The 72,089-nt window shown below is 46.4% G+C and overlaps 1 protein-coding gene and 1 long non-coding RNA gene across 2 annotated transcripts; both read right to left on the bottom strand.

The window, feature by feature from the left end:
* Window positions 1–20,846: 20,846 nt before the first annotated feature.
* LOC117529145 (scavenger receptor cysteine-rich domain-containing protein SCART1-like) lies at window positions 20,847–21,657 on the bottom strand. Its single transcript, XM_034191844.1, is given in 4 exon segments — window positions 20,847–21,011; window positions 21,013–21,128; window positions 21,211–21,516; window positions 21,648–21,657. Coding segments are annotated over 4 exon segments (597 nt in total).
* Window positions 21,658–43,500: 21,843 nt separating this feature from the next.
* Window positions 43,501–52,850, bottom strand: LOC117529885. The gene is made up of 3 exons (XR_004566132.1): window positions 52,621–52,850; window positions 50,200–50,399; window positions 43,501–43,821 (listed from the first exon to the last, which is right to left on the bottom strand). It is a non-coding gene; the product is annotated as an uncharacterized LOC117529885 (long non-coding RNA).
* Window positions 52,851–72,089: the final 19,239 nt, after the last annotated feature.

Below are 72,089 nucleotides of genomic sequence, written 5' to 3' on the forward strand. Positions count from 1 at the left end.
ATGCTGTTTCTGTACTATGATGAATTCTAAAACCTGACTGAAACTCTTCAAATAGACCATTCCTCTGCAGATGATCAGTTAGCTGTTTTACAACTACCCTTTCAAGAATTTTTGAGAGAAAAGGAAGGTTGGAGATTGGCCTATAATTAGCTAAGATAGCTGGGTCAAGTGATGGCTTTTTAAGTAATGGTTTAATTACTGCCACCTTAAAAGCCTGTGGTACATAGCCAACTAACAAAGATAGATTGATCATATTTAAGATCGAAGCATTAATTAATGGTAGGGCTTCCTTGAGCAGCCTGGTAGGAATGGGGTCTAATAGACATGTTGATGGTTTGGAGGAAGTAACTAATGAAAATAACTCAGACAGTACAATCGGAGAGAAAGAGTCTAACCAAATACCGGCATCACTGAAAGCAGCCAAAGATAACGATACGTCTTTGGGATGGTTATGAGTAATTTTTTCTCTAATAGTTAAAATTTTATTAGCAAAGAAAGTCATGAAGTCATTACTAGTTAAAGTTAAAGGAATACTCGGCTCAATAGAGCTCTGACTCTTTGTCAGCCTGGCTACAGTGCTGAAAAGAAACTTGGGGTTGTTCTTATTTTCTTCAATTAGTGATGAGTAGTAAGATGTCCTAGCTTTACGGAGGGCTTTTTTTATAGAGCAACAGACTCTTTTTCCAGGCTAAGTGAAGATCTTCTAAATTAGTGAGATGCCATTTCCTCTCCAACTTACGGGTTATCTGCTTTAAGCTGCGAGTTTGTGAGTTATACCATGGAGTCAGGCACTTTTTCTCTTTTTCAGAGGAGCTACAGCATCCAAAGTTGTCTTCAATGAGGATGTAAAACTATTGACGAGATACTCTATCTCACTTACAGAGTTTAGGTAGCTACTCTGCACTGTGTTGGTATATGGCATTAGAGAACATAAAGAAGGAATCATATCCTTAAACCTAGTTACAGTGCTTTCTGAAAGACTTCTAGTGTAATGAAACTTATTCCCCACTGCTGGGTAGTCCATCAGAGTAAATGTAAATGTTAATAAGAAATGATCAGACAGAAGGGAGTTTTCAGGGAATACTGTTAAGTCTTCTATTTCCATACCATAAGTCAGAACAAGATCTAAGATATGATTAAAGTGGTGGGTGGACTCATTTACATTTTGAGCAAAGCCAATAGAGTCTAATAATAGATTAAATGCAGTGTTGAGGCTGTCATTCTCAGCATCTGTGTGGATGTTAAAATCGCCCACTATAATTATCTTATCTGAGCTAAACACTAAGTCAGACAAAAGTTCTGAAAATTCACAGAGAAACTCACAGTAACGACCAGGTGGACGATAGATAATAATATACTCAACAAAAATATAAACGCAACACTTTTGGTTTTGCTCCCATTTTGTATGAGATGAACTCAAAGATCTAAAACTTTTCCACATACACAATATCACCATTTCCCTCAAATATTGTTCACAAACCAGTCTAAATCTGTGATAGTGAGCACTTCTCCTTTGCTGAGATAATCCATCCCACCTCACAGGTGTGCCATATCAAGATGCTGATTAGACACCATGATTAGTGCACAGGTGTGCCTTAGACTGCCCACAATAAAAGGCCACTCTGAAAGATGCAGTTTTGTTTTATTGGGGGGGGGGGATACCAGTCCATCCATACCACCATTTGCCTCATGCAGTGCAACACATCTCCTTCGCGTAGAGTTGATCAGGTTGTCAATTGTGGCCTGTGGAATGTTGGTCCACTCCTCTTCAATGGCTGTGCGAAGTTGCTGGATATTGGCAGGAACTGGTACACGCTGTCGTATACGCCGGTCCAGAGCATCCCAAACATGCTCAATGGGTGACATGTCCAGGGAGTATGCCGGCCATGCAAGAACTGGGACATTTTCAGCTTCCAAGAATTGTGTACAGATCCTTGCAACATGGGGTCCTGCATTATCCTGCTGCAACATGAGGTGATGTTCTTGGATGTTGGCACAACAATGGGCCTCAGGATCTCGTCACGGTATCTCTGTGCATTCAAAATGCTATCAATAAAATGCACCTGTGTTCTTCGTCCATAACAGATGCCTGCCCATACCATAACCCCACCGCCACCATGGGCCACTCGATCCACAACATTGACATCAGAAAACCGCTCACCCACACGACACCACACACGCTGTCTGCCATCTTCCCTGAACAGTGTGAACCGGGATTCATCCGTGAAGAGAACACCTCTCCAACGTGCCAAACGCCAGTGAATGTGAGCATTTGCCCACTCAAGTCGGTTACGACGACGAACTGGAGTTAGGTCGAGACCCTGATGAGGACGACGAGCATGCAGATGAGCTTCCCTGAGACGGTTTCTGACAGTTTGTGCAGAAATTCTTTGGTTATGCAAACCGATTGTTTCAGCAGCTGTCCGAGTGGCTGGTCTCAGACGATCTTGGAGGTGAACATGCTGGATGTGGAGGTCCTGGGCTGGTGTGGTTACACGTGGTCTGCGGTTGTGAGGCTGGTTGGATGTACTGCCAAATTTTCTGAAACGCCTTTGGAGACGGCTTATGGTAGAGAAATGAACATTCAATACATGAGCAACAGCTCTGGTTGACATTCCTGCTGTCAGCATGCCAATTGCACACTCCCTCAAATCTTGCGACATCTGTGGCATTGTGCTGTGTGATAAAACTGCACCTTTCAGAGTGGCCTTTTATTGTGGGCAGTCTAAGGCACACCTGTGCACTAATCATGGTGTCTAATCAGCATCTTGATATGGCACACCTGTGAGGTGGGATGGATTATCTCAGCAAAGGAGAAGTGCTCACTATCACAGATTTAGACTGGTTTGTGAACAATATTTGAGGGAAATGGTGATATTGTGTATGTGGAAAAAGTTTTAGATCTTTGAGTTCATCTCATACAAAATGGGAGCAAAACCAAAAGTGTTGCGTTTATATTTTTGTTGAGTGTAAATAAAACTGGCTTTTGGGACTTCCAATTTGGATGGACAAGACTAAGAGTCAAGCCTTCAAATGAGTTAAAGCTCTGTCTGGGTTTTTGATTAATTAATAAGCTGGAATGGAAGATTGCTGCTAATCCTCCGCCTCGGCCCGTGCTACGAGCATTCTGGCAGTTAGTGTGACTCGGGGGTGTTGACTCATTTAAACTAACATATTCATCCTGCTGTAACCAGGTTTCTGTAAGGCAGAATAAATCAATATGTTGATCAATTATTATATCATTTACTAACAGGGACTTAGAAGAGAGAGACCTAATGTTTAATAGACCACATTTAACTGTTTTAGTCTGTGGTGCAGTTGAAGGTGCTATATTATTTTTTCTTTTTGAATTTTTATGCTTAAATAGATTTTTACTGGTTGTTGGTGGTCTGGGAGCAGGCACCGTCTCTACGGGGATGGGGCAATGAGGGGATGGCAGGGGGAGAGAAGCTGCAGAGAGGTGTGTAAGACTACAATTAATGAAACAGTGGTTTATAATATCTGAATTATGATATCTTTAAATGTGAATCAGGGACGGATTAAGGGTAGTCTGGGTCCCTGGGCAAAGAGTTCGAGGAGCACCCCCCCCCAAATGGTTCAAAATAAGAATCATCAAAAACACCTAAATGCTATTGTCGCACTGCTAAATCCTTTCCAGACCAGTTAGCAACACTGTATACCATATATATTAAAACAAACCATGTGTGCTAGTTTGAACGTGAAGAAATTGAAGCTGTATGTTGCTTTACGTCTTTCCAAAAGACAAATCCTGTCTGACAGTGACACAAAGCCATAACGTCTCACGGAGCAGCCAGAGTTAAATGCAACTCAGCAGAACTACTTTTAAAAGTGCAGCTACATGCACACGACCAAAAACGAAGTAAATTCAAAGATGCATGCATAGAAATTGTAAAGTAAGCGCAATCAGATAGATTAACCCCTGTTCAATAAAAAAACAGCAGTTTTACACATGGGTTGTCAGGAGAAGTGCACTGTGTCATGTCGGCTACTAGTTGAGAGGTGGGAGTGCGTGAGCTTGTCAGAGATAAGTGACGCTATCAATCTAACGTTAGTTTAAGATACAACAACACACATACACTGCACATCCTAGAAAGGATTATTATTATTAAGACGCAGTCAAAATAATATTTCTTCTGACTGTCTTGGTAACTAGTGCCACGGCGGGCATAAAGGAAACCCTATTGGTCTTCCTTAAATCATTGTGGCTGCATTAAATCTTGCTATTAACTGTATGATCCATTTGTCTTCTTGCCCATACGACTAATTACTTTGTTTAAATCAGCTATTGTAATGATACTTTCATTACATTAACTTCCGTTTGACAGGACTGAGCGGAGGCGAGACACAGACAGAGGCTGGACAACAATGCAGGCTCACAACAGGACGTATGCGTAAAGGATGGTTTAATGCAGACCTGGGTTCAGTAACAAGAAGGCAGTCCGCGGAGCAAAAGTACCAGGCAGGGACAAGACAGAGGACGTGGTCAAAAACGAGCAGGGTCAGTACACGAGCAAACAGAGTTGTCAGGGCTGAGGCAAAAGGCAGGATCTGGTACACAGAGCCGAGTCAAAAACACGACTTGGCATAAACAGGACGCGACAAAGTGCTGGTAAGTGAGAGAACTCAACAAACGAGTAGGGAGGAAGTGAACTGAAGCAGTTTAAATAAGAACAGGTGTTAATAAGATAATGAGGTGCATGTGGAGGAGGAAGGGCCTGGAAGGGGGCGTGGTCAGGTGACAACTAAGAGGCAAAAGAGATGCAGAAAGGCAGTGACAAAGGGGCAAGTAAATGACAGATGAATGGGGTGTGGCCAACAGATGAGAGTGCAGTGATCAGAAAGACACTGTGATAACTGAAACTGGACATAACTTAGAGACCTGAGAGAAGTGCAGACAAAGAGAGAATGGCAGGCAGGTGCAAGGTGAAGAGATTACAGACATTGCAACTAAAGATCATACAAAGAAAAACATGAACAGGAATCTAAACTTGATCAGGACTGAAAAGCATACCAGAACATGATAAACAGAATCATGGGAAATAACACACTGTGACAAAACCAAGTGGAACAGACAGACAAAACTATAAGAAAAACAGAAACTAAGTGATAACAAAACCTGGCATAACAGTACTACATAACAGAAATGAGAACAGCAAAAATAATAGGCAAACAATAACCAAATGATAAACCATGAAAACACAGACTGATAAAACAAAACTAGAATGGAACTGGAACATGGCTGAAGTATAAAAGTAACAAAGAAGAACGTGCCAAAGCAAAAACAGAACATAGAATAAACACATGATGAAAAAGGCAATTAATAAAACAAGGCTGGGGCAAAAGGAGCAGAACCAAATAAAGAGGGAAAATAAGGGCTGAAGTCTGGAACTGGGCAGGGCATGACAGTACCCCTCGCCCAAGCGGGTGCCCCAAAAATGACCCGACACCGGGTGGGCGGCCAGGGGCCCAGGATGGTGGGCAAACCGAGGCAGGAGAGCCATAACAGGGCCCAAAAAACAGGAGGCCCCAAGGATGACCAAGAACAGACCCCAGAAAAACAGGCAGGAGGGAACCCGAACAACAAAAACCTGGCAGGCGGCCGTGGGATCCGAAATAGTGCATAGCCATGGTAGGAAATACACCTCTAGGTGGCTCAGGAGGGCGACCATGCGGCGTAACACAGGGCCTGGGCATGTGACATACAACTGGGTCGTGATCAACTACTGGGTCAGGAGGGTGGACCTGGGAAGTAACATCTTGTAAGGACATATCAGAAATTCAATTATGGGATGAACTGACCCCTAGGGCGGTGCCAGAGGGACAATCTGGGCCAGATGTGGGATGATTTACCCAAAAACAACATATTGAAGAAACTAACCTCCTAAGGAGGAGTACCACAGAATGGAGAAGCCACTGGGCAAAAAGGAGAAGCGCCATGCCAAACAGCCCATAAAAAGAAAAACAAAGTGCTTCAACATTCCAGGTACAGACCAAATCAAACCAGCGTAAGACCTCATAACACATGATAGCCAGGTATACGCATAGCACCCTAAGAAAATAACTAAAAAGAGACCAAAAAGAACACTCATATGCAGAATAAATGTATTTGAACAAAAACCATAAAAAGCAAAGAACCCACATTAATGAGCTATGATGCAGACAGAAAACTAAAACCAAGAGCAGACCAACAAAAGAACCAACCAGAATAACCTGTGCTTTCTCGGAGTGCCGAATGTATTGCGAAAAATGGTTTATCAAACCCTGTGGGTAATCGGGATTAACCGATGTAATCAGGGACCAGAGAGAGGACTTTAACAGATGTTGGGTGGAATTAATTTCCAGAATCCCACAACCAAACCCTGGAGAGATCCCAAGGAACAAAATAATTTTTTCAAGTATTAAAGACAAGACCTTCAATAATTGTGTGTCATGGTCATTCATGGCCCACCCCAGGAGTGGGCGTGGGGCCTTTAACAGACTATTCAATGAGGCACATAAAGAAAGCACAAAATAAACCCGTAAAAAACAGAGTTCAAATGAAAAGTCACTAACCATCCGTTGGGTTGTGTCCTCAAGCGTTGTCATCTGAGCTGACACTAAAGCAGGAGCAGGACGAGGAGGCTCCGGAGAGGAAGGTTCAGACAGCGTGTATACCACCGACGCACCGTCAGGCGTCGAAACTGGCTGTGGCGCGGCGTGCACTGAGGCCGGTCCGGCGGCTGGTGCCGTAGAAGCAGTGTGCTCAGAGATGCCGCTGGTGTGGGGCCTGTGGAGACTAGTTCAGCCGCTTGCGCGGGGCGCGCGGAGACTGGTTCAGCCGCTGGTGCGGGGCGCGCGGAGACTGGTTCAGCCGGAGGCGCCGCTGGCACATTGTGCGCATTAACTGGTCCGGCTGGAGGTGGTAGGTGCGGAGACTGGTTCAGCCGCAGGCGCAGTGCGCGTGGACTCTGGTTCAGCCGCTGGTGCCGCTGGCGTGGAGAATGGTTCAGCCGCAGGTGCGGTGCGCGCAGAAGCTGGTTCAGCCGCTGGTGCCGCTGGCGCGGTGCGCACGGTCTTTTGTGGCACAGATGCATGAGACTTTCGAAGGGCTGGTACAGGTGGTAGGCTTGGAACAGCCGTTGTCAGTTCAGGGAGATGCAGAATAGTCGGGCATGAGGAAGTCCAAGTCGTGAGCGCCGTTGAGGCTTCCTGGTGCCAACGCGCTGATGGCGTCAAAACGGTGAAGCGCAAAACAACAGAGTGACTTCTGAAAACTGGGACCAAAGTACTGCAAAAAGAAACATTGTGAAGCTCAAAGCAACAGAGTGACTTCTGAAAACTGGGACCAAAGTACTGCAAAAAGAAACATTGTGAAGTTCAAAGCAACAGAGTGACTTCTGAAAACTGGGACCAAAGTACTGCAAAAAGAAACATTGTGAAGCTCAAAGCAACAGAGTGACTTCTGAAAACTGTGAGTCAAGTACAGCAAAGAGAAACATTGTGAAGAGCAAAGCAACAGAGTGACTTCTGAAAACTGTGAGTCAAGTACAGCAAAGAGAAACATTGTGAAGCTCAAAGCAACAGAGTGACTTCTGAAAACTGTGAGTCAAGTACAGCAAAGAGAAACGTGAATTGCAAAGCAACAGAGTGACTTTTGAAAACTGTAACCAAAGTACTGCAAAAGGAAACATTGTTTTCTGTTTTTGTTCCTTGATTCAGGTTTGGTTATTGTTTAGTTCTTGTTATAGTTGTTAATCATTGCCTCTTTATTTATTCTCAGTCTGATTGTTATTTTTTTCCGCAATTGCACTTTATTCACTGTTGAGTTTCCCATTTATTTTTCACAGAACCCAGGAGAGGTCACTTAAAGTGATATATTTTTTTTTTCTGGCCATGATCATTTCTGAGCACTTTTCCTTTAATTGAGTCCTAAAATTAATTAACCATGAGCACATTATAGGCCTACGTTGTGCTCTCAAAATATGTATTTTGTGTTTACATTAAGTCATTTCAGACACTTTCTCGCTTTTCGCTGTCACAAGCTATTGTACCGAGACTTGGGCTACAAGCTAAATAAAGTTGGAAAGATATTCAAAGATTCAAATTTTCGGAATCAATCATTTCAAAGTGATCGGGTGTTTTAAATCAAATGACACCTCTTTCCAAACATTGTAATACAGACAACAAACTTCGACCGACCAACATAGTTTCTCCTTCAAATGAGATGTCCTCTGTTCTTTATGAATTACATTCAACTTGATTGACTATGAGACCATAGCTCAGGGGCCATCCACAACTTACCACGGAGAAAGGAGATGCTTTGATAAAAACTCAGTAATGTCACATTTATGGTTTGTAGTTGCCACCAAACTGACATCACACATCAGTGAGCTTTAAATAAAAAGTTATTGAGATTTTATTAATTTATTACAATAAAAAAATCTTCAAAATTATATAATCATACATTTTTCCAATCTGTAGTACAATCAGAGGGAGCTCATTGATTGCACTACAAACCATAAAACTGACATTACTGAGTTTTTATCAATGCATTTCCTTTCACTGTGGTAATTTGTGGATGGCCCCTGAGCTACGGTCTTGCGGTCTTACATTGGTCTTGACACAGCTGCATGTCAAAGTTCAATGTAATTCATAACGAACGGATGATATCTCATTTTGGGGAAAAGCGGTGTTGGTCGGTTTGTAGTTTTTTGTGTGTATTGCAACGTTTGGAAAGAGGTGTCATTTGATTTAAAACTGTGATTTGCTTTGAAGTTATTAAGTCCCTTAGGCTGCTCCGTTCTATGCAATCAGGGTCACCAGAGCACATCCATGGGAGCCACTAATCGCTGGAACTACATGCGGAATGGAACCAAAACAACTGGTAATTGGCAGAATGGATGACAATCGGCGGAATGGGTCATTTTTGCCAATATTACACAAACAACAAGTATTAATGAGATGATCAGGTCTCACCATTAAAATAATCTTTTGCCACTATATAAAGCTATAGGTCAGCATTAGAATCCCAAACTCTTGACAGAACAGCAACGGAATGGCAGAACATACCTGGCAGAACAGAGCTGACATAACAGAATGCCTTACCCATTCAGCCTATAGATGGCAGCAGTGTGCAATACTAAGGGCCCCATCACACATAGTGCAAATATGTACAGCTCAGGGTGACTCGTGGCGGTAGAACTCCTATGAGCGCACCACGAAACATCACGCAAATGGGCAGGCGTGCAACGCGATGGTGTCTCTCGAGCAGGAACACAGTGCGAGCAGTTGCAGCTGCTCGCACTGTGTTCCATGGGAAGAGGTGTGTTGTGTGGGCCGTTGAAGAGGAGGTACTGCTGGCCCACCACCAGAGGGCGCCCTGCCTGAAGTGTGGGCTTCAGGCACGAGAGGACGCTGCCGCCTCACGGGAACAGCCGAGAGTGACAGCTGTCACTCATCAACTCATGACAGCTGTCACTCATCAACTCATGACAGCTGTCACCTATCTCCACTTCATCAACCACTCCATAAAAGCCGGATGACATCTCCACCCCGCTGCCGAGATATCACCTACCATTGGAGGTAATATTCCTCAGCTATATACTGTGCCGTATTGCAATTAACAGTTTGTTTATCCATTACAGAAGGACCTAATTACTTGTTCAGCTGGAGGCTGAACCAGTCGTTGATGGCAGGGTGACGGATTTCACCCTTCACGACTCGTAAGACAAGTAACTGGTCGGGTTTAGTGGACAGACTGTGTTCAGTATTGCGGAGGTGGAGGTGTAATTCCCACCTGCATTGCTGACTGTGTTACTGGGTGTGCACACACCCACACCTAACTGTTTTTGCTTCCTGCCAGCAGTACCAGATCCGGAGACGGTGGTCACCTGGGGACTCGGGACTTGGCGGCTCCAGTATCCTCCGGGTTCGGTGGCAGTGGAAATCGTGTGGGATCCGGTTCTTCTCTGGATAGACGTCTTCTAACCTCGAGCCTGCCCACACATCACCTCTGTAGATTGACTACATACAAATTCTGTAATCGTCTGTATTTCGTTGTGCACATTCACAACAGTAAAGTGTTCTATTTTCGGCTCATTCATTGTCCATTCATTTACGCCCCCTGTTGTGGGTCCATGTCACTACACTTTCACAACAGGATATCTCGGCCAACGTCATGGATCCCGAGGGGCATCAACCATCTGTTGGACAACCAATGGAAGAGCAGGGTGCACAGGCGTCTGCAGGAGGCGTGATTGGTGAGTTGCAGCAAATCCTCACCGCCTTTACTGCTCGGTTGGATCTAATGACCGAGCAGAACGTCACCCTCAACCGCAGGATGGAGGCTCTCACCGCGCAGGTGGAAGCGCACACTCAGGGCGCTGCTGCAGCTTCTCCTCCTGCTGACCCGGTGTCGAATATAGACATTCCAATGGTCATTCAATGACCCCCCCCCCCCCCCACCCACCATCCCCTGAAGCATACATAAGTCCCCCAGATCCGTATGGAGGTTGCGTGGAGATGTGTGCTGACTTTTTAATGCAGTGTTCGCTCGTCTTTGCACAGCGTCCCATGATGTACGCGTCAGACGCCAGTAGGGTGGCTTATGTGATTAATTTGCTTTGAGGTGAGGCACGCACTTGGGCTACGGCGCTTTGGGAGCAGAATTCACGGCTCCTTACCACTTATACTGGGTTTGTGAGGGAGTTCAGAACGGTTTTTGATCACCCTAACAGAGGCGAGACCGCGTCAACCGTGCTGCTGTCTATGCGCATCGGAGCGCAGCTGAATATGCAGTCGACTTCCGCATCGCGGCTGCGAGGTCCGGCTAGAATACGACTGCGCGCCGCGACACCTTCATAAACGGACTGTCGCCGGTCCTGAAGGAGCACCTGGTGGCCAAGGAGGAACCGCGGGATTTGGATGGACTTATCGATCTAGTCATACGTTTAGACAATCGATTAGAAGAACGCCGTCGGGAGCGAGACGAAGGACGTGGCTGGGCACGCGCCGTCCCTCTCCCTTCCGGGTCCGAAAAGGTTCCGCCCTCCCCACGCTCCACAGCCTTGGCGCTCCGTGTGGCAACAGCTCCCCCTGCTGATGATGCTATGGACACAAGCAGGGCCAAATTCAGATCAACTAACAGACAGAGGAGACTGGCCCGTGGGGAGTGCTTTATCTGCGGCTCAAGTGAGCATCAGCAGAGAGACTGCCCCAAGCGGTTAAACACGAACGCCCGCCCTTAGAAACTGGGTTAAGGGTGGGCCAAGACATTCACGTGGGACATACACGTATTTCCACACGTCTCCCAGTTACGATCCTGAGCGGGGATTTAACCCTTCAAGCCCCAGCACTGGTGGACACTGTGTTAGAAGGGAATCTGCTGGACAGCAGATGGGCAAGGGAGGTAGGGCTCCCTCTGGTGGCGCTTCCTTCGCCATTGAAGGTACGGGCACTAGATGGCACCCTTCTCCCTTTAATCACACACAAGACACAACCAGTAGTTCTGGTGGTGTCTGGGAATCATCGGGAGGAGATTGAGTTTTTTGTTACTCCTTCTACCTCCTGTGTGATTTTGGGCTTCCCGTGGATGGTAAAACACAATCCCCGGATTGATTGGCCGTCTGGGGTTGTGGCTCAGTGGAGCGAAACCTGCCACCGGGAGTGTTTAGGATCCTCGGTTCCCCCCGGTTTAATTGCTAATGAGGAGGTTAAAGTCCTCCCCAATCTGACGGCGGTGCCGGTTGAGTACCACGATCTTGCTGACGTCTTCAGCAAAGATCTGGCACTCACCCTTCCCCTGCACCGTCCGTACGATTGTGCCATTGATTTGATCCCGGGCGTTGAGTACCCGTCCAGCAGACTGTACAACCTCTCACGTCCTGAGCGCGAATCAATGGAAACCTACATCCGGGACTCATTAGCTGCCGGGCTGATCCGGAACTCCACCTGCCCGATGGGTGCAGGTTTCTTTTATGTGGGCAAGAAAGACGGCGTACTCCGTCCATGCATTGACTACAGAGGGCTGAACAAGATCACGGTTCGCAATTGATACCCTTTGCCCCTGTTGGATTCAGTGTTCACGCCCTTGCATGGAGCCCAAATTTTCACAAAACTGGATCTTAGGAATGCGTATCACCTGGTTCGGATCCAGAAAGGAGACGAGTGGAAGACGGCATTTAACACCCCGTTAGGTCACTTTGAGTACTTGGTCATGCCATTCTGTCTCACTAACGCCCCCGCGATGTTCCAAGCTTTGGTTAATGACGTCTTGCGGGACTTCCTGCACCGATTCGTCTTCGTATATCTGGACGATATACTCATCTTTTCCCCGGACCCTGAGACTCATGTCCAGCATGTATGTCAGGTCCTGCAGCGGTTGTTGGAGAACCGGCTGTTTGTGATGGGCGAGAAGTGCGAGTTTCACCGCACGTCTTTGTCCTTCCTGGGGTTTATCATTTCCTCCAACTCCGTCGCCCCTGATCCGGCCAAGGTTGCGGCGGTGAGAGATTGGCCCCAAGCTACAAGCCATAGGAAGCTGCAACAGTTCCTCGGCTTTGCAAATTTCTACAGGAGGTTCATTAAGGGCTACAGTCAGGTAGTTAGCCCCCTGACAGCCCTGACCTCCCCAAAAGTCCCCTTCACCTGGTCAGATTGGTGCGAAGCAGCGTTTAGGGTGTTGAAACGTCGGTTTTCGACTGCACCAGTTCTGGTGCAGCCCGATCCTTGCCGCCAGTTTGTGGTTGAAGTGGACGCCTCTGACTCAGGGATAGGAGCCGTGTTATCCCAGAGCGGGGAGTCCGACAAGGTTCTTCACCCTTGTGCCTACTTTTCTCGCAGGTTGACCCTGGCAGAGCGGAACTATGACGTGGGCAATCGGGAACTTCTTGCGGTGAAGGAGGCTCTTGAGGAGTGGAGACACCTGTTGGAGGGAGCTTCGGAGCCGTTCACGGTTTTCACAGACCATCGGAACCTGGAGTATATCAGGACCGCCAAGTGTCTGAACCCCAGGCAAGCCCGCTGGTCATTGTTCTTCGGGCAGTTTGACTTCCGGATCACCTATCGCCCCGGGACCAAGAACCAGAGGTCGGATGCCTTGTCCCGGGTACACGAAGACGAAGTCAAAACAGAGCTGTCGGATCCGCCGGAATCCATCATACCTGAGTCCACTATCGTGGCCACCCTCACCTGGGATGTGGAGAAGACCATCCGGGAGGCCCTGGCACGGAGCCCGGACCCAGGCATGGGCCCGAAGAACTGCCTCTATGTCCCACCAGAAGCCAGAGCTGCAGTCCTGGACTTCTGTCATGGTTCCAAGCTCTCCTGTCACCCAGGAGTGCGAAGGACCATGGCAGTGGTCCGGCAGCGCTTCTGGTGGGCGTCCATGGAAGCCGACGTCCGGGAATATGTTCAGGCCTGTACCACCTGTGCCAGGGGCAAGGCAGACCACTCAAAGACTCAAGGACTTCTGCAACCGCTCCTGGTGCCTCGTCGCCCCTGGTCCCACATTGGCCTGGACGTTGTCACGGGCCTCCCGCCGTCCCAGGGCATGACGACCATCCTCACGGTAGTGGACCGATTCTCCAAGGCGGCCCACTTCATGGCCCTCCTGAAGCTCCCAACAGCCCAGGAGACAGCAGACCTCCTGGTCCACCACGTCGTGCGTCTGCATGGGATACCAACTGACATTGTCTCGGATCGTGGTCCTCAGTTCTCCTCACAGGTCTGGAGGAGTTTCTGCAGAGAACTGGGGGCCACTGTGAGCCTCTCGTCCGGGTATCACCCACAGACGAATGGACAGGCAGAGCGGGCCAACCAGGAACTTGAGCAGGCCCTCCACTGCATGACCTTTGCGCACCCAGCGGCCTGGAGTGACCATCTGGCCTGGATCGAGTACGCACATAACAGCCAGGTGTCCTCTGCCACCGGCCTCTCCCCGTTTGAGGTGTGTCTGTGGTACCAGCCCCCATTTTTTTCCCGTGGTGGTGTGCCCTCGGTCCAGGCCCACCTGCGAAGATGCCGACGGGTGTGGCGCACCGCCCGTTCTGCCTTGTTGAAGGCCCGGACGAGGGCTAAGGCCCATGCAGGCCGCCGGCGTTCCCCGGCCCCTGCATAACAGCCCGGGCAGGAGGTGTGGCTGTCAACAAAGGACATCCCCCTCCAGGTGGACTCTCCGAAATTGAAGGACAGATACATCGGTCCATTCAAGGTCCTCAAAGTCCTCAATCTGGCCGCGGTGAAGCTCCAACTCCCAGCTTCACTGCGGATCCACCCTGTTTTTCACGTCTCCAGGATCAAACCACACCACACCTCACCCCTCTGTGCTCCCGGACCGGCGCCGCCTCCTGCCCGGATCATCGACGGGGAGCCCACGTGGACAGTACGCCGGTTCCTGGACGTTCGTCTTATGGGCCGGGGGTTCCAGTATTTGGTGGACTGGGAGGGGTATGGACCTGAAGAACGCTCCTGGATGAAGAGGAGCTTCATCCTGGACTCGGCCCTCCTGGCCGACTTCTACACCCGACACCCCGACAAGCCTGGTCGGGCGCCAGGAGGCACCTGTTGAGGGGGGGGTCCTGTTGTGTGGGCCGCTGAAGAGGAGGTACTGCTGGCCCACCACCAGAGGGCGCCCTGCCTGAAGTGCGGGCTTCAGGCACGAGAGGGCGCTGCCGCCTCACGGGAACAGCTGGGAGTGACAGCTGTCACTCATCAACTCATGACAGCTGTCACCTATCTCCACTTCATCAACCACTCCATAAAAGCCGGACAACATCTCCACCCTGCTGCCGAGATATCACCTACCATTGGAGGTAATATTCCTCAGCTATATACTGTGCCGTATTGCACTTAACAGTTTGTTTATCCATTACAGAAGGACCTAATTACTTGTTCAGCTGGAGGCTGAACCAGTCATTGACGGCAGGGTGACGGATTTCACCCTTCACGACTCGTAAGACAAGTAACTGGTCGGGTTTAGTGGACAGACTGTGTTCAGTATTGCGGAGGTGGAGGTGTAATTCCCACCTGCATTGCTGACTGTGTTACTGGGTGTGCACACACCCACACCTAACTGTTTCTGCTTCCTGCCAGCAGTACCAGATCCGACAGCCGGAGACGGTGGCCACCTGGGGACTCGGGACTTGGCGGCTCCAGTATCCTCCGGGTTCGGTGGCAGTGGAAATCGTGTGGGATCCGGTTCTTCTCTGGACAGACGTCTTCTATCCTTGAGCCTGCCCACACGTCACCTCTGTAGACTGACTACGTACAAATTCTGTAATCGTCTGTATTTCGTTGTGCACATTCACGACAGTAAAGTGTTCTATTTTCGGCTCATTCATTGTCCATTCATTTACGCCCCCTGTTGTGGGTCCGTGTCACTACACTTTCACAACAAGGTGTACCGCATCACGCTGCTAATGTGGAGGGAAATAAAATTAAAACCAGCTGTATAATTAGTGAATATAACTGGGTTTAATATAAATAATACATAAAAGGGGACGCAATACAGAACTCCGCGGTTAAATAAAAAAAATAATTCATGGGATTTAAAACCACACGCTCTGATTATCAGACAGAAGCTTCACCACTGTGCTACAATCACTGTCTTGTAACAGGAGCATAAAATGTCTATAATCAACAAGCAGATAAACATATTTTCTAACCAAACAGCATTTGGTACGCCGTATTCCTGCTGATACGTGACTGAAAGTGGTGTATTTGTCATATTGTTGGGTTGTCCTGGTCCTGCGGCGCGCCACTCACAGCCCTCATGGCCCAACAAGCGTGTCCTGTCAGACGTGACATTCAGATTGCCTGCTGCATGTCCAAACGGACTGACTGTCCGTTTCTATTCCCATTGCAAAAGTGATATATGTTTTTATGTACAACTCCAATTCCAGTGACGTTGGGACATTGTGTAAAATGTAAATACACCACAAAGACAAGATATTTAATGTTCAAACTGATAAACTTTATTGTTTTTGTGCAAATATTTGCTCATTTTGAAATGGATGCCTGCAACACATTTCAAAAAAGCTGGGACAGTGGTATGTTTAGCACTGTGTGTTACATCACCTTTCCTTCTAACAACACTCAATAAGTGTTTGGGAACTGAGGACACTAATTGTTGAAGCTTTGTAGGTGGAATTCTTTCCCATTCTTGCTTGATGTACGACTTCAGTTGTTCAACAGTCCGGGGTCTCTGTTGTCGTATTTTGTGCTTCATAATGTGCCCCACATTTTCAATGGGCGACAGGGCTGGACTGCAGGCAGGCCAGTCTAGTACCCGCACTGTTTTACTACAAAGCCAAGCTGTTGTAACACGTGCAGAATGTGGCTTGGCATTGTCTTGCTGAAATAAGCAGAGACGTCCCTGAAAAAGATGTTGCTTGGATGGCAGCATGTGTTGCTCCAAACCTGGATGTACTTTTCAGCATTTGTGACCGTAGGACCTTTGTGGCCGGGACGGAGGTGGGATCGAACCCAGACAGCTCGCACTAAAGACCATTCCTTTACCAGGTCAGCCCTGTTAGCCAAGCTAGCGGGAACGTCTTTTCAATCAGGACCCGGGACCTTCATCCCGCTACATATCTCCCCACCAGTTTTGACTTCGTCCCGAAGTCACAGGTGCATTTAAGCATGTTCTGTGACTACCCACATTCTGTTTGTGACGTCAGATTGTAACCGTAGGACCTTTGTGGCCGGGTGGTGGGATCAAACCCGGACGGCTTACACTAAAGACCATTCCTCTACCAGGTCAGCCAAAGGGGAATTCCCTGTTAGCCAAGCTAGCGGGAATGTCTTTTCAATCAGGACCCGGGACCTTCATCCCGCTACAGCATTGATGGTGCCATCACAGATGTGTAAGTTGTCCTTGGGCACTAACACACCTCCATACCATCACAGATGCTAGCTTTTGAACTTTGCGCTGGTAACAATCTGGACAGTCTTTTACCTCTTTTGTCTGGAGGACACGACGTCCATGATTCCCAAAAACAATCTGCTCAGACCACAGCACACTTTTCCACTTTGTGTCTGTCCATTTCAAATGAGCTCGGGCCCAGAGAAGGTGGTGGTGTTTCTGGATGTTGTTGATGTTTGGCTTTCACTTTGCATGGTAGAGTTTTAACTTGCACTTGTATATGTAGCGACAAACTGTGCTAACTGACAATGGTTTTCTGAAGTGTTCCTGAGCCCACGCGGTAACATCCTTTACACAATGATGTCAGTTTTCATTGCAGTGCCGCCTGAGGGATCGAAGGTCACGGGCATTCAATGTTGGTTTTCGGCCTTGTTGTTAGAAGAAAAGGTGATGTAACATAGTGGTAAACATACCACTGTCCCAAATTTTTTGAAACGTGTTGCAGGCATCCATTTCAAAATGAGCAAATATTTGCACAAAAACAACAAAGTTTATCAGTTTGAACATTAAATATCTTGTCTTTGTGGTGTATTCAACGGAATATAGGTTAAAGAGGATTTGCAAATCATTGTATTCTGTTTTTATTTACATTTTCAGAGGCAAAATCCCAATCCCAATATCTGTCCCATATAATTTCCACAAGTGGTCCTTGTCCTCGTGTGTTGTTCAATACAGTTAACTCTGTTTTGTGTCCCAACACATCTTCTTTAATGGATGCTACTGCAGAAGATGTGTTGGAGGACTTTTTTGTGTTGGACTTTTTTGTGGTCAAAGTGAAGTCTGTGAGAGGTTTATGCAACAGCAGCATCAGTGCAGACCTGTCTGATGCTGCCTCTGGCTCTGCAATGTTTCACTGTTTTGAACCTGCCTCTCTCTCGTCCCTTACAGGCACTGTTAAATGTATGCGAACGACAAACTGTCCCCTGGACATCATCCCAACCAGACTGTTGAAAGACGTGTTTAACACTGTTGGTCATTCCCTTTTGTTTTTAATCAACACTTCCCTAAGCTCGGGATGTGTGCCTGACACTTTTAAACAGGCTGTAGTAAGACCGTTACTTAAAAAACCACAACTTGACCTGGCAATTTTATCTAATTTTAGACCTGTCTAATTTGTCTTTTATCTCAAAGGTTCTTGAGAAAGTTGTTTTTACACAGTTGCAAAGGTTTGTAGATTGTAATTCTGTTTTGGAAAAGTTTCAATCAGGGTTCAGATCAAGACACAGCACAGAGTCTGCACTATTGAAAGTGCACAATGATGTCACCCTGTCTGTTGATGGTAAATGCTCTGTTGCTTTGGTGCTGCTTGATCTAACAGCAGCGTTTGATACTGTTGATCATTCTGTTCTTTTATCCCGACTTAAAAATGTTGGTATGTGTGGTACAGTATTGAAATGGTTTGAATCATATTTATCAAACAGGAAATTTTCTGTTATGATCGGTGACCTGTCCTCCTCTGTTGCCCCTCTGTCATGTGGAGTGCCCCAGGGCTCTATTTTGGGTCCCATTTTATTTTCTCTTTACATGTTACCATTGGGGTCCATAATAACAAGACACAAACTTACATTTCACTGTTACGCAGATGATCTGCAAATCTATCTGCCAGTGTCATCAAATCAAGTGGACAACATTAAACGTCTCATGGACTGCATAGCCAATATAAAACGGTGGCTAAACCAGAATTTCCTCCATATAAATGAGGAAAAAACTGACTGCATTTTGTTTGGCGACACCTCATTTGAAGACTTTGGGTTACTGGCTTCTAATTTTAAATCTACAGTAAAAAACCTTGGTGTTATTTTGGACAGTTCTTTAAGATTTGAAAACCAGATTGCCAGTGTGGTTAGAGCGAGCTTTTATCAATTACGTCTTTTAACAAAGGTAAAACCTTTTTTAAACCGTTCAGACCTTGAAAAAATAATTCATGCTCTTATTAGTTCAAGGATCGACTACTGTAATGCACTTTATGTTGGAGTCCCTCGGTCCTGATCGTCTCCAGCTGGTACAAAACGCCGCTGCCCGTTTTTTTAACAAACGTACGTAGACGTCAGCACATCACCCCAGTCCTTTCTTCATTGCATTGGCTTCCAGTTTCTTTTAGAGTTGATTTTAAAATTTTGCTTTTTGTTTTTAAAGCTCTCAATGGCCTTGCCCCTCTGTACTTGTCCAAGCTCCTGAAGGTTCGGAGCTCGACCAGAGCCTTGAGGTCCTCAGATCAGCTCCTGCTGGATGTCCCTCGAGTGAAATATAAACACTGGGGTGATCGGGCTTTTTCAGTCGCGGGGCCCAGACTCTGGAACAAACTGCCCCCTGACATGCGCACCATCACTGACTTTGGCCTCTTTAAATCTAGGCTTAAAACTCATCTTTTCAGACTGTCTTTCAACACGCAGTAGCACAGTGACACTTTACCTGAATGTATTTTCCTCTTTCAGTTGTGTGCATTTATGTATTGTTTTAATTGTCTTATACATTTTAAATTGTTTTTGTTTTATTGTGAAGCACTTTGGTCACCTTTGGTGTTGTAAAGGGCTCTATAAATAAACGATTGATTGATTGATTTTACACAATGTCCCAACTTCATTGGAACTGGGGTTGTATTTCCACACAAGCACACACATGAACGTGTCCATCAAAACACGGGACATGTGCTGCAGCTGTGATATCCAGAACTGGAGATGTCTCAACAGCTGTGGACAGACAGCCATGCCCCCTGTCCTGTCAGTGCACAGACCTGTGACTATATATTGATGCTCTCTATGTATTACCGGTTGTCATCTGAGCTCGTTTGGGATAGTGTTTGCTGTTTCAAGGATTCAAGGATTCAAAAGAAGTTTATTGTCATATGCACATAGGAACATGTTCCCTGCACAATAAAATGTGTTTACTGCATTTTACTCATCCTAATTGCCAGTTAGGAGCAGAGGTCGCCTTTTTGGCACCCGGGCACCAGCTCCAGATGTATATCCCTGCCCTAGGTCACAAGCAGGGCTGAGCAAACCTTGACCGGCCTCATGACACACTTAACAAACAACAACACACATAAGCCGGTCCGATACATGAACACATATAAAAGCACACACAAGGAAAGAAAGGGAAAAGAAAAACCTCCATTGCTGCTGCGTTGAACTCCCGCAGCACCACTGGAGAGCAAAAAAACCCCATAGCACAGAAAACAGTCATAACAAAACAAAAAAAAACAACAAAAAAAAAAAACAGACAACAGCCGAGACTTGGATGTGTCCAGACAGACAGCCCTTGAGGCGCCATCAGGCCTTATCTGTCCATCCTGGGGGGGGGGGGGATCCCAGTCCTGAATCAGTCCACCAGAGTCTCAAGGTCCCACAGTCAACATCTCAGGACTGGGAAGAGAGGGGCAGGGGAAGACGAGGCGGGGGAGACGAGGAGCGAGGCTATCAGGAGTGTTCTTCGGGGGGAGGATTTTATCCCAGCGACCTTGAAGGACAGCTGGTGTTTGGAAACCAAATAGATATCCAGATTAACAGATGCCTGGCAGATTCCACTGTCTAAAACTTCAGAGTTGCTCCCAAATACATCTGAATAGAGGAGAGATGTGGTCTTACAGACGATCAAAGCGGTTTTCCAGTGTTTTTTTTCGCTGCCTTTTCTCTGTTTTGTGCCATCTCCATATTTGGAATTACTTTTTGTGTGCCTTTTTGTCTCAATAAATCACCTAGCGGTTGCCACACACCTTGTTTGACCACTGTATGCAATTTTGGGTTCACCATTACAACAAAAAAGTAACATTATAACCAAATCTATACCAGTCTATACCAGTGAGACAGAAGACAGTTTCTGATTCTGTTTACTGTTGTAGTGGAAAAGCAGCCTTAAAACAAGACAAAAGGATGAAAACATCTCTGTAAAACACAATGTCACTGATAGTTATATCTGAACAGATGATCTAAAGGCCGTCGAAAGAAGAAGCTGAAGATGTCAGACAGTCTCTCAGTGCAGATCCAGACTGAACACACTGAGATCTGATCCCCCACACAGGTCTGTGTGAGGAAACATGCCTCCTTTTTGTATAAACAGCAGAACCATAGTCCAGATCTTGACACACGGGAACCTGCTGTCGTCATGGTCCAGTTATAGTCCCAGTAATCCGCTGGTCTCCAGTCTTCCTGGAGAGTCATCTCCAGTGTACCAGCACAGCGACTGGCTCCTCCCACCAACCTGACAGGCTCTGAGCACAGAGAAAGTACTTAGTAAATGAAGTAAAGTGGGTTTGATCTGAAGCCGAATTAAAGCTGCAGCTCCTTGTCTACCTGAGCAGGTGAGTCCAACAGCGTTACCAGGTAAGGAGGTCTTTCTGCCTGAACCTGACTTTCTACAGGCCAAAAGACCAGACTCAGTTTCTCCACAGTGGAACTCTTTGGTCCACGTTGGAACATCCACTTCTCCATACAGCGCCCCCTGGAGGGCAGAAGGAGGCCCACAGCCTAGCTCCCTGCAGACCACCTGTACATCCTGCTGGTCAAAGTCATCTTCACACACAGAGGACCAGGACTGGTTGGACTTCACCTCCAGTCTGCCTGAACACAGACTGGACCCATTAACCAGTCTGACAGAGTCTGAACACAGAGACACAGAAGCTTTTCTACATAAGCATCTTTACTGACAAAAACAGGATGTACTATGTTACTGAGAATCTGGGGCCTCGTTTATCAACCTTTGTATGCACAGATTTGTGCTGAAACTATACATATAATCATTTCTACGAAATGTACGGCGTGGACGACACCTACCTGTGGTGCTGACGCCTGTGCAGCTACACGCATGAGTGCAAATGAAGGTAGATTACAGCAGTTGCAAAACGGGCTATGCTCAAAGACTGGATCTGAAGACCCAACTGGTTCAAAATGCTGCAGCCAGACCTTTGACATGAAGCAGAAAGTTTGACCACATTACACCCATTATGGCGTCTCTTCACTTGCTTCCTGTCCCAGTGAGATCAGATCTTAAGGTTCTGCTATCAAATTGTTCACAGACTGGCACCTGCCTACTTAGCTAACCTAATTAAACCCTACATACCGGCCCGGGCTTTGCGTTCTCAGGGTGCAGGACTACTTTGTGTCCCTAGGGTGAATAAAAAGTCTGTGGGTCACAGAGCTTTCTCTTATCATGCCCCTGTTCTGTGGATCCCTGTGATAATAAAACAGTCAGATTCTGTAGAGACTTTTAAGTCCAGACTTAAGATACATTTATTTTCTCTTTCATATGGTTAGCATACTGGCATAGTATGGCACTCTGCTTTCTACACTTCTAAATTAATTTTATTAGTTAACAGAGCGGGTTGCAGCCTCAGCCTTTTAGTGACGCTTAGGGCTAGTGGCCGGCGATCACCTTACTATAAATCCATTCATTCAATTCATTCATTATTTCTTCTGTTTTTCTTGTTTTTTCATGCTGACAAATTATACTGTATCTGTTGTCTTTCGGCCACCTGATTCTACTTTATTTCTCTGATTGAGGTGCGGCTCCATCCAGAAGTGGGAGTGGGTGTCATCTTCTGCAAGCCTCCCATCCTGTACACCAAAATTTCCTGTATATTTGTATTGTAAATTGTGTCAGTAGCATGGCCCAACAGTGGGTCACCCCTTTGAGTCTGGTCTGCTTGAGCTTTCTTCCTCAAATCATCAGAGGGAGTTTTTCCTTACTCACCTGTGTGTTTGCTCTTGTGTTTGTAAGGTTAGACTTTACTTGTGTGAAGCACCTTGTTGTGATTTGGCGCTATATAAATGAGAAAAAATGAAAGTGAATTGAGTTCAGAACCTCCATGACCAGTAAAAAAATCAAGGACTGAGACGTCGCCCGGTATGGCGGAGCCGGGGCCCCACCCAGGCCTGGGGTTGGGGCTTGCGCGCGAGCGCCTGGTGGTCGGGCCTTAGCCCATGGGGCACAGCCCGAAAGAGCGACGTGGGCCTGCCCTCCTGTGGGTTCACCACCTGCAGAGGGGGCCATGGGGGTCGGGTGCAGAGAGGATTGGGTGGCGGTCGAGGGCGGGTGGCCCGGCAGCCCGGTCCATGCTCACAGCCCCTGGCTGTTGAGACGTGGAATGTCACCTCGCTAGGGGGGAAGGAGCGTGAGTGTGTGCGGGAGGTTGAGAGATACCGACTAGAGATAGTCGGGCTCACCTCCACGCACAGCTTGGGCTCTGGTACCCAACTCCTGGAGAGAGGCTGGACGCTTCATTTTTCTGGCATTGCCCACAGGGAGAGGCGGAGAGCTGGGGTCGCATTGCTTATTGCTCCCCAGCTCAGTCGCCATGTGTTGGAGTTCACTCCGGTGAACGAGAGGGTCGCGTCCCTACGCCTTCGGGTCGGGGACAGGTCTCTCACCATTGTCTCAGCCTATGGGCCGAGCAGCAGTGCAGAGTACCTGACCTTCCTGGAGTCCCTGGGAGGGGTACTAGATAGCGCTCCGACTGGGGACTCCATTGTTCTCCTGGAGGATTTCAACGCCCACGTGGGCGGCGACAGTGAGACCTGGAGGAGGGTGATCGGGAAGCGCGGCCTCCCCGATCTGAACCCGAGTGGTGTTCAGTTGTTGGACTTCTGTGCTAGTCACAGTTTGTCCATCACGAACACCATGTTCGAGCACATGGGTGTCCATAAGTGCACGTGGTACCAGGACACCTGGTGCACCAGGACACCTGGTGCCACGATGTCGATGATCGGAGGTCGATGATCGACTTTGTAGTCGTATCATCTGACCTTTGGCCACGTGTCTCGGACATTCAAGTGAAGAGAGGGGCAGAGCTGTCGACCGATCACCACCTGGTGGTGAGTTGGATCCACTGGGAGGGGAGGACACCGGTCAGACTTGGCAGGCCCAAACATATCGTGAGGGTCTGCTGGGAACGACTGGCGGAACCCTCTGTCAGCGAGGTCTTCAACTCCCACCCCTGGGAGAGCTTCTCCCAGATCCCGAGGGAGGTTGGAGACATGGAGTCTGAGTGGACCATGTTCTCCACCTCCATTGTCGATGCGGCCACTCGTAGCTGTGGTCGCAAGGTCTCTGGTGCCTGTCGCGGCGGCAGTCCCCGAACCCGGTGGTGGACACCGGAAGTAAGGGATGCTGTCAAGCTGAAGAAGGAGTCCTACTTATCTTTGTTAGTAGGTGGGACCCCAGAGGCAGCTGACAGGTACTGGCAGGCCAAGCGTGCCACAGCCCGTGCGGTCGCAGAGGCAAAAACTCGGGTCTGGGAGGAGTTCGGGGAGGCTATGGAGGAGGACTATCGGTCGGCCTCGAAGAGATTCTGGCAAACCGTCCGACGCCTCAGGAGGCGGAAGCAGCTCTCCACCAGCACTGTTTCCGGTGCAGGTGGGGAGCTGTTGACCCTGACTGGGGATGTTGTCGGGCGGTGGAAGGAGTACTTCGAGGCTCTCCTCAATCCCATCGTCACATCTTCCGAAGAGGAAGCAGAGACTGGGGACTCAGAGGCAGACTCATCCATTACCCAGGCCGAAGTCACCGAGGTGGTTAGAAAGCTCCTCTGTGGCAAGGCTCCTGGGGTGGATGAAATCCGTCCTGAGTACCATAAGTCTCTGGATGTTGTGGGACTGTCTTGGCTGACTCGCCTCTGCAGCATCGTGTGGCCATCGGGGACAGTGCCTCTGGATATGGCAGACTGGGGTGGTGGTCCCACTGTTTAAGAAGGGGGACCGGAGGGTGTGTTCCAACTATAAGGGATTCACACTCCTCAGCCTCTCCGGTAAGGTCTATTCCAGAGTACTGGAGAGGAGAATTCGACCGATGGTCGAACCTCGGATTCAGGAGGAGCAGTGTGGTTTTCGTCCTGGTCGTGGCACACTGGACCAGCTCTACACACTCCATCGGGTGCTCGAGGGTTCATGGGAGTTCGCCCAACCAGTCCACATGTGTTTTGAAAATCAGCACCTCCAAATCCGAGGCCATGGTTCTCGACTGGAAAAAGGTCCTTTGCCCTCTTCAGGTCGGTGGAGTGTCCTTGCCTCAAGTGGAGGAGTTTAAATATGTCGGGGTCTTGTTCACAAGTGAGGGACGGATGGAGTGTGAGATTGATAGACGGATTGGTGCAGCATCTGCAGTGATGCGGTCGCTGTATCGGACCATCGTGGTGAAGAGAGAGCTGAGTAGGGGGGCAAGGCTCTCGATTTACCGATCGATCTACGTTCCGATCCTCACCTATGGTCATGAGATTTGGCTCATGACCGAAAGAACGAGAACGCGAGTACAAGCGGCCGAGATGAGTTTCCTCCGCAGGGTGGCTGGGCACTCCCTTAGAGATACGGTGAGGAGCTTGGTCACTCGGGAGGAGCTCGGAGTCGAGCCGCTGCTCCTCCACGTCGAAAGGAGTCAGTTGAGGTGGCTCGGGCATCTTTTCGGGAACCCCCCTGGACGCCTTGCTATAGAGGTGTTCCGGGCACGTCCCATTGGGAGGAGGCCCCGGACACGCTGGAGGGACTACATCTCTCGGCTGGCTTGGGAACGCCTTGGGGTTCCCCCAGAGGAGCTGGTGGAGGTGTGTGTGGATCGGGAGGTCTGGGCGGCTTTGCTTGAGCTGCTGCCCCCGTGACCCGACTCCGGATAAAGCGGAAGAAAATGGATCGATGGATGGAAACTGAATTGAGAACTGCCATCTCAACCGAAAGGAACCAGAAGATCCACAATATGGTCCTTGCTGATAGAACAGTATGCACGCGTTACACAGCCAGTACTATAGGCATTTCCCAGGAGAGAGTTTCAGCACAATCGGTCCCAAGGCTTCTGATAGCCAGTCAGAAATGCACAAGGTTCCAGGTGTGGAAGGAAAATCCTCAGCTTTTTTAGGGCGATTTGAATAACTTCATGCAACCACAGACGAGACCTGGGTCCAGCACTTCAAACCAGAGTCCAAGCAACAGCTGAAGCAATGGAAATGTGGGTTCTCACCACTGAAGAGAAGCAAAGTTGTCTCATTTGACAGAAAGATCATGGTCTCTGTTTTCTGGGATGCTGAGTGTATCATCATGGTGGATGATCTCCAGAAGGGACAGACCATCAACAGGGCAGATTATGCTTCCCTTTGGTGACAACTGCAGGAAAACATAAAGCAGAGGCAGTGTGGAATATGATGTGTTCTATTTCACTAAGGCCCTTTTCTACACAGCACTACTTGGCTCGACTACACAGGCATGTCTTTTTCCATTACAAACAGAACCTCCTCCACGTGAGTGGGGTCGCCAGAGCAAACTGCAGTGACGTCAATTTATACGCGACACAAACATAAACAATGGAGGACTTCGTGTGCTTATTACTATGTGTTGTGTGGGCCGCTGAAGAGGAGGTACTGCTGGCCCACCACCACTAGAGGGCGCCCTGCCTGGAGTGCGGGCTCCAGGCACCAGAGGGCGCTGCCGCCTCACAGGAGCAGCCAGGACGACAGCTGTCATCCATCACTAGAGACAGCTGATCCCAATCAAGACGGAGGTATATCAGCAGGACGGCATCTCCACCTCATTTGCCGAGATATCGCCATACCTAAGAGGTAACGAACTCAGCCAGTTGCTCTATTCTGAGAGTTAATACTTTTGCTTGTGCTTAAGGTCAGCTGAAGACCGTGTTGGACGTGAATAGATAAGTACTCACCTTCCAATCCTTCAGTGTTGTTTTTTTGAGAAGAGGTGGAGGTGGACTCTCCACCCTCCGTGTTGCTGGGTGCAGCCGCATCCACGCCTGACTGTTTCTGTTTCCTGCCAGCAGTACCGGATCCGGCGAGCGGAGGCAGTGGCCACCTGGGAATTCGGGACTTGGCGGCTCCAGTATCACCGGGGTCCGGTGGCGGCGGAGATCGGGTTGGTTCCGGTTCGACTTGGACAGACGTCTCCTATCGTCGAGCCTGCCCACACGACACCTTTGAATTAGACTTAATCTCTCTATTGTTATCAGTTGTATTTGTTGTGCCCTTTTTTCGCAACGGTAAAAGCAGTGTATTTGATTTCTCCATTGTCCGTTCATTGTCGCCCCCTGTTGTGGGTCCGTGTTCCTACACTTTCACAACAGGATATCTCGGCCAGCGTCATGGATCCCGAGGGGCGTCAACCGGCTGTTGAACGGCCAATGGAAGAACAGGACGCGCAGGTGTCCGCGGGAGGGGTAATCGGTGAGTTGCAGCGGATCCTCACCGCTTTCACGACTCGGTTAGATTTGATGACCGAGCAGAACGTCCTCCTGAACCGCAGGGTGGAGGCTCTCGCCGCGCAGATGGAAGTGCGCCCTCCGGGCGCCGCTGCGGCTCTCCCTCCCGCAGACCCTGTGCGTAGCGTTGACGTTCCACTGGTTGTTCAACGACCTCTCCCACCTTCCCCGGAAGCATACATAAGCCCCCCAGAGCTGTACGGAGGCTGTGTGGAGACGTGCGCGGATTTTCTGATGCAGTGTTCGCTCGTCTTCGCACAGCGTCCCGTTATGTACGCGACTGATGCTAGTAAAGTAGCTTATGTTATAAACCTGCTTCGCGGTGAGGCACGCGCTTGGGCTACAGCGCTCTGGGAGCAGTCTTCACGGCTCCTTCTGACATACAATGGGTTTGTAAGGGAGCTCAGAACCGTGTTCGATCACCCTAATAGAGGCGAGACCGCTTCAACCGTGCTACTGTCAATGAGACAGGGGCGCCGGAGCGCAGCTGCCTATGCAGTCGACTTCCGCATTGCGGCTGCGAGATCCGGCTGGAATAGCACTGCCCTCCGCGCCGCCTTTGTAAACGGACTGTCTTTGGTTCTTAAGGAGCACCTGGTGGCTAAGGACGAACCGCGGGACTTAGATGGGCTCATCGATCTCGTCATACGGTTAGACAACCGGTTAGAAGAACGTTGGCGGGAACGAGATGAAGGGCGTGGCCAGGCACGCGCCGTCCCTCTCCCTTCCGGTTCCGACCGCGCTCCGCCTTCCCCACGCTCCACGGCCCCTGCGTCCGTGGGGCCACAGCTCCCCCTACTGACGAAGCTATGGACACGAGTAGGGCAACATTTAGGGCACCTGATGCACAGAGGAGACGGGCCCATGGAGCTTGTTTTGTTTGTGGTGCAATAGAGCACCATATGAGAGACTGCCCCGAGCGGTTAAACTCCAACGCCCGCCCCTAGAAACTGGGCTAGGGGTGGGCCGAGACATTCACGTGGGACACACCCACATCGCCACACGACTCCCAGTTACGATCCTTTATGAGGACTCAACCCTGAAGGCCCCAGCACTGGTGGACACGGGCTCTGAGGGGAATCTGTTGGATAGCAGATGGGCCAGGGAGATAGGGCTCCCTCTGGTGGCGCTTACCTCGCATGTACAGGTTCGGGCACTAGATGGCTCCCTACTCCCTCCGATCACGCATAAGACACCACCTGTAATGCTGGTGGTGTCAGGAAACCACCGGGAGGTGATCGAGTTTTTTGTGACTCAGGCCACTTCCCGTGTGGTTTTAGGTTTTCCCTGGATGTTGAAGCACAATCCCCGGATTGATTGGCCGTCCGGGGTAGTGGTTCAGTGGAGCGAGACCTGCCATCGGGTGTGTCTAGGTTCCTCGGTTCCTCCCGGCTCCCAAGCTAAGGAGGAGGTCAGAGTCCCGCCCAATCTGGGGACGGTGCCGGTGGAGTACCACGACCTTGTCGACGTGTTCAGCAAGGATCTGGCTCTCACGCTTCCCCCCCACCGTCCGTACGATTGTGCCATTGATTTGGTTCCGGGCAGTGAGTTCCCGTCCAGTAGGCTGTACAACCTCTCACGGCCTGAGCGTGAATCAATGGAGACCTACATCCGGGACTCGTTAGCTGCCGGGTTGATCCGGAATTCCACCTCCCCGATGGGCGCAGGTTTCTTTTTTGTGGGTAAAAAAGACGGCGGACTTCGTCCATGCATTGATTATAGGGGGCTGAACGAAATCACGGTTCGCAACCGATACCCGTTGCCCCTGTTGGATTCGGTGTTCACACCCCTGCATGGAGCCAAAATTTTTACCAAGCTTGATCTTAGAAATGCGTATCATCTGGTTCGGATCCGGAAGGGAGACGAGTGGAAAACGGCATTTAACACCCCCTTAGGTCACTTTGAGTACCTGGTCATGCCGTTCGGCCTCACAAACGCCCCCGCGACGTTCCAAGCCTTGGTTAACGACGTCTTGCGGGACTTCCTGCACCGGTTCGTCTTCGTATATCTAGACGATATACTCATCTTTTCTCCGGATCCTGAGACTCATGTCAGGCATGTACGTCAGGTCCTGCAGCGGTTGTTGGAGAACCGGCTGTTTGTGAAGGGCGAGAAGTGTGAGTTCCACCGCTCTTCTTTGTCCTTCCTGGGGTTCATCATCTCCTCCAACTCCGTCGCTCCTGATCCGGCCAAGGTTGCGGCGGTGAGAGACTGGCCCCAACCCACCAGCCGTAGGAAGCTGCAACAGTTCCTAGGCTTTGCTAATTTCTACAGGAGGTTCATTAAGGGCTACAGTCAGGTAGTTAGCCCCCTGACAGCCCTGACCTCACCAAAAGTCCCCTTCACCTGGTCGGATCGGTGCGATGTCGCATTCAAGGAGTTGAAACGGTGCTTCTCGTCTGCACCTGTTCTGGTGCAGCCCGATCCTAATCGCCAGTTAGTGGTTGAAGTGGATGCCTCGGACTCAGGGATAGGAGCCGTGCTATCCCAGAGCGGGAAGACCGATAAGGTCCTTCACCCGTGTGCCTATTTTTCCCGCAGGTTGACCCCAGCCGAACGGAACTATGACGTTGGCAATCGAGAGCTTCTTGCGGTGAAAGAGGCTCTTGAGGAGTGGAGACATCTGTTGGAGGGAACGTCCGTGCCATTCACGGTCTTCACTGACCACCGGAACCTGGAGTATATCAGGACCGCCAAGCGGCTGAACCCCAGGCAAGCCCGCTGGTCACTGTTCTTCGGCCGTTTTGACTTCCGGATCACCTACCATCCCGGGACCAAAAACCAAAGATCGGATGCCTTGTCCCGGGTACATGAAGATGAGGTCAAAACGGAGCCGTCGGATCCCCCGGAACCCATCATCCCGGAGTCCGCTATCGTGGCCGCTCTCACCTGGGACGTGGAGAAGACCGTCCGGGAGGCCCTGACACGAGACCCGGACCCCGGAACCGGACCGAAGAACAAACTTTACGTCCCACCAGAGGCCAGGGCTGCAGTTTTGGACTTCTGTCACGGTTCTAAGCTCTCCTGTCATCCTGGGGTGCGAAGAACCGTGGCAGTCGTCCGGCAGCGCTTCTGGTGGGCGTCCCTGGAGGCCGACGTCCGGGGTTATATCCAGGCCTGTACCACCTGCGCCAGGGGCAAGGCGGACCACCGCAAGACACCGGAATTGCTACAGCCGCTGCACCTGCCTCATCGCCCCTGGTCTCACATCGGCCTGGATTTCGTCACGGGTCTCCCGCCGTCCCAGGGAAACACCGTCGTCCTCACGATAGTGGACCGATTCTCCAAGGCGGCCCACTTCGTGGCCCTCCCGAAGCTACCAACGGCCCAGGAGACAGCGGACCTCCTAGTCCTCCACGTCGTCCGTCTGCATGGGATACCATCAGACATCATCTCCGATCGCGGTCCCCAGTTCTCCTCGCATGTTTGGAGGAGCTTTTGCCGGGAACTGGGGGCCACGGTCAGTCTCTCGTCCGGGTATCACCCCCAGACCAACGGACAAGCAGAACGGGCCAACCAGGAGATGGAGCAGACCCTACGCTGTGTGACAGCCGCGCACCCGATGGCCTGGAGTACCCACCTGGCCTGGATCGAGTACGCCCACAACAGTCAAGTGTCGTCCGCCACCGGCCTCTCCCCCTTCGAGGTGTGCTTGGGGTATCAACCCCCGTTGTTTCCGGTGGTTGAGGGGGAGGTCGGTGTGCCCTCGGTCCAGGCCCACCTACGGAAGTGCCGTCGGGTGTGGCGTGCCGCCCGTTCTGCTTTGTTGAGGGACCGGACGAGGGCAAAGAACCATGCAGACCGGCGGCGGGCCCCGGCTCCCACGTATCGTCCTGGGCAGGAGGTATGGTTGTCCACCAAGGACATTCCCCTTCAAGTGGACTCCCCGAAACTGCAGGAACGATACATTGGTCCTTACAAGATTCTCAAGGTCATCAATCCCGCCGCAGTGAGGCTCCAGCTGCCGGCCTCACTGCGGATTCATCCGGTATTTCATGTCTCCAGGATTAAACCCCATCACGCCTCACCCGTCTGCACTCCGGGTCCGGCGCCACCTCCTGCCCGGATCATCGACGGAGAGCCGGCCTGGACCGTGCGCCGGCTCCTTGACGTTCGACGAATGGGCCGGGGTTTTCAGTACTTGGTGGACTGGGAGGGGTACGGCCCCGAAGAACGCTCCTGGGTGAAGAAGGGCTTTATCCTGGACCCGGCCCTCCTGGCCGACTTCTACCGTCGCCACCCTGACAAACCCGGTCGTGCGCCAGGAGGCGCCCGTTGAGGGGGGGGTCCTGTTGTGTGGGCCGCTGAAGAGGAGGTACTGCTGGCCCACCACCACTAGAGGCCGCCCTGCCTGGAGTGCGGGCTCCAGGCACCAGAGGGCGCTGCCGCCTCACAGGAGCAGCCAGGACGACAGCTGTCATCCATCACTAGAGACAGCTGATCCCAATCAAGACGGAGGTATATCAGCAGGACGGCATCTCCACCTCATTTGCCGAGATATCGCCATACCTAAGAGGTAACGAACTCAGCCAGTTGCTCTATTCTGAGAGTTAATACTTTTTGCTTGTGCTTAAGGTCAGCTGAAGACCGTGTTGGACGTGAATAGATAAGTACTCACCTTCCAATCCTTCAGTGTTGTTTTTTTGAGAAGAGGTGGAGGTGGACTCTCCACCCTCCGTGTTGCTGGGTGCAGCCGCATCCACGCCTGACTGTTTCTGTTTCCTGCCAGCAGTACCGGATCTGGCGAGCGGAGGCAGTGGCCACCTGGGAATTCGGGACTTGGCGGCTCCAGTATCCCCGGGGTCCCGTGGCGGCGGAGATCGGGTTGGCTCCGGTTCGACTTGGACAGACGTCTCCTATCGTCGAGCCTGCCCACACGACACCTTTGAATTAGACTTAATCTCTCTATTGTTATCAGTTGTATTTGTTGTGCCCTTTTTTCGCAACAGTAAAAGCAGTGTATTTGATTCCTCCATTGTCCGTTCATTGTCGCCCCCTGTTGTGGGTCCGTGTTCCTACACTTTCACAACACTATGTATAAAATAAAGCTGCAGACGGCGAGACGAAACACACTTGAAAAGTACAGAAGACTTTGGAACGTCATACAACAATATGAAGACGACAGGATACAAGCTGCTAAAGAGATGAAGCATGGCGGTAAGCTAATCGTTAGCTTCCTACGTAGCTCATAAATAATAACTGCAGACTGTCGCTATTAAGTATTAAAATTGTGGCTGTCAAAATAAAGCGTTACTTTAGATTAATTAATTACAGCACCTATCAGGCCTTCAGTCACACTTTGCTCCATTTTCTTTAGATGTCAGTGACTTGGTCTGTAAATAAAGACTCGTTTCTGAGAGCAATAACTGGGTTAGATGTCAGTACTTTTTATACCAAAGTAATTTGCTTTGGTAACTTATTGTTTAATCTCAAATGTTGGAGTTTGTGTGTTTACTGATGTTCATGCACAAAATGTTGGTTCGGTTTCAATAACCATGAATTAATGTCGTCACTGAACTCGAACAGGCTTAAAACACATTAAAAAGGTTTGATTCATGTTTTTCATTCAGATTTTAATTTTCAATGAACAGATTTAAAAATTAAATCTAAAGATAATTATTAAAGCGGTCATATTGTGCAGAATTAGCCTCCACATTGCCACAATTCTGTTTTTACAGAAATTCTATATATTATAGCCTTTACTGTCATTGTACACATACAATGAAATGTGTGCATTTAACCCATCCTAATTACAGTTAGACAGTTCTCCTGATTTAAGATCAATTTACAGCTCGTTTAATACGTCCTTGATGTGTAACAGAAATAACCGATGCTTTTTTTTTACCAGATTAAATGCTCCAAACACACAGAGATCTGAGTTTTTTAATATACTTGCAATTAAATGATTCATTTAGATTAACTAATCACAAACCCTGCAATTATCTTATTTTTTTAATAACCTGACAGCACTAATTAAAATATGTATGATGTGTGTGTGTTTCAGATGGTTTTCTCAGAGTCACAGCAAAAGTTCATCCCATGGAATGGGATACATTTGTCATCATTTGCCTACATATTATATGCCGGTTATGTTTCACTGTGAATTTTGAATAAATTTTTGTACTTTTTGCTGAAATGTCTCCATTTTTGTGTAACATCAATTTGATTTGTAAAAGTTACCAAGGTTTACTGATTTAAAGGCTAACAGTTTGAAATGCTATTTGAGCATAATCCAGTAGTAAAATAAGTTTTACATTTAATGGACTCATAAATGTAAATAGAAGTAAATAGACAGTAAACCTGGTTGTTCAAAATATCTGAAAAAAATTACTTCTGTTTGGTATAAGTCATCCAGCAGAATTATACACCACAGTACAATAGTTTGTGGTAAAATGTTACATCTCATTACAGGCTAACCCTCCTACAGCCAGAATTCCTTGATGTAATGGTCACTGAAGTGACTAAACCTTTTTGTTTGTTAAATACCATTTGCTTAAATCTCAGTTTAGTCATGATTATTCTAAAATGATTCAGTCAGGTGTAGTGTGCAGTGTCTTCTGGAGTGGCAAATCCCAAAGTTCGCCCAGCACGCCAAGGAATGCCTGATTAAATGCAGCTTCCACCTCCCTCGCTTCATCGAGGATCAGTCAGATGAGTTGATCACACTGAACCCAGTTCAGCTTCAGCCTCAACATCACTCAGGATTCTCCTGCTGGAACAGGCTCCTTTTTCTCTCATCTGGACAATAATGAAGGTAGAAATAGGAACTGATTAACAAAAGCAAGTTAAAAAAAATTATATATACACACATACATACATCCAGAGTGACACCCCCCCCCCCCCCCCCCAAAAAAAAAAAAAACATAACAATTGTAATAAATCCCACAAAAAAAACTTACTTTGTTTTTACTTACAAAAAATTTACTTTGTGTTGCTGTAATGTCCGGTACCCATGCACGGACAAAACCTGGGAGATTTTCTTATTTCGGGTTGCTTCATCCAGCTTCATCCACCTCTCTGTATTCTCTCCTCTGCCACCAAACACAGAAATGTCTGCAACTCATCCACGGACAACAGTGTGGTTTTGTGCAAGTAAAAAAACTTGCCGTGAAACAAAAGAAAAGCACAGCCGCTGTACACTGCTGCGGGTATTTAAAAATGGTGGGTTTGATTTTTGTGTCGGACGTCACGCTCATGACTCCTCCAGTGATCTGACCAGTCAGTGGCCGGCAGCCTGGTGACGTCACATTTTAGTATCGGCTCGGCTCGCTTGGAACCTCTCCTGAGCAAATACCAAAAAAAGCACCAAGTACCAGGTACTAACCCTAATGGAAAAGCAAAAAAAAAAAAAAAAGAGTAGAGTCGAGCAGAGTAGTGCTAGTTTTGTGTAGTAGAAAAGGGCCTTAAGACAATGCTCCCATTCACACGTCAGTCATCGCTGACGTGTGAATTCATGAATGTGAATATGAATGTGTCCCCTTGTTGGAAAAATTCACATATGCCATTAAAATGATAATAATGATGATAATATATATGAAATAATGTATATGAAATAATATATAATATATATGAAATAATGATATTTACTCATATATATATATATATATATATATATATATATATATATATATATATATATATATATATATATATATATATATATATATATATATATATATATATATATGTTTTTCTATTTGACCATCATTCTCCTATTACCACAACCTGAGATGAATCCTGTGAAAATAATTGCTTAACATTCCAAAACCATCAAGGTTGCAAACAGAGGCTTGATCAAGGACTGCATGTCCCTGTTTGTGGTTTAACATGTGCCAGCAGAAACTGATTAGTCAGAGGAGCAGAATGTTCCACAGCCTTGAAGTGCCTTGTATCTGTCTGCAAGCGATGTGCATCATACGATCACGTGTATGTAAATGAATGATTCACCCTGTAACCACCCATGTTTCTTACAATAAAAGGCTCTGCAAAGTGGGACCTCTTCAGAAGAGTGCACAGAAAAGCTGCAAGTTCTGTTGAGCTCTTCCCCTTTGCGCAAAGCCACCAAAAGAATTTCTATTCTCTGTCTGGTTCTGTTGAGTCTTGTTTTTGTATGTGCAGGTAAAAAGGGTTAAACCTGATATATTTCCTGGTGCCGTGACCCGGATGTCAACATACCCAGTCGCTGCGGAAGAAGGAAGACACGCCGAAGCCCATCGACGGCCGGCTCCATAGGGAGACCGAAAGAAAGTCCCAGGGAGTGAATTCTCCACCAGGCCAGTGATTTAGAAGTCAACCTCCAACCGCAACGCTGGATTGACGACATCCGGATGGGAAAAAACCAACGGACCGGACACACTGAAAGTAAGTAGGAAAACGATGATCACAGAGACATGACACAGGAATAAAAATCGTATATAGAATAGTGGCGCTCAAGGTCCACAGAGAAAAACGTGTGGGACACGTTGAATAAAAAGTAGGATTTAACAACAGGATACGTGAAAAGTAATAGTGATCAAATTAACGCAGGATTTTACAACAGGATGCAACAACAGGATACGTGAAAAGTAATAGTGATCAAATTTACGCAGGATTTTACAACAGGATGCGACAAAATACAGCTGTCTAAATGAATGAATGTGATTTGTGTGAATGTGATTTGTATGAAAGTGACGATTTACAATCGAAGCACGGGCGCCCTGACATCCTCCATTCCAGGGGACAAAAACAAAGGCGCTGTCTGTGAAGTAAATTGTGAACCGATCCATACGCACCACACTTGTTTGTGTTGAATGACGTGACTGAAAAGAGGCACTAGGCAAGGTCACCCACCTCCATCGGGAGGTTGAAGTGGTTGACATTTTTCAGTCAGACTGATAACCAAACAGTAAAAAGGGACAAATAATCATTTGTTTAGGTCTCCCTAGGAGACACCCCCACGATCAACCAAAATGGGAAACACACAGGGTAAACAAGTTTATGAAAATGATCCAAAATACATGCATTGACTAAACCCTGACTATACGCGGTTTCTGGAAAAATGGGGAAGAAAATACAAGTTTAATGGGAAATTGTTAATCGATCCCATACAACAAATTGTTGATAAACTAACAACAAGCACTGCGATGAAAAAAGGAGACAGAAGGAGGAGATATTTTTTCTATATATTATATATTTTTTTTTCTATATATTTTCTAATATTTTCTCTATGGATGAGTTCTATTCCAATGATGAGGTGTTTTTCCAGGGTGGATTTCCCCACGGACGTAGCCACGGCTGAGGTCATGGATGTGGTGGATGCCGCCCTCGGGGCAGGGGAAGAGCACATGTGATATTTGACAGACAGGAAAATACCTGTTGGAGTTGTGGAGAATTGGGCACGAGACTGCCCTTATCAACAAGGTCCATCTCAAAGGAAGGGCCCCGCTCCATCAGCCCCTCCCTTTGAAAAATGACTAGAATGTTGTGTGGCCACCAGAAGAGGAGGTACTGCTGGTCCACCACCAGAGGGCGCCCTGCCTGAATGGTGGGCTTCAGGCACGAGAGGGCGCCGCCGCCTCACAGGAGCAGCTGGAGATGACAGTTGTCCCTCATCACCATCTGACAGCTGTCCCTCATCATCATCACCATCACTATAAAAGCCGGGCAGCAACTCCACCTCGCTGCCGAGAAATCAGTCTACCTACCAGGTAAACTTCTCTGCAGTTTTGGTGCCGATCGCACAGTGAGTTTTGATTGCCTTGCAGGCGTTCCTGGACCTTTCCTCAGCTGGAGGCTGGGATTGCAGATCCAACAGGAGACGACATACCTCTCTCCTCACGGATAAGTAGTATCAGGACCTGCACGTAGTTGTCTGGAGGTGGAGGTGTTTTGCCCTCCGGACGAAACTGTTTGCTGACTGTTTACTGGGTGTGTGCACACACACCTACCATTAACTGTTTCTGCTTCCTGCCAGCAGTACCAGATCTGACAGCTGGAGACGGTGGCCACCTGGGGACTCAGGACTTGGCGGCTCCGGTGTGTTCCAGATCCGTTGGCAGTGGAAATCGTGTGGGACCCAGCTCTTCTCTGGATGGACGTCTTCTATCCTCGAGCCTGCCCACATGTCACCGTAATACATTGTTTGACTCTAAAGACTGTGATTGTTTGTATCTTGTTGTGCACTTTACAAGAGTAAATTGTTACTTTTTGGCTTATTCATTGTCCATTCATTTACACCCCCTGTTGTGGGTCCGTGTCACGACACTTTCCCAACATAGAAGCTGCAAAAACTGCAGTATTTAAATCAGATGACATTCCTGTCACACCAACTAACAGGCAGGATAACTCTGATGATTCTCACAATGACAAATTGGATTCAGTGGACATTTGTGGAGCATGGACAATGATGGGCATGAAAGACAAACCCACCATCACTTTGGTGGTAAATGGTTTTCCGTTTGAGTTCTTGTGTGATACGGGCGCATGTAGAACAGTGATGAACACACTGCCCCCTAAAGCAAAAGAATCACACAATAAAATTTATGTGAAATCAGCTAATGGTGACACCCCTCATTTAGCTCCTTTGCGCACATGAAAAGATGTCTTGCTGGAACTCATTATAATAGTAATAATGATGCCATATCTACCTTCTATGAGGACAGTGTTAAGGCACTGCAGCAAGGCTGGAAGAAGTGCAAAAAGTGCCATAGTGGAAAGCCTTCTACATCAAGCCTTATGCATCTGCTCAAAGTAGCCAGCCCAACGTGACCCTCGTGCATGCAGGGACAGGCAATCCAGATTCATTATTTTTATTTTCATTGTCTGTGAGGACATCAATGTCGGGGGGGTCACAGGTATGGATCATTTGAGCATCTGATTCTCCGCTCTGCCCATGATGGTACATATTGTTTGGGGCAGAAGTATAGACATCAGTCGTGTTATTTTGTCATTGTTTATAGGCCCCCTGGCCCATATTCTGAATTCCTGGATGAATTTGGTGAGTTTATTTCTAACTTGTCAACTAATGTTGATAATATCTTGATTATGTGTGATTTTAACATTCATATGAATCGGCCCTCTGAACCCCTCTAAATCATTTATGGACATTGTAGATGCATTGGGATTTCAGCAGTGTATTCAGGGCTTGACACATATTAGTGGTAATACCCTGGATTTGGTTTTGGTACGTGGTATTGCTGTCATGAATATTGGTATACTGCCCCTTGCATCGGTGGTCTCTGACCATTCACTTATTAAGTTTACATTTACATTACCACGTTTAGTGGAGCAACAACCTGGCCTATTACTGCGGCGACGCATTAAACTTTCAACTAGGACTGAACTTGAAGCCAGATTGCTTGGTCTTTTAGCTTCAACTTTGCAGAATGCTCATTCAGTGGACAGTCTGGTGGATGGTTTGAATTCGGTACTCAGAACTACACTTGATGAGATTGCACTTCCTTTATTAAGGCCTTGCCTTCCCAAAGTGCAGTCGCCTTGGTTTAATGGTTACTCGCGGGACCTCAGGCAGAAGGCTAGAGGTCTGGAACAGAAGTGGTGTAGCTCTAAATTAGAGGTGTTCCACTCTGCATGACATGATGCAGTTGCAGAGTATAAGCATGCACTATGGACTACAACGCAGGCTTACTATTTGGATTTGATCAATAAAAATAAGCACAACTCAAAATTTTTGTTTGAATGTAGCATTTCTTATCCATGGTCGGTCACCTGTTAGTCCTCCGTTTATAGCTCAAGACTTCTTGGAGTACTTTGAGAAGAAACTAGAAGACATTAGATTGAGCATATCTAAACATGCTTTGGCTCAATCTCTGCACCCTGCTGTGGGGGTGGGTGTAAATCTAGGTGACACCTAGATTTACAGAATTTGATACTATTTCAACTAGACGTGCTAGCAAAGCACTACAAAAAACACAAGCTGCCTATTTGATCCTATACCAACAAAATTGTTTAAGGACCTGCGGCTTGTTCTTGGGCCGACTGTGCTGGAAATTGTTAATCTTTCATTAAGCTCTGGTTTATGAAGGGTCAAAGTGATCAAAATTAATTGAAATATTGAATGTGGTAAATATGTTGTGTGGGCCGCCAGGAGGTACTGCTGGCCCACCACCAGAGGGCGCCCTGCCTGAAGTGCGGGCTTCAGGCACGAGAGGGCGCTGCCGCCTCCAGGAACAAGCCGTGGTGACAGCTGTCACCCATCAACCATGACAGCTGTCACTGATCATCTACTCCACATCTGGAATAAAAGCAGGAAGACACCTCCACCACATTGCCGAGATATCAACTTCATCAAGAGGTAATATCCTCAGCCTTTGTGGTAATTTTCTAAATCTATCTATTGTGAGTGTTTGCAGGAGTACCGGTCCTTAGTTTGTGGAGGCTGTGCAGGACGGCACTCTTTTCCTCTGAGGGATCGCTGCAACACATATTGAGTGAGAGGTGGAATTCCCACCATAATTGTTACTGGGTGCACACACACCCACACTTGACTGTTTTTGTTTTCTGCCAGCAGTACCAGATCCGACACGCCGAGACGGTGGCCACCTGGGGACTTCGGGACTTGGCGGCTCCAGTATCCCTCGGGTTCGGTGGCGGTGGAAATCGTGTGGTTCCGGTTCGTCTCCAGATGGGCGTCTCCTATCGTCGAGCCTGCCCACACGACACCTTTATTAATTGACTTGTGTACATTCTGTAATCTGCTGTGTTTGGTTGTGACATTCACAACAGTAAAGTGTTCTAATTTAACTCCTTCCATTGTCCGTTCATTTACGCCCCCTGTTGTGGGTCCGTGTCACTACACTTTCCCAACAAAATATGAACGCAGTAAAACATAGATTGTGGTAAAAATGAAGGCAGTAAAACTTTGAATGTGATGAAAATGAAAGCAGTAAATATTGAATGTTGTTAAAAAATCAAAAGGGTAAAACTGGACTTGATAAAAATGGAAGGTGTGAAGTACTGAACATGAAAATGAGTGACGTAAAAAACAACATGATTAATATTGCCCCTTTGAAAATTGGAATTGTTGAATTTGGATGCCATTAAAATCACATTATGGTAAATATTAAGCTTAAAAATATAACATTGGCTAATTTAATTCACTGCCTCAATTTTAGCAGGTCCACTTTACCCACTTCAGTTTTATCATTCACAGCGTCAACTGTGAAATTTTGCTCACTTCCGCTGGATCGGAATACGGCAGCAGCCACTGTGCGACAGCGGAAATTTGTAGTCCAGAGCCACTGTGCATGTCACTGACCGCGGGGTGGCGCCATTGGGAGTCGCGGGCGAAGAGCGCCCAAATCTAATTAAAGCGCTTTTCTGCTTCACAAAAGTAGCACTACTCGGCTCGACTCTACTCGGTTTGGTTCCAGGCGTCCTTTTCCACTACACAACTTTTCCACTACCTCCTCAACGTGGGCGGGGTCAGCAGAGCAAACTGCAGTGACGTTGTTTTATACGCGACACAAACATAAACAATGGCGGACTTCGTGTGTTTACTGCTCTGTGAGTTTTTAAGAGAAAGCTGCTGGCGATGAGACGAAACGCTTGAAAAGTACAGAAGACTTTGGGAATTCATACGACAATATGAAGACGAGAAGATACGAGCTGCCAGAGATGAAGAGACAAAGCATGACGGTAAGCTAATTGTTAGCTCATAAATAAGTAATAACTGCAGGCTGTCGCTATTAAGTATTAAATTTGTGGTTGTCAAAATAAAGCGTTAATTTAGATTAATTAATTACAGCACCTGTCACACTTTGCTCCATTTTGTTTAGACGTCAGTGACTTGTTCTGTAAATGAAGACATGTTTCTGAGAGCAATAAATGTGTTGGATGTCAATACTTTTTATACTGAAGTAACTTGCTTTGGTAACTATTGTTAAAAATCAAACGTGGGAGTTTGTGCGTTTACTGACGTTCATGCACAAAATGTTAATTTTGTTTTAATGACCGTTAATTAACGTCGTCACTGAACTCAAACAGGTTAAAATGCATTAAAAAGGTTTGATTTGTTTTTCAATGGACAAGTTTAAATACGAAATCTCATAATTATTAAAGGCGTCATATTGTGCAGAAAGAATCAGCTTCCAAACTCCCACAATTCTGTTTTTATAGGCATTCTTTATAATACAGCCTTTTATTGTCATTGTACACATAAATACAATGAAATTTGTCTGCATGTAACCCATCCAAATTACAGTTAGACAATTTAAGATCAATTTACAGCTTAATACCTGCTTGATGTGTAACAGAAATAACCCACACCCTCTTTACCAGATTATTAAATGCCCCAAACACACACAGGTTTTTTTTAAACATACCTGCAATTAAATGATTCATTTAGATTAACTAATCACAAACCCTGTAATCAATTACATTATTTTTTAATAACCTGACAGCCCTAATTAAAACATGTTTGCTGTATGTGTGTGTTTCAGATGGTTTTGTCAGAGACACTGCTGCAAAAGTCCATGCCACGGAATGGGATACCTGTCATTTGCCTACACGTCATACTCCGGTTATGTTTCACGGTGAATTTTGAATAAACTTTTGTACTTTTGGCTAAAATGTCTCCATTTTTGTGTAACATCAATTTGATTTGTAAAAGTTACCAAGGTTTACTGATTTAAATTAAATGCTAACAGTTTGAAAAACCGTTTAAGGAAAATCCAGTAATCCAGTGAGATAATCCATCCCACCTCATACTGATTATCCCCCCCCCCCCCCCCCCCAATAAAACAAAACTGCACCTTTCAGAGTGGCCTTTTATTGTGGGCAGTCTAAGGCACACCTGTGCACTAATCATGGTGTCTAATCAGCATCTTGATATGGCACACCTGTGAGGTGGGATGGATTATCTCAGCAAAGGAGAAGTGCTCACTATCACAGATTTAGACTGGTTTGTGAACAATATTTGAGGGAAATGGTGATATTGTGTATGTGGAAAAAGTTTTAGATCTTTGAGTTCATCTCATACAAAATGGGAGCAAAACCAGAAGTGTTGCGTTTATATTTTTGTTGAGTGTACCTACAATTTGTGTGATTGTTCCTATTAAGAACTAAAAATTAAGTAAAACAAACTTTATAAATGTTTTAAAATTCAATAGGTTTTATTCCAATAGTGACTTGCAATGTATTTATGGAATTCACACATAAAATCAATAATGCATAAAAACTTTTGAAATCACTTAACTGATAACAGATTAAATGATGGAATTCATCTTTACAGAATGAACATCATTGCTCAAAAATAAAAAAGACATAAAATGAAGAATTTTCAACTTCATTTACAAAAGATTTCTTTCGTGGTATACCACATACCCTACTCCAAAAAATGTTCAGACAAAATAAGAATAAATCTTCTAGAAATAATAATGAACCCTAAATCATTTCATCAACTGACTTACATACAACTGATAATACACATTTTAGGAGCAAAAATAAATTCAACTTCTCTGCTTCAAACAAAAACTACAATCTTTTAGACATCTACATACAATTAATAATACATCATCATATTTAAGAGCAAAACTGTGGACAGCTTTAACAAACATTCCTTTCAATAAAATATTTTAAGTTTTTAATCACATAGATTTGAAGACTCAGTATGACAGTCAGATATGACCATATAACTGAACACAATTTTTAAAAGCAAAACTGAACAGTTTTAACACAAACACATTACAATCAAATTTCCTGAGGAAATTCATGATGAAAAAATATATATCATACAAAAATAATACAAAATTATTATTTTAAATTAATGTTTGATCCCCAGAGAAAAAGTTTCTCGGGAAGTAAAATTAAATATTCCATGTACAATGCAAATTAAATGCATGCTGCTAATCTGCCTGTAAGTTTTATATATGTGTGTGTGTCCTTTATTGTGTTATCAGTGTATCAGTGGTATATTCACCTCTGTATGTTTATATTGATGTTGTAGGATAAACTCAATAACATTTTATGTTTTGATGGCATCTAAAGGAGGACATGCGTGTGCACATGCATAAGCTTCTATAAAGCATGGAAGTTACCTTTGACCGGAGGATGTGCGTGCACATTGATGTCCGTGAGATGTCTAGTCACTCCAGAGGTGTTATCAGGTTGTGAAAACAGTTTTCCGTTTTCGAAGTGTTTTTCAGCAGCTTTTACATAATATATGATAGACATGTTAGATTTACACAGAAATTAAGCTGTTTTGGAGCAGATTCTGCCATGTTGGATTAGCAGACAGAGAGAGACCAGATGTTACGGTGCCTCTCTACTGTGACTGGCTGTCACCCCTCCAAGAAAAAAAAAAAAAAAAGATTTGTAAGACTGTTAGTTTCTCAAACCTGTAATCTGGGTCAGGAAAAAGTTCAGGATGGTCCCGTCTATACTTCTTTGATTCTGCTTGGATAGGACAGCTTCGGATTATGGCACAACTGTAGAAATGATGGTAGTACTGTCCATTGATGTGATATTTATTACAGCTGCCATGACAACTCTGTAAATTTGTGGCACGTCCCTGGCAAGGCTACCTTTGGCTGTTCCTGACTTGCCCCGACTGTCAAAGATAAACAGGAGCCGTAGCGTACAAGCCGCCCCTGGCAATGCTTGTTACCATATACTTCCCTTGTTCCATTCCAGGGGTGTATGCAGTTAAGGTATTGATTAGGTCATTCCTTCGGTGCCTGGTTCCCTTGTCCTCGTCCAAGTTTGTCATTAGCACTCTTGAGCTGTAAGTTGAACATTTCCATTGTTAGTCATAAGCAATTATATATATTTTACTGTTCAGATAGTGTATAATTTGAGCAGCATGATCATAACTGGTATTCAACTCAACACCTTATTGGACAGGCCCTATATTTTTAACAAGCTGTTTATATTGCTTGCAGAATTTTCTGAAGTTAGTTATCAGCGAGGTATACCACACAGGTGAAAGCAGATCAGACAAAAATGATTAATCTTATGTACCCACTGCTATTTGTGTAAAGGGCCTTTCACACCACAGACTTTGGAAGTGTCACAAATTGGTCTAAAAAGCATTATTTTGAATGAAACGCGCTGCTTTTTAGAGCCGTCAGAAGCATCGCGTCAAAAGTCGAGCTAATCAGATACTTCTGCCAGGAGCACGCGCATTGCCGCTTGTTGACAAGCTACAACGGTCAAAGTTCAACCCAATCCAACTTTCGCCACTCTGAACTGTCCAATAGAAACAATGCATCGGGTCCAAACACGGAAGACTTGTGGCAGAAACCACTGATCTCTACGAAACAGAAACATGTCACATGACTGCTCATTTTGCAGAAGAAAGTAAGTCCCTTCGGCTGCTCCCTTGTTTTCACTCGGGGTCGCCACAGCAAATCCAAGGTGGATCTGCATGTTGAATTGGCGCAGGTTTTACGCCGGATGCCCTTCCTGGCGCAACTCCACATTACATGGAGAAATGTGGCAGGGGTGGGATTTGAACCTGGAACCTTCTGCACTGAAACCAAGCGCTTTAACCACTTGGCCACCACTCCTGCATTTATACAGAAGAAAAATCCTAGCAAATGTTTTTTTAACCCATCCATCCATCCATTTTCTTCCGCTTTATCCGGAGTCGGGTCGCAGGGGCAGCAGCTCAAGCAAAGCCGCCCAGACCGCCCGATCAACACACACCTCCTCCAGCTCCTCCGGGGGAACCCCAAGGCGTTCCCAAGCCAGCCGAGAGATGTAGTCCCTCCAGCGTGTCCTGGGTCTTCCCCGGGGCCTCCTCCCAGTGGGACGTGCCCGGAACACCTCTCCAGCGAGGCGTCCAGGGGGCATCCGGAAAAGATGCCCCAGCCACCTCAACTGACTCCTTTCGACGTGGAGGAGCAGCAGCTCGACTCAGAGCTCCTCCCGAGTGACCGAGCTCCTCACCCTATCTCTAAGGGAGCGCCCAGCCACCCTGCGGAGGAAACTCATCTCGGCCGCTTGTACTCGCGATCTCGTTCTTTCGGTCATGAGCCAAATCTCATGACCATAGGTGAGGATCGGAACGTAGCTCGATCGGTAAATCGAGAGCTTTGCCCCCCTACTCAGCTCTCTCTTCACCACGACGGTCCGATACAGCGACCGCATCACTGCAGACGCTGCACCGATCCGTCTATCGATCTCACGCTCCATCCGTCCCTCACTCGTGAACAAGACCCAGAGATACTTAAACTCCTCCACTTGAGGCAAGGACACTCCACCGACCTGAAGAGGGCAAAGCACCTTTTTCCGGTTGAGAACCATGGCCTCGGATTTGGAGGTGCTGATTTTCATCCCGGACGCTTCACACTCGGCTGCAAACCGCCCCAGTGCACGCTGAAGGTCCTGATTTGACGAAGCCAACAGAACCACATCGTCCGCAAACAGCAAAGACAAGATTCTGTGGTTCCCAAACCAGACCCCCTCTACACCCTGGCTGCGCCTAGAAATTCTGTCCATAAAAATAATGAACAGAACCGGTGACAAAGAGCAGCCCTGGCGGAGGCCAACGTGCACTGGAAACAGGTTTGACTTACTACTGGCAATGCGAACCAAGCTCCTGCTGCGGTCGTACAGGGACCGGATAGCCCTTAGCAAAGGACCCCGGACCCCGTACTCCCGGAGCACTCCCCACAGGGTGCCCCGAGGGACACGGTCGAATGCCTTCTCCAGATCCACAAAACACATGTGGACTGGTTGGGCAAAGTCCCATGAACCCTCGAGCACCCGATGGAGCGTGTAAAGCTGGTCCAGTGTGCCGCGACCAGGACGAAAACCACACTGCTCCTCCTGAATCCAAGGTTCGACCATTGGTCGAATTCTCCTCTCCAGTACTCTGGAATAGACCTTACCGAGGAGGCTGAGGAGTGTGATCCCCCTATAGTTGGAACACACCCTCCGGTCCCCCTTCTTAAACAGAGGGACCACCACCCCGGTCTGCCAATCCAGAGGCACTGTCCCCGATCGCCACGTGATGTTGCAGAGGCGTGTCAGCCAAGACAGCCCCACAACATCCAGAGACTTAAGGTACTCAGGACGGATTTCATCCACCCCAGGAGCCTTGCCACCGAGGAGCTTTCTAACCACCTCGGTGACTTTGGCCTGGGTAATGGATGAGTCCGCCTTTGAGTCCCCAGTCTCTGCTTCCTCTTCTGAAGACGTGACGATGGGATTGAGGAGATCCTCGAAGTACTCCTTCCACCGCCCGACAACATCCCCAGTCAGGGTCAACAGCTCCCCACCCGCACCGTAAACAGTGCTGGTGGAGAGCTGCTTCCGCCTCCTGAGGCCTCGGACGGTTTGCCAGAATCTCTTTGAAGCCGACCGATAGTCCTCCTCCATAGCCTCCCCGAACTCCTCCCAGACCCGTGTTTTTGCCTCTGTGACCGCACGGGCTGCAGCACACTTGGCCTGCCGGTACCTGTCAGCTGCCTCTGGGGTCCCACCTACCAACAAAGATAAGTAGGACTCCTTCTTCAGCTTGATGGCATCCCTTACTTCCGGTGTCCACCACCGGGTTCGGGGATTGCCGCCGCGACAGGCACCAGAGACCTTGCGACCACAGCTACGAGCAGCCGCATCGACAATGGAGGTGGAGAACATGGTCCACTCAGACTCCATGTCTCCAACCTCCCCTGGGATCTAGGAGAAGCTCTCCCGGAGGTGGGAGTTGAAGACCTCGCTGACAGAGGGTTCCGCCAGTCGTTCCCAGCAGACCCTCATGATACGTTTGGGCCTGCCAGGTCTTACCGGCTTCCTACCCTCCCAGCGGATCCAACACTCCACCAGGTGGTGATCAGTCGACAGCTCTGCCCCTCTCTTCACTCGAGTGTCCGAGACACGTGGCTGAAGGTCAGATGATACGACTACAAAGTCGATCATCGACCTCCGGCTCAGGGTGTCCTGGTGCCACGTGCACTTATGGACACCTTTGTGCTCGAACATGGTGTTCGTGATGGACAAACTGTGACTAGCACAGAAGTCCAACAACTGAACACCACTCGGGTTCAGATCGGGGAGGCCGTGCTTCCCGATCACCCCCCTCCAGGTCTCACTGTCGCCGCCCACGTGGGCGTTGAAATCCCCCAGGAGAACAACGGAGTCCCCAGTCGGAGCGCTATCTAGTACCCCTCCCAGGGACTCCAGGAAGGTCGGGTACTCTGCACTGCTGCTCGGCCCGTAGGCCGAGACAACGGTGAGAGACCTGTCCCCGACCCGAAGGCGTAGGGACGCGACCCTCTCGTTCACCGGAGTGAACTCCAACACTTGGCAACTGAGCTGGGGAGCAATAAGCAATGCGACCCCAGCTCTCCGCCTCTCCCCGTGGGCGACACCAGAAAAATGAAGCGTCCAGCCCCTCTCCAGGAGTTGGGTACCAGAGCCCAAGCTGTGCGTGGAGGTGAGCCCGACTATCTGTAGTCGGTATCTCTCAACCTCCCGCACAAGCTCAGGCTCCTTCCCCCCTAGTGAGGTGACATTCCACGTCCCAACAGCCAGGGGCTGTGAGCATGGACCGGGCCGCCGGGCCATCCGCCCTTGACAGCCACCTAATCCTCTCTGCACCCGACCCCCATGGCCCCCTCTGCAGGTGGTGAACCCACAGGAGGGCGGGCCCACGTCACTCTTTCGGGCTGAGCCCGCCGGGCCCCATGGGCTAAGGCCCAACCACCAGGCGCTCGCGCGCGAGCCCCAACCCCAGGCCTGGCTCCAGGGTGGGACCCCGGCTCCGCCATACCGGGCGACGTCACGGTCCTTGATCTTTTACTGGTCATGGAGGTTCTGAACTGCCCTTAGTCTGACCCGTCACCTAGGAGCTGTTTGCCTTGGGAGACCCTACAGGGAGCACAAAGCCCCCCGACAACATAGCTCCTAGGATCATCCGGGTACGCAAACTCCCCCACCACGATAAGGTGGCAGCTAGAGGGGGAGATGTTTTTTTAACCTCAAAATTAATTTAATTTCTATAATTAAGCTTTTTTGTGGTTCATCAACGCACATACAACATGGCGATCATTCAGCTTTCCTCTAGAAAAAAAATTCAGAGCGAAAATCTCTGCCCCGTTGCCACATGTGATGCGTTGGGGATGTCGGGAGGCGCTGATGCGACCCGACTGATGTCACGACACATTGGGAGGCGTTGCCTGACACGTATGAAGTGTACGAGGTCTATTAGAAAAGAAACCGACAGTTTTATTTTTTTTTTTTAAATATATGGATTTGAATCACGTGTGATTACATCAGCCAAGCTTGAACCCTTGTGCGCATGTGTGAGTTTTTTCACGCCTGTCGGTGACGTCATTCACCTGTGAGCACGCCTTGTGGGAGGAGTGGTCCAGCCCCCTCGTCGGATTTTCATTGTCTGAGAAGTTGCTGAGAGACTGGCGCTGTGCTTGATCAAAATTTTTTCAAAAACTGAGGCTCACCCGAGTGGACATCATTCGAGAAATTCAGCTGGTTTTCTGTGTAAATTGTAACGGCTGATGAGAGATTTTGGATTGTTTCTATCGCTGTAAGGACTTCCCACGGAGCTTGACGTCGCGCAGCGCTCCGAGGCGACGTCGTCATCCTGTTTCAAGCTGAAAACCTCCAAATTTAAGCCTCTGTTGACCCAGGACGTCGTGAGAGAACAGAGAACTTTCAGAAGAGGTCGGAATCAGCAGTTTATCCGGACATTCCACTGTTAAAGGAGATTTTTTAAATGAAAGATGTGCGGACGGATTGGCGCGTTGGCTCGCAGCCGGCACGGCGGGCCCGCCACAGGAAAAACACCTCCGTGTTGATAACCATTTGTAAAATCCAGGCGGCTTTTGGTTGCTTTCAGTTGAGTGAGTATCTGAGAAACTGTTTAACAGCAGGACATGTTCCAACTTGTCCTTAAGGCTTCAAATGGAGGTGTTCTTCCTGTGGCGGGCGTGCCAATCCGTTTTCAGCTTGAAACAGGATGACGACGTCGCCTCGGAGCGCTGCGCGACGTCCCGCTCCGTGGGAAGTCCTTACAGCGATAGAAACAATCCAAAATCTCTCATCAGCTGTTAAAATTTACACCGAAAACCAGCTGAATTTCTCGAATGATGTCCACTCGGATGTGCCTCAGTTTTTGAAAAAATTTTGATCAAGCACAGCGCCTGTCTCTCAGCAACGTCTCAGACAAAGGAATTCCGACGAGGGGGCTGGACCACTCCTTCCACAAGGCGTGCTCACAGGCAAATGACGTCACCGACAGGCGTGAAAAAACTCTCGCATGCCCACGAGGGTTCAAGCTTGGCTAATGTAATCACACGTGATTCAAATCCATATGGTTTTTTAAAAAAATAATAATAAGGTCGGATACTTTTCTCACAGACCTCGTACAATGTAAAAGGCCCTTTGGTTACTGTATCTCCATAAATGGGTGATTCTTAGACTAGGGGCACTTATTATGTCCTTTGATCATATTGTATGAAAAACAGAAAAAAGGAGAAATTTCATACTTTTATAGTTATCTTTACAATGAAAGTGTGTTAAGAAATTTGTTCTAGTAGTCTATGATGACTTTTTCACCTTTTTTCAGCATCATTATATGCAAATATTGCTGTTTTGTGCTTGTCCCACACCCAGACTTTTGATCTTCAATGATAAAAATGAACGGTAAAGAAACGTTTTTTCTAATGTTTTAAAATATCTCTGAATAAAATCAGTAAAATAATCAAAACACAATTGGGGTATTCAATGTCATACAACTGTTGTGATTTTTTTTAAACAAAATGTAGTTGTCCCACACTACTGCTGTAATTTTCACCACAACACTGTAATGTCCCTTTAAACAGTTTGTATGAAAGATTGTTTGGGTAGTTTCTATGGAGATAAACAGTGACATCAGAGCATATGTATATAGCACCAAATCACAACAAACAGTTGCCCCAAGGTGCTTTATATTGTAAAGCAATGGTGTGGTGGAAATTACATTTACAAGGCCAATAGTGCCCGTAGTTAAAGAATCACCCAAATACAGCATGTTTCATAATATACTGTGTAACCAATAAAACGGCAAAACTTTACTGAAGTGAAGAGGACCTAACAAACAGAAAATACATGAACTCACTTCTTTTAGTGACTTTACTGTAAGGCCCATTACTTACAGACACTGCTTGTAATTGGTTCTAGTCCACATTTCTGGTTTAGCAAGGCCATTCTTCAGATGATCATCTCAGCAGCGTCCACATTGTTCTCCCTCCTGGTATGTCTGGGAACCGACACTTTCAGGGACGGTCCAAGGACACAGCGGATCAACTTTGTCATTCAGCTGTTTGATACTGTGAATGATGTCATTCTGCTTCTCCTGGAACACAAAATGTATATAGATCCATATGTTACAACCTTAATACAGAAGTTCCCACTTTACGAGGGCTGTCCATAAAGTATAGGTCCTTTTTATTTTTTTCAAAAACTATATGGATTTCATTCATATGTTTTTACGTCAGACATGCTTGAACCCTCGTGCGCATGCGTGAGTTTTTCCACGCCTGTCGGTGACGTCATTCGCCTATGAGCACTCCTTGTGGGAGGAGTCGTCCAGCCCCTCGTCGGAATTCCTTTGTCTGAGAAGTTGCTGAGAGACTGGCACTTTGTTTGATCAAAATTTTTTCTAAACCTGTGAGACACATCGAAGTGGACACGGTTCGAAAAATTAAGCTGGTTTTCGGCGAAAATTTTAACGGCTGATGAGAGATTTTGAGGTGATACTGTCGCTTTAAGGACTTCCCACGGAGCGAGACGTCGTGCAGCGCTCCCAGGCGCCGTCGTCAGCCTGTTTCAAGCTGAAAACCTCCACATTTCAGGCTCTATTGATCCAGGACGTCGTGAGAGAACAGAGAAGTTTCAGAAGAAGTCGGTTTCAGTATTTTATCCGGATATTCCACTGTTAAAGGAGATTTTTTTTAATGAAAGACGTGCGGACGGGTCCGCGCGTCAGGACGCAGCTGGCGCGGTGCGGCGGCACAGGAAAAACACCTCCGTGTTGATAACCATTTGTAAAATCCAGGCGGCTTTTGATGGCTTTCAGTGGAGTGAGTATATGAGAAATTGTTTAACAGCTGGACATGTTCCAACTTGTCCTCAAGGCTTCCAACGGAGGTGTTTTTCCTGTGGTGGTGCGTTGAGGCGGCTGCGAGCCGACGCTGCAATCCGCCCGCACGTCTTTCATTAACAAAAATCTCCTTTAACAGTGGAATATCTGGATAAAATGCTGAAACCGACTTCTTCTGAAACTTCTCTGTTCTCTCACGACGTCCTGGATCAATAGAGCCTGAAATGTGGAGGTTTTCAGCTTGAAACAGGCCAATGATTAAGCCAATGCTGTTGACTTTTCATCATGAACATGGACAAATCTGTGCATGAACAGAGTGATGAAAGTGAGCCATGGGGGAAAAAAAAAAATTTGAAAGATCATGGCAAGGCCCTGTTAGGGTCTGGTAGTTGTCCCCCAGAAAAATGTGAAATCTCAAATGCATTCTGGTGCTTTCTCAGGTCTATTTACCCACCAAAAGAATCTCCTCAAATTTTTTTTTTTTGGATCAGGTCAGTTTTTCCACCCCAGAAAAGGTGGTAAACCTCAGTAGTATAGCATAGACAGTATGCACACACTATGCAAATGAAACATTATGCAAGGGACATAGAAATTGAGTTTTTATATAAAGAATTCTAAAACTCTATCAGTAATAAACAAACATGTTTATTAAGTAACAGGGCCTGTAAATTATTTCTTTAAGGAAGGAAAGTCATATACTTCATTACTGGCAGATTTTACTGTATTTTCAAATTATATCCCAAATAGAACAGAATATTTCTTGCCAGAAATTGAATATTTTGCTTGTTCTATGTGAATTTTAGAATTTACTGGCACAGGACACTGTACAATCTTATTTAACCATTACAGTACAAAACTCTGGATACGGATCAGGCTGTTGTTAACTGCAGGCAGACACTCAACCCACTGATCAGATGGATTCACTGATTTAACAACTCTTATGGCAGCCGGCATGGTTGCTGTTGGGGGGAACAAGCAATAATCCGAAAATATTATCATAAACTTATCTTTATAAAGTCTCTTTCTAGGCACTGACATTACTTAAACTTCAATTGCATCAACACCTAATAAAACACAGAGTATATATTTTAGTCATGGTCATAAAAAGATATGTACATTTTAAATTTAGCCTTTATTTAACCAAGTTAATCTCATTGAGCTCGAGACCTCTTTTATAAGTGAGACCTGGACAATTATAAAGTTTCCAATTCACCCAACCTGCATGTCCTTGGATGTGGGATGCCCACACACACCTTATTGACACCTTTAGACTCCTGGCTTAATACCAGAATAGATAAAACATGGACAAAATCTTAATTAGGCCTGTGCCTCTCTGTGGCTAACGTTAGCTCCAGGCTCATCAAAAACGTGTTGGTTTGGTTCCCAATAGTCCATGGCTGGCATAATCAAGCTTTCAAGCCGGTTCTGTCATTTCTGGCTAAAACGGGTTTGTGCTCAGATCAGGTTCCGTTACCTTAAAGTGTCTTTTGACATTCATAGCGTCGTGATCACAGTAGAAAGGTGGAACCAGTGTGGTGGTTTTCTGTGATGAATCCCAGTCGACGAACCCCCAGCGTTAGTCTCCAATTCTGCACAGTGGTCTCTTAATCATAGCACAGAAACTGAACAGGCAAATTAACTTCTTGAACATAAACTTTTATTTGCCAGCGAGAGAGAGCAGCGCTGCTATTTAGTTAGCTAAAGTCTTCTTCTCTTTTGATGAACAGCGGGTTTTAACCCAAGTCGGTGCACTACTGCCACCAACTGTTTGAGCACTGCAAGCAGCTGTGAGCAGCTGCAAGCATATTGTTAACAAAATAAGTTAATAGTAAATAAATCTATGTACATAAACTACTTTAAATAAAATGAATTCATTTGAATTTTATCCTCTGATAATGTTGGTCAAACTTTTTTTAAAATAAAGCACTATAGTGTTTCAGACATTTTATGACCCAATTTTTACAGTAGTTTTGTGAGACAGCATTTGTCTGAGCTGATAAACCTGCTCTGCCTTTACCTTTAACCATGAAGGAACCACTTATGCTACAAATTTGTTAACTTAATTGGCAATACTTGAATGTATAAATGTGATTACAGGAAATTATACACAATGATCACTGATGCTTTTTTTTTTTTTTTTTCCCCAGAATGAGTATGTTGCATTTTACATACAGAAATGATTGTATCCAGGTGTTATATTGTGTACAATGTACATGTTTTACCCTGGATAATTATAATATCATGCCTCACTGCAAACATGAATTAAGCAGCTGATATTAAAGGAATCAGAAAGCAAGAAATATGTTGTTATGGTAACAATTCCCACCAAACACTGTTCAAATGTGACATGAAGTCATCCTCAAATGAGGCCTGAGCGAAACACTAAACCCTGGACAAATGTTCATTCTGGAAATGTGAAATCTAAGTTGATGTTTTGCTACTGTAACATGTGTAACTGCTATATTCATCTCATGCTCAGCATGTTTTTTAAAACATGTCTGATAATGTTTGAATTGCAAGTTGTGAAGTGACCAGTAAAAAATATTGTCTGTGAGCTGTTTTATTTAAATGTCAATGCTTCCTGCTCATGCATGTTGAAAACATTATTTTGTTAATCAATTTTTAATACCTTTAATGTATTTTTCCTTATTTCCAAAAAATGTTAAAGATATTATGCTTTTATAAAATTTGGCAAAATGGATGTAACTCAGGTCTGTGGGACGTCTGGATAATAAGATGCCATTGCAATCTGTTTCCATAAAAAACATATTTTTGGTAGCTGACAATCACAGTCTGTAGTGACTTAAATTATTTTGCAAAAATTAATATTCCAATTAACAGAGTGCATGTTTATGCAAGTTGCACCAAGACATGTTTCGGAGTTAGCTCTGTCAGTTTATTACAGTAATGTTGAAATGATATATTCAGTAGGCCTGAATAAATCATAAATCGACAAATTCTTGGTTTCCGTGGTAATCAGTGTTTAAATTATTTCATTAAATAACAGTAAATGTTATTTAATGTTTTCCTGTAATATGAAATTTTACAAAATTTTAGAATATATATACTTTTATTTAGAGGCAAGCTTTACACATACAACATGAACATTATGTGAATGTTTGCAAACACATTGAACATTTAGCATACATTCTATGAACATTTGATTGATTTTTGCAAATGTCTGCTTACATGTCTAATGTTTACTTCCATGCAAACATTAGACAAACATCACAAACATTAAATGAACGTTTGCAAACTTGCTGAACAGTAAAGCCTGGTTCACACAACAGGATTTAAAATTATCTTTAGGTTTCCAAAACCTGAGAGACCACACACGTGAAGATAAAAAATCATGGATCTAACAGGTTTTGGTCGTACAGTGTGTGGTGTTCAGCCACACGGTAAGAACACCACCACACACGAACAGATTTCACACACGGACATTCACAGCTCAGACAGGAAATCTCACAAAATCTCTCGGGATTAAACGTGACTTCAGAGTAAAACAGAGATATTTTGTGGATTATTTAAAACAGAGGGGAAAAAAATGATACAAAAAAAAAGAAAAGGTGTTCTTTAAAGGAGTGGAGACAGCGCCACCACCGGACTTTTTGGTAAGTCAGAACAGCTGTTTTGATTTTATTTTCCGCTCCGTACGTCCATCACCTCGCTTTCTGATTGGCTGCACGTCACATTCAGTAGGCTGTGTGCTCGTTTGTGGTTGGAGGACACAACACACGCTACGATATCGGGCCAAAAAATCCAACATGTTGAATATCCCCGATTTGCGATCGTAGCGCTCCTGACACCCTTCTGAACAGATCAGAGCGCTCTGAACACACCACACACGACAGGAATATCTGATAAGATTATCTTTAGCATCATCACGATTGTCGGGGCGTCCTTAAAGTAGACCTGCATTGAAATGAATGTGGTCAGATTTCAGAAAGAAATAGCTGATATGTATTTATAAGACCCTTGTGAATGCAGTAAAGTAAATCTGTAAACCCAAATTTGTAATTCAGCGGAGAAATCTTCGTTTAAAAATGACAAATTTGCAGCTAAAATTTATCCCTCTGTGAAAACTGTTCTGTGGGCCGCCCGAAGAGGAGGTACTGCTGGCCAACGCCAGAGGGCGCCCTGCCTGTAGTCGGGTTTCAGGCACCAGAGGGCGCAGTTACCACCCAGGAGCCAGGACTGACAGCTGTCAGCAATCATCATCACTGCACCATAAAAACCTGGAGGAGACACCACATCTCTGCTGAGATATCAGCTTACCTTACAGGTAAACTCTCAGCCGTTTGACTGTGCCGTACGCACGTGTACTCTTTCTCTGAGTTTTTGCAGGAGTTCCTGTTAACTGCTGTCAGCTGGGAGCTGAGTTTGTGGTTAGTGGAGGACTGACGTCTTCACCCCTCACTCCAAACCGGATAAGCAGTACTTTCAGGTTCTTCCCGAACTGTGTTTCTGTGTAGATGGTGGAGGTGTTTTTCCCACCCTATTACAGTGAGAACGCGTTTTGCTGACTGCTTACTGGGTGTTCACACACCCACCCTTAACCTGTTTTTGTTCCTGCCAGCAGTACCGGATCTGACAGCTGGAAGCAGAGGCCACCTGGGGACTTGAGACTTGGTGGCTTCGGTATATTGCAGGTCTTCGTTGGCGGCGGAACCTTGTGGGCCCCGGCTCTTCTCTGGATAGGCGTCTCCTACCCTCGGGCCTGCCCACACGTCACTTATTGTATCTTGTGATTGACTGTCTAAAAGCAGTATTCGACCTGTTGTGCACATTTGCTGCAATAAATGAACCGTTCATTTACGCCCCCTGTTGTGGGTCCGTGCATTACACTTTCCCCAACAGGATATCTCGGCCAACGTCATGGACCCCGAGGGGCACAACCCACCCGTTGAACAGTCAATGGAGACGCAAGGTGCACAGGCTTCTGCAGGAGGAATAATGGGTGAGTTGCAGCAATTCTTAGCTGCTTTCACTGCTCGGTTGGATTTGGTAACCGAGCAGAATGTACTACTCAATCGTAGGATGGAGGCTCTCACCGCACAGGTGGAAGCGCGTGCACAGAGCGCGGCTGCTGCTCCTCCTCCTGCCGACCCTCCAGTGGTCGTTCAACGGACTCCCGCTGCCACCCCCCCATCCCCTGAAGCATACATAAGTCCCCCGGAGCCGTACGGAGGCTGTGTAGAGACGTGCACGGACTTCTTGATGCAGTGCTCGCTCGTCTTCGCACAGCGTCCAATAATGTACGCATCAGACTCCAGCAAGGTGGCTTTATGTTGTCAATTTGCGCCTGGGCTACGGCGCTTTGGGAGCAGAATTCACGGCTCCTGACGACATACACTGGGTTCGTAAGGGAGTTCAGACAGGTGTTTGATCACCCTAATCGAGGCAAATCTGCTTCCACTTTGCTGCTGTCCATTCGGCAGGGGCACTGCAGAGTATGCAGTCGACTTCCGCGTCGCGGCCGCGAGGGCCGGCTGGAATGCGGTAGCGTTCCACGCCGCCTTCATAAACGGACTGCCTTCGGTCCTGAAGGAGCACCTGGTGGGTAGAGACGAGCCGCGGGATTTAGACGGGCTTATTGATTTAGTCATACATTTAGACAACCGATTGGAAGAACGTCGACGGGAGCGAGAAGAAGGATGTGGCCGGGCACGCGCTGCCCCTCTCCCTTCCCGGTCCGAAGCAGCCCCGCCTTCCCCACGCTCCAGAGCCAGAGTGCTCCGTGTGACGACAGCTCCCCCTGCTGACGAAGCTATGGACACGAGCAGGGCCAAAATAAGATCAGAAAACAGACAGAGGAGGCTGGTCCGCGGAGAGTGCTTTTTCTGCGGCTCTAACAAGCATTTGCAAAAACAATGCCCCAAGCGGTTAAACACCAACGCTCGCCCTTAGAGACTGGGCTAAGGGTGGGCCATAACACACACACGGGTAATGCACGAAAATCCGCACGAATCCCAGTTGTGATCCTCTGTGGGGATTAAACCCTTCAAGCCCCAGCACTAATCGACACAGGGTCAGAAGGGAATCTGTTAGATAGCAGATGGGCTAAGGAGGTAGGGCTCCCTCTAGTGGCCCTTCCTTCCCCAGTGAGGGTTCGGGCACTAGATGGCACACTTCTACCACTAATAACACACCAGACACAGCCCTTAACATTGGTGGTGTCTGGAAACCACAGGGAGGAGATTGTGTTCTTTGTAACACCTTCTACCTCCAGAGTTATTTTGGGCTATCATGGATTAGTAAGAACAATCCTCGGATCGATTGGCCATCTGGGGTTGTGGCTCAATGGAGCGAAACCTGCCACCAGGAGTGCTTAAGATCCTCGGTTCCACCCGGTGTGACTGCTAAGGAGGAGGTTCGAGTCCCTCCCACTCTCACGGCGGTGCCAGCTGAGTACCACGATCTGGCTGACGTTTTCAGCAAAGATCTGGCACTCACGCTTCCCCCGCATCGACCGTATGATTGTGCCATTGATTTGATCCCGGGTGCTGAGTATCCGTCCAGCAAACTGTACAACCTCTCACGCCCCGAGCGCGAATCAATGGAGACCTACATCCGGGACTCTTTAGCTGCCGGGTTGATCCGGAACTCTTCCTCCCCATTAGGTGGTGGTTTCTTTTTTGTGGGCAAGAAGGACGGCGGACTCCGTCCATGCATTGATTATAGAGGGCTGAACGAGATCACGGTTCGCAACCGATACCCTTTGCCCCTATTGGATTCTGTGTTCACGCCCCTGCATGGAGCCAAAATATTTTAGAAATTGGATTTTAGGAATGCATATCACCTGGTTCGGATCCGGAAAGGAGACGAATGGAAGACGGCATTTAACACCCCGTTAGGTCACTTTGAGTACCTGGTCATGCCGTTCAGCCTCACTAACGCCCCCGCGACGTTCCAAGCATTGGTAAACGACGTCTTGCAGGATTTCTTGCATCGGTTCGTCTTCGTATACCTAGACGATATCCTCATCTTCTCCCCGGATCCTGAGACTCATGTGCAGCATGTACGTCAGGTCCTGCAGCGGTTTTTGGAGAACCGGCTGTTTGTGAAGGGCGAGAAGTGCGAGTTCCACCATACTTCTTTGTCCTTCCTGGGGTTCATCAACTCCTCCAACTCCGTCGCCCCCGATCCGGCCAAGGTTGCGGCGGTGAGAGATTGGCCCCAACCGGCAAGCAGTAGGAAGCTGCAACAATTCCTCGGCTTTGCTAATTTCTATCGGAGGTTTATCAAGGGCTATAGTCAGGTTGTTGGTCCCCTTACAGCCCTGACCTCCCCAAAAGTTCCCTTCACCTGGTGGGATCGGTGCGAAGCCGCGTTTAGGGAGTTGAAACGCCGGTTCTCTACTGCGCCAGTTCTGGTGCAGCCCGATCCTAGCCGCCAGTTTGTGGTGGAAGTAGATGCCTCTGACTCAGGGATAGGAGCCGTGCTGTCCCAGAGCGGGGAGTCCGATAAAGTTCTCCACCCCTGTGCCTATTTCTCCCGCAGGTTGACCCCGGCAGAGCGGAATTATGACGTCAGCAATCGGGAGCTCCTGGCGGTGAAGGAGGCCCTGGAGGAGTGGAGACACTTGTTGGAAGGAGCCGTGGTTCCATTCACGGTTTTCACTGACCAACGGAACCTGGAGTATATTCGGACCGCTAAGCGTCTGAACCCCAGGCAAGCCCGTTGGTCTCTATTTTTTGGACGTTTTGACTTCAGGATCACCTATTGCCCCGGGACCAAGAACCAGCAGTCAGATGCACTGTCCCGGGTGCATGAAGATGAAGTCAAAACGGAGCTGTCGGATCCAGCAGAAAACATCATCCCGGAGTCCACTATCGTCGCCACACTGACGTGGGATGTGGAGAACATCATCAGGGAGGCCCTGACGTGTCACCCGGACCCCGGCGGTGGACCATCTAACCGTTTGTACATCCCACCAGATGCTAGGACTGCAGTTTTGGACTTCTGTCACGGTTCTAAGCTCACCTGCCATCCAGGGGTGTGAAGGACCATGGCAGTTGTTCGGCAGCGGTTCTGGTGGGCGTCTCTGGATGCCGACGTCCAGGAGTATGTCCGGGCCTGTACCACCTGTGCCAGGGGCAAGGCAGTCCACCAACCAGAAAAGGGACTCCTCCAGCCGCTGCCAGTGCCTCGTCGCCCCTGGTCCCACATCGGCCTGGACTTCGTCACGGGTCTCCCTGCGTCCCAGGGAATGACAACCATCCTGACGATAGTGGACCGGTTCTCCAAGGCGGCCCACTTCGTGGCCCTCCCGAACCTCCTGACGGCCCAGGAGACTGCAGACCTCCTGGTCCACCACATCGTACGTCTGCATGGTATCCCTATGAACATCGTCTCGGATCGTGGTCCCCAGTTCTCCTCGCAAGTCTGGAGGAGTTTCTGTAGGGAACTGGGGGCCACCGTGAGCCTTTCATCCGGGTACCACCCACAGACCAACGGCCAAGCAGAGCGGGTGAATCAGGAGCTGGAACAGGCCCTTCGTTGTATGACCTCCGCGCACCCGACGGCCTGGAGTCAACATCTGGCCTGGATCGAGTACGGTCATAATAGTCAATTTTCATCTGCTACCGGCCTCTCCCCATTTGAGGCGTGTTTGGGGTACCAGCCCCCTTTGTTTCCGGCCGTGGAGGGAGGGGTCGGGGTTCCCTCGGTCCAGGCCCACCTCAGGAGGTGCCATCGGGTGTGGCGAACAGCCCGCTCTGCCCTGCTGAAAGCCTGGACGAGGGCGAAGAACCCCTCACTCCAAACCGGATAAGCAGTACTTTCAGGTTCTTCCCGAACTGTGTTCCTGTGTAGATGGTGGAGGTGTTTTTCCCACCCTATTACAGTGAGAACGTGTTTTGCTGACTGCTTACTGGGTGTTGACACACCCACCCTTAACCTGTTTTTGTTCCTGCCAGCAGTACCAGATCTGACAGCTGGAAGCAGAGGCCACCTGGGGACTTGAGACTTGGCGGCTTCAGTATACTGCAGGTCTTCGTTGGCAGCGGAACCTTGTGGGCCCCGGCTCTTCTCTGGATAGGCGTCTCCTACCCTCGGGCCTGCCCACACGTCACTTATTGTATCTTGTGATTGACTGTCTAAAAGCAGTATTCGACCTGTTGTGCACATTTGCCGCAATAAATTATATTTATTGGATTATCTATTGACCATTCATTTACGCCCCCTGTTGTGGGTCCGTGCATTACACTTTCCCCAACAAAAACAGTTTGTACAGCCGTATCACTTCCATGACGTCAGGGACAAGACGACGCGCTCCCGCCTTTAGTCCGATTCCGCATTGAAATTGATTTTATCTGTTAGTAATGTTACTTATACACGTCCTGGTTTCAACATCCAAAAGTAAGCTACAATGAATGTGAGATACAGATCTGTGTGCTCAGATCAGCAACGACATCAACAGCGGGCGCCGTTCTTCCTCTCCCGCTCTCTACCTCCGCTGCGCTTATTAAATCTGCGGGCTCGTTAACCGCCGACGCGGGCCACTCACACTGCCCATGTCTGCTTTGCAGCCGGTGTTGTGCTTGATTCAGTGCACAACACCGGCATCACCTCTCTGTCTACTGAATGGAGGTGCAGCCAACTTAGAACAAGTCCAGAGACTACGCTCGCCGTTTTGATGTGAAGCGGCCGGTGACACTTGTTGCTGCAAGGACAGAGTTCTTGCTGCAAAATCCACAGCACCGCACGTCTCGGCAATCGGAGCCCCAGAGCTCCATGGACGCCGAGAGAGGTTTATATATTTTTAATGACTGGGATTCTTTGCGGGTCTCGCCTCCATATCATGCGATGGTACCGGAGGCGAACTTTTCTACTTTTTTTTACTAATTTCCTAATTTACTAATTTTTTACTTCCCAATTTCATAGCCTTAAGAGTGTGCATATCATGAATGCTTGGTCTTGTTGGACTTGTGAGAATCTACTGAATCTACTGGTACCTTGTTTCCCATGTAACAATAAGAAATATACTCAAAACCTGGATTAATCTTTTTAGTCACATAGCACTACTATTATTCTGAACACTACTGTATAAAAAGATCAGGTGGTTTTTATCAATTACAATTAAACAGCTGTTAAAGTATCTGATAGTTTTACCAAATACAAGGACATTTTGGATGTGCATCAAGCCATTTTGTGTTATGCATCATGCAACACTCTTACAAATCATTCATGGTCGTCATCTCCAATATTTAATTCCTCACAATTTTGCTTTAGATCTTTGGGATCAAGAGTTGACACATAATCTGAAGCCATCTTCCTGTGCGTTTTCTCAGTGCATCTGCTTGGAGTCTGGAGTTTTCTGCCTACTGTCTGTGTGCGCATGCATGGGAAAGGTGGAAGCAGTGGTGGACACAGCTAACCAAAAAGTTAGCTTCGATAACTGGTAATCAGCTAACTCAAAAGTTATTTTTTAACATTAACCAATAAACTGCCTAAAAACTTGTCAGAAGCTACAGATAACCGATAACTTTAAATTCTGCCTCTCATACGCTCTCAACTACTAAGAAGCTGATTTAGAGTTTAAACACCACCAAAGCTTCTAGTAGAACCAACGGCGATCACAAACCCAAAAAGCCAGCACTTGTCTTTGTGCGCTCTGCCCCCTGCTGTAGGGAAGCATCATTTACCCTGACAGGATACAATGGTCCCATGATGAGGCAGAGGTCTTGAAATGGAAAGCAGGTTTGAATTATGGTTTTGTTTTAAAAATAAAATTATTCCAGATAGAATAACTACATTAAAATGTACAGTGATATATAACACATATCTGTTCATTTTAAAATAATGCACTAATTCTGAAGATTTGAACATTAACACACAGATGCCCAAAGGGGATTATGGGTAACTAAGCCTCTGCTCATACTGATTGGTTGATTCATTCATTCTATATAAAAAACAACAAATAACAACAAATAAATGTGCTTTTGTAAAATATGTCTTTTTTTTTAATTTGTATAAAAAAAGAAAGAAATTTTCAAGATCCACTAGACAGCACCTAAGCGCACGTGTGATGACATCACAACTCTATCCAGTTAGGAAGACAAGGTTTCTTTCAATAACAAGAACTGTCAAAAAACTTTCTCATGTGTAGTTGCTGGAGCTGTGTGACAACAGGAATCGCCGTTTGAATGCTTTAATAATGATGTCAGTCGCACAAACAAATCAAATAACAGTGAAAACATGTTCAGTGCAGTGCCATAATACATCAATCAGTTGCTCAGTGAGGCGTCATAACATCCAATCAGTTAGTGGCTCGGTGCGGTGTTATATAACAGATCAGTCGCTCCATGAGGAGTCATAACATCAAGCCCAGTTCACATGGCAAGATAATTAGGCTGATATCGGACCCAATCTTCCCCTTCCAACAATCTTAAGGATGGCCCGACAATCGTGATGACACTAAATATAATAATATCAGATATTCCTGCCGTGTGTGGTTTGTAAGAGCTCTCTGATCTGCTCAGAAGGACGTGAGGAGCTAAATGTGACATGTAGCCAATCAGAAAGCAAAGTGTCTGACCTGGGAATGTTTGTGTGTGAAATCTGTTTTTACCGTGTGGCTGACACCACACACTGTACAACTAAACCTGTCAGATCTATGATTATTTTTTCCACGTGTGGGGTCTCTCAGGTTTTGGAAACCTACAGATAATTTTAAAATTCTGTGGTCAACAACACTGTGATATAACCGGTTGCCAGTAGATGGCAGTGTTCTACGCATTTTGACGGCAGTTGTATGACACGGCCTGAATCACAATTTAACAGACTTTTCGGCTTTGAGAAGCAACCTGAGCTTCTTCTGGCTACTTCTACTTCTATAAACCCAGAGAATATATTCATGAGAGTTTTAGGCACAATATACAAAGAGTTTAATGCTGTTGTCCGTGTAGAGCCTGATCAGAGCGTCTCAAACGCATTTCTCCTGTCGTGAATACCCATAATGCACTGGGCACAGCTACATTGCCACACTAAAACCTTCAAAATTAGTGCATTACTTTAAAACTAAAACATATATATCTGATATTTTCACTTTATAAAATGTCAGACATGATGTTAATTTAAATAACTTGTGTGAAATTAGTTTCGTTAAAATTTTAACCATAAGTTAAAAGTGTATGCCTCTGGATGACTTGGGTGATATTGCCAACGTATCAGGATGGAGTCAAAAGTAATGAGCTTTTTCCTTTTCTATGACTAGTTCTCCTTTTCCTGCAGAGGATAGAGTAGTTTCTTCTGGAACCAGCTCTGTTTGTAGAGGATAGAACTGCGCATTTACTACAAAAAGTTACGTCTGCAAAAATGTTAGTTGTCTAAAAATCATCACACCAAAACTTATAGGAAGATAATTTTCCGATGATGGTTTTCAAAGTTATCTGGAAAGCTAATCCGATAATGAAAACATTATCTTCGATGATTAGTGGATTAGCGGAACTGTGCCCACCACTGGGTGGAAGTAACAACAGCGATCCCTTTCATTATTCATTAAGCTTCTTGGAACGCCTCCTATTTGTGAACCTGGCTCTAATCATGTAAATTAACTTGGTTTGATAAACTCTTCACTTTTAAAGTACTATCTCCAGTATGATGATGATGGTTATTCTTACATTTTAAACTGCATGGATGTCTTCATTATTCTGGCTATAAGTGCTGACGTTGTAGTACCGCACTGTCTCCACCTGAGGTCAGTAAACACTGATGATCTACATTCAGTTATCGTTTTTGTTGAAAATACTTTTAAATAAACTTATTAACAATCATAATAATAAGCAAATAGTTTTATTACACTGAAAAAAGAGAATGTTTGAACCAACTTTAAAAAGTGTTACAATTTATAAAAACCTGAATGAATTAAGTTGTTTGAACTTAAGTTTGTAAGTTAGAGTTAATTTAACTTTCAAACTTAAGTTCAAACAACTTAATTCATTCAGTTTTTATAAATTGTAACATTTTTTAAGGTGGTTCAAACATTCTCTTTTTTCAGTGTACCTTTGAGCCATGATGATGATATTTTTTAAACTGCACTAACATTTTATTGTTCATACTGAAATCATTATTGTAGCGTTTTTCAAATTTGTTTATTTTTTCTAAGGGGGAAAACTTCATTGATGTTGTAGTTGTGCATTGTCTCCACCTGGGGGCAGTAAACACATGATCTTAGTTTCAATTAACATTTTTCATAATAATACAAGTGAAGCGTCGTGCAGCGGCACGAAGCAAGCTCATGGCACAGGGAGTCCCGAATAGGAAATGCCACATTTTGAGTCCACAGTGAAACAGGAAATGTCAAACACTTCCTGGATCAACACTTCCTGGATTGACAGATGAGATCCCATGGAATCTCGCGGGAACTCAGTGGCAAGTTCACACTGAAACAAGAAGTGCCAAATTTCAAATGTTGAACACTTCCTAGAATGGGTGGAGCTAGAGCGGAGGCCAGGGTTGCACTGGACTGTCCTGAAATCTGATTGGACACAGATGATTGACATGTCACGACACCGCACATCTGGTTGAAAACAGCTGCATTTTGAAATCAGTGAGTCACATTGACTGCTAGGTTCCTCCTGTCCAGTAGTTGGTGCTGTGTACCACAAACATTAGTATTCCACCTTAGTAGAAGTAGAAAAATGTTTGCCTCAAATTTGAGCTGAATACGTCTTTGAACCATGGACTAATCATCACACAAAACTTATATTGGTGAGTAAACGACTGTATTTTATGCCAGAAATGAGGTCCAGGTTGTTAAAAGCAGCATTTATCCGTTAATTCAGGTTGACATATATATGTGTGTGTCTCCACTGATTTTTAAAGGAGCAGGCAACTATTGAAATAACCTCTTAATTTTGCTCTCTGGGTGACACCAGGATGGTGCATTTCACTTAAAAATACACATACCATGGAGTGCTTCTCAACTGTACTCAAAAGTATTGGAATGCTTGGTATTTCACACATTTTAATTTGTTTATGCCATTTCAAATAGAAATAAATCTAATGTTATCTTCATTAAACTCAAGCTGAAAGCAAATCTCTACAACTTTATATAAATTAATTAGAAATATAAAATCCAGCTTTCTGATGAAGTGGTGTCAAGGAGGATTTTCTTAAAAAGAAGACCTGAAAGTTCAGCTACAATTTGACAGAAAGTACATTTGAGATGAAAGCCTAGATTTGATGTGATGTTTTGGTGAAAGAAACTTTTGTATTTCTTCATAATTGATGTAAATAAAATCCAAGACATATTCATTGACTTGGAAATGTTCATGTTTCCATCCCCTAACTTGTCTGAAGAAAACAATAAATCTAATTATTATTTACAGATATTATCATGTTTTAGAGATTTGCTTTCAGTTTGAGTTTGAGGAAGATAATTTTAGAAATTTTTGTTCTTTATATTTTTATATTTCTTGTATTTGAAATGGCATAAACAAATTAAAATGTGTGAAATACCAAGTGTTCCAGTACTTTTGGAGGGCACAGTATCCTAACCTTATGATGAGGGCAAAATGAGTGTGGTATTATTTATCAAGACATTGTTCAGACGAACAGCATACTTTGATTAAAAAGTTGATTGGAGAGGAGAAAACATATAAAGAAGTTCAGGAAATCGACTGCTTGGCTAAAATGATCTCAAATGCTTTAAAATGGCAACAAAACCAGAAAGATGTGGAAGAAAACAGAAAACCACCATTCAAATGGGTCAAAGAACAAGACAGAATGACAAGGACTCAGGCAACAATCAGCTCTAGGGGGATCAGAGAAGGTCTGACGGTACCTGTGAGTCCTGGAACAATTATATGATGTCTGAAGCCAAACTATGGACAAGAGACCCCACAAAGTTCCACTGTGGAAAAAACCCGCATGTCCTGAAGAGGTTTGACAGACACACTGACTGGACTGAAGAGAAATGGAGCAGCATTTTGTGGACTGATGAAAGAAAGATTGTTCTTTTTGGGTCGAGGGGCCGCAGACAGTTTGTCAGACGACCCCCAAAAACTGAATTCAAGCCGCAGTCCGCTGTGAAGACAGTGAAGCCTGGTGGAGCATTATGACATGGACATGTTTCTCACACTGTGGTGTCAGGCCTATTGATCACATACCAGTGATCATGGATCAGTTTGAATACATCAGAATACTTGAAGAGGTCATGAAGAGGAAAAGTATCAACAAGACAATGACCCCAAACACACCAGCAAGTCAGCAGCATCGCTGATCCAGACCAACCAGATTAACGTTAGAGTCCAGCCCAATCTCAGGATCTTAATCCAGTAGAAAACCTGTGGGGTGATGTCAAAAATACTTTTTGAGGCAAAACCAAGAAATGCAGAGGAACAGTGGACTGTAATCCAAAGGACCTGGACTGGAAAACCTGTTTAAAGGGACAGAAGTTGGTCGACTGCATGAAACACAGACGTGAAGCAGGTCTCAGAAACAATGTTTATACAACTAAATATTAGTGCAGTGATTCACAGGAAAGATAAATCTTCAAGCATTTTTCACTTTATATACACTCAACCTTTATTTCTAAAGCACGTTTAAAACGACGGCAGTCCACCGAAGTGCTGTACATAATTAAGAAATGGGCACCAAGTTACCCCAATCATAAATAAATGAATTAAAAATAACAATAAAATTACAACAGGCAATAAAACAGATAAAAGACAAAGTAAAACAGAGTAAAAAGGAATAGGAAATAATTAATTTGATTTAATTTTATTTTATTTATATAGTGCCAAATCACAACAAAGCTGCCTCAGGCGCACCATATAAGTAAGGTTGAACCTTACCAACCCCTACAGCAAGCAAACAGGCAACAGTGGTAAGAAAAAAACTCCCTCTGAGGAAGAAAGCTCAAGCAGACAAGACTCAAATGGGTGACCCTCTGCTTGGGTCATGCTACTGAAAGACTACAAATAAGGTAAATTTGTCAGCATTAAGCAACAGGAAAAACATAAGGTATACTAAGGTGAAACAGAGATGTAATCGCTCATTTAAGAAATGCCAGAGAAAAGAAATAGGTTTTTAAAGAGGCTTTAAAGGTCTCTAGGGACAGGGATGATGTAATATTAAAGAGACTGTTCCCGAGCCTGGGGGCAGCCACTACAAAGGCTCTGTCACCTCTAGTCTTTAATCTGGTTTTAGGCACCTCCAGCAACAGAAGACCTTAAGGCTCTGGTTGGGGTGTAAGGAAAAAGAAGCTCCAAAAGATACACTGGGGCCAGGCCATTGAGGGCTTTAAAAACAATTAAGACATTTAAAATCAGCCCTGTAATGGACCAGAAGCCAATGGACAGGAGCCAAGACCGGCGTAATGTGGTCAGACTTTTTCTTTCCCAAAAGAAGACGAGCAGCAGCCGAGGCGGTTTAGAGAGGTCTGATCCAAACCAATGTACAGAGTTACGATAATCTAGTCTACTTGTGACGAAGGCGTGGGTAACCTTCTCAAGGTCAATCCGAACGAAATATGGCTTGGACTTGCCTAGGAGACAGCACTGATCTACTTATCAAATTTAAAATGGCTGTCAAAAATCACCCCAAGGAGTGAATGTTGGAGCCCAGGACATGAGCAGAGCAGGCTGTGGAAGTGCATCAGAATAACCTCTGTCTTGGATTCATTAAGATTTCATAGGTTAGCACTCATCCAAGATTTGACCTGACCAAGATTTGATAAACTCAAGCCTGAAATGTTAGAATTTATAAAGAAAAATACAGACATTGCTATTTTTTGAACAGTCTAATATTCCTTTTAGGGCAGTGGCTGGACTTTGCATGGAGTCAGTCTAGAATGGAGCAGTGAGTGAGTTCCCTCCAATAGCCTTGGGTGCGCACCTTGGGCAAATAGTAGTACACTCCTAGCCTCCCTTGCCAGGGTTACGGTGTTTCCATGCTGCCTTGCATGTTAGCTGTGGGAGGAGTAAAGGCTAAGGGAGTAAACCTTGTCAGAAAATTTACATCCTGTTGGACCTGATGGACGTCCTGGTTTCCTTGCCTCCTCAGACGTTCTGCAGGACTAAAGAAGGGCATTCGTCTTAGGGCAAGCATGTGCCCTTTTATTTCTGCCCAGACTCAAGATCTGAAGGTATGGTTGTGACAGTCGTTGTCATTCCGAAATCTGGTGTCTAAGGATACGTTGACCACGCAGCCCTATTTAGGGATGGCCTGCTTGCCCCAATCCGGGGAAGGCATTAGAAAAGGTGTGCTAAAAAAAGCAGATAATATTATTATTAAGTTATTTCAGTCAACTCAAATTTTCAAATCTCAATTAACTCTTGTGACCTGGAACTACCATCATCAATTTGATATAAAGGCCAAGCAAGCAATATTTCTTTTTCTTTGCTTTCTGTAAAGTCATTACATTTTTCTTCATGTTTTGATTTGGAACAGACTGTGGAGTGTTCCCAGTTCATTTGCATATATGGAAATAAAAGTTGTTTTATGGGGTTTGAGCTTTACTCACTTTTTTGATCAAAGTCTTTTTTATTGTTTTTTCATTTTTTTTTCTCTCTCTCTCTCTCACACACACAAAAAACAGACAACACAAACTTAAACTGACCCTCCCACCCCATCCCTTCTAAACCGGATCACATACACACTGAATCTTAAGTTGAACAGGCATCTAAATGAAGACAAACACAATCTTTGATTTATTGGTATGTACAACCCCAATTCCAGCGAAGTTCGGACGTTGTGTAAAATGTAAATTAAAAACAGAATACAATGATTTGCAAAGAGACTCTATGTACAGTGGGCCGGGTCCCCACTATGCTGAGCACCTGGACATACCTGCACACATACGAAGGAGACGGAGAGGCTGCAGGGGTGGCCGGACGAAGCGGAGAAGGACTTATATTCCGTCTGTGGTCATGGGGAATGTAAGGTCTCTCCGCAACAAGACCGAGGAGCTATCGGCGCTAACCCGTTTCCAGAGGCTGTATAAAGGCTGCAGTCTCATGTGCTTCATGGAGATGTGGTTGGATGAACATGTACAATCACACTCTGTTATCAACATGGACGGCTTCACACTTATCTGCACGGACAGGACGTTGGTGGAGAGCGGGAAGAAAAGAGGAGGGGGGCTCGCCGTTTATGTGAGTGAGAGATGGTGCAACGCAGCTCACGTTCACGTGAAGGATCAGATCTGCTCCTCGGATGTGGAGCTACTCGCGGTGAGCATAAGGCGTCCCACTGGAGTTTGGAAGTGTGATTGTGCTCTGTGCGTATATTCCTCCCTGTGCAGATGCCACCGCTGCCTGTGAGCGGATTCACAGCACAGTGACACGACTGCAGACACAACACCCCCGTGTGCTCCTCCTCATCACCAGGGACTTTAACCACACCTCCCTCTCCGTTACCCTCCCCACGTTCACCCAATACGTCACATGTAAAACCAGGCACAACAGAATACTGGACCTTTTTTACGCTAATGTGGAGGACGCTTACACCTCCACCCCCCTCCCCCCCGCTCGGACGCTTGGATCACAACCTCGTCTACCTGCTCCCCAATACACACCCAGGGTGAGAAGAGAGCCAGTGCAGAAAAGGTCAGTGAAACTCTGGACTGAAGAGGCCACTGAGAGGCTGAGGGACTGTTTCAGAACCACAGACTGGAGCATGTTTCAAAACTCTCACAGTGAAGACATCAACGGCCTGACCCAGTCTGTCACTGACTACATGAACTTCTGTGTAGAGAGCACTGTGCCCATCACAGACTTTGTTGACTGGTGTGAGCGCAACCATTTGTGTCTCAACACCAGTAAGATGAAGGAGATGGTGATCGACTTCAGGAGGAAACCATCACCTCATTAAGCTGGTCAGGAAGTCCAGCTCTGTCCTGGGCTGTCCTCTGGATTCTCTGGAGGAGGTGGCTGAGAGGACAGTGTTAACCAAGTTCAAATCCATCATGGACAACTCCTCTCACCCTCTGCACCGGACTGTAGTGGAGCTGAGCAACTCGTTCAGTGACAGACTGAGGCACCCTCAGTGCAAGAAAGAACGATACCGCAGGTCGTTCCTCCCTGCTGCTGTCAGACTGTACAATAACACTGTGAAATAACCACATGCAATAATATGTCCACAAATCATGTGAAACAAATCATGTCACCTTATCACATCCAAATTCCACTTCACATATTAAAATATAATATATATATAAGATCCTCCTATTTTTTAATTCCAATCATGTTTATATATATATATATATATATTATATATATATATATATATATATATGAGGTCTATTAGAAAAGTATCCGACCTTATTATTTTTTTCAAAAACCATATGGATTTGAATCACGTGTGATTGCGTCAGACAAGCTTGAACCCTCGTGCGCATGCGTGAGTTTTTCCACGCCTGTCGGTTGCGTCATTCGCCTGTGAGCAGTCTGTGAGTGAGGAGTGGTCCAGCCCCCTCGTCGGATTTTCATTGCCAGGAAGTGGCGGAATGATTTGGGCTTTTTTTCCATCAGAATTTTTTCAGAAACTGTTAGAGACTGGCAGTTGGAAACCATTAGAAAAATTTATCTGGCTTTCGGTGAAAATGTTATGGGCTTGGTAGAGAATAAGGAGTGTTACTGTCGCTTTAAGGACGGCCCCCCAGCGGCTGTGGGCTGAACGACCATTTCATTTCTAAACGGATGGCTGTCTGGATCCGTGACCATCGTGTGCAATTTCTCTGGTTATCACAAGAGCTGGACATCAACCATTTTCCAGCAGATTTCACTTTTAACAAGAGATTTTGTCATGGAAAGAGGAGCGGAGGCTTCGCGCGTCACAATGGACTCGCTACTGGAGCGAGACAAAACCACCTCCGTTTGGTCTCACAGGACGGCTTTGAGATGGTGTTCAGACAGCTGTCGGTGGTTTTTCCATCGAGTGATTATCCGAGAAATTGTGGATGTGCCTGGACATGCCAGAACATGTCCCGTGAGGCTTCATCACGGTGTTGCTTTGCGCCATGCGGCACCGCCGCGACGTGCGGAATTCCTCCGCACGTCTGTCTCAATGTGCCGAAAAAGTGCTGATGTCCACGTCTTTTCACAATTCCTGTGCTAGTCAGACGACATCCCGGATAAAACATAGCGTCCAGTTTGGAAATGAATGGCACATTCCACTGTTACAGGAGTTTTTGTCATGGAAAGAGGAATATATATATATATATATATATATATATATATAGGGTGTCCCCAAAAAATATAAAACATTTAAAATACTTGGTTTGACCCTTAAATGCTACAAACTTAATCACTTATGTTTCTTTTTTACTTGCAGAGACCCTGAAGTTTATGTTGATGTCAAGCAAGACTCAAGCAAGCAAGAAAATGCCAAGATTAACCATACTACAGCGAACAAAAATGATTGCGTTTTGGCACCAGACCAAGAGTGTCAAACAGGTGCAGCAACTTTATGCTAGACTGACAAAATGCAGGGCCAATATTGACACTGGTATGAAAAACTTCAACCTTTCAGCTTTCTATCCAGCCATAAATTTATTTCCTAGACATATGCTTTGACCATTTTCTTTGCTGATAAAATGTTGCATATTTTTTTGGACACCCACCGCATTTTCTTACTTTATTGTATTGTTACAAGTATTAGTATTATTGCTTATCTTTGCACACGCTGTTTGATGCACATTTTCCTCTACTTGCACTCATCTTGTGTGTTTTTAAGAGCTGACGTAACGTGAATTTCTCCACTGTGAGATCAATAAAGTCTTATCTTTTCTTAAATCCTCTTTAACCTATATTCAGTTGAATACACCACAAAGACAAGATATTTAATGTTCAAACTGATAAACTTTGTTGTTTTTGTGCAAATATTTTGAAATGGATGCCTGCAACATGTTTCAAAAAAGCTGGGACGGGGCAACAAAAGACTGGGAAAGTTGATGAATGCTCAAAGAACACCTGTTTGGAAACAGGTGTCATG

The sequence above is a fragment of the Thalassophryne amazonica genome, chromosome 17 (genome assembly GCF_902500255.1).
Source record: "Thalassophryne amazonica chromosome 17, fThaAma1.1, whole genome shotgun sequence".
In the NCBI taxonomy this organism is placed as follows: domain Eukaryota; kingdom Metazoa; phylum Chordata; class Actinopteri; order Batrachoidiformes; family Batrachoididae; genus Thalassophryne; species Thalassophryne amazonica.